Consider the following 71045-nt stretch of genomic DNA (forward strand, 5'->3'; position numbering starts at 1 on the left):
GCGTCGGCAGTTGTGTCGGTGAAAGCGAATTATTGAACGACCACGGCCTCCGACGATCCGCTTTCGGCGCTGTCTCTTTCGGTCACGGTGACCGTTTTGGCGGCAGTTGTGTCGGTGAAAGCGAAATATTGAACGACCACGGCCTCCGACGATCCGCGTTCGGCGCTGTCTCTTTCGCTCACGGTGACCGTGGCGGCGGCAGTTGTGTCGGTGAAAGCGAATTATTGAACGACCACGGCCTCCGACGATCCGCTTTCGGCGCTGTCTCTTTCGCTCATGGTGACCGTGGCGTCGGCAGTTGTGTCGGTGAAAGCGAATTATTGAACGACCACGGCCTCCGACGATCCGCTTTCGGCGCTGTCTCTTTCGGTCACGGTGACCGTTTTGGCGGCAGTTGTGTCGGTGAAAGCGAAATATTGAACGACCACGGCCTCCGACGATCCGCGTTCGGCGCTGTCTCTTTCGGTCACGGTGACCGTGGCGTCGGCAGTTATGTCGGTGAAAGCGAAATATTGAACGACCACGGCCTCCGACGATCCGCGTTCGGCGCTGTCTCTTTCGGTCACGGTGACCGTGGCGGCGGCATTTGTGTCGGTGAAGGCGAATTATTGAACGACCACGGCCTCCGACGATCCGCGTTCGGCGCTGTCTCTTTCGGTCACGGTGACCGTGGCGGCGGCAGTTGTGTCGGTGAAAGCGAATTATTGAACGACCACGGCCTCCGACGATCCGCGTTGCTGCGCTGTCTCTTTCGGTCACGGTGACCGTGGCGGCGGCAGTTGTGTCGGTGAAAGCGAATTATTGAACGACCACGGCCTCCGACGATCCGCGTTCGGCGCTGTCTCTTTCGGTCACGGTGACCGTGGCGTCGGCAGTTGTGTCGGTGAAAGCAAATTATTGAACGTCCACGGCCTCCGACGATCGGCGTTCGGCGCTGTCTCTTTCCTCACGGTGACCGTGGCGGCGGCAGTTGTGTCGGTGAAAGCGAATTATTGAACGACCACGGCCTCCGACGATCCGCGTTCGGCGCTGTCTCTCGCTCACGGTGACCGTGGCGGCGGCAGTTGTGTCGGTGAAAGCGAATCATTGAACGACCACGGCCTGCGACGATCCCCTTTCGGCGCTGTCGTTTTCGGTCACGGTAACCGTGGCGGCGGCAGTTGTGTCGGTGAAAGCGAAATATTGAGCGACCACGGCCTCCGACGATCCGTTTTCGCGCTGTCTCTTTCGGTCACGGTGACCGTGGCGTCGGCAGTTGTGTCGGTGAAAGCAAATTATTGAACGACCATGGCCTCCGACGATCCGCGTTCGGCGCTGTCTCTTTCGCTCACGGTGACCGTGGCGGCGGCAGTTGTCTCGGTGAAAGCGAATTTTTGAACGAGCACGGCCTCACACGATCCGCTTTCGGCGCTGTCTCTTTCGGTCACGGTGACTGTGGCGGCGGCAGTTGTGTAGGTGAAAGCGAAATATTGAGCGACCACGGCCTCCGACGATCCGCGTTCGGCGCTGTCTCTTTCGCTCACGGTGACCGTGGCGGCGGCAGTTGTGTCGGTGAAAGCGAATTATTGAACGACCACGGCCTCCGACGATCCGCGTTCGGCGCTGTCTCTTGCGGTCACGGTGACCGTGGCGGCGGCATATGTGTCGGTGAAAGCGAATTTTTGAACGACCACGGCCTCCGACGATCCGCGTTCGGCGCTGTCTCTTTCGGTCACGGTGACCGTGGCGGCGGCAGTTGTGTCGGTGAAAGCGAATTATTGAACGACCACGGCCTCCGACGATCCGCGTTCGGCGCTGTCTCTTTCGGTCACGGTGACCGTGGCGGCGGCAGTTGTGTCGGTGAAAACGAAATATTAAACGACCACGGCCTCCGACGATCCGCGTTCGGCCCTGTCTCTTTGGCTCACGGTGACTGTGGCGGCGGCAGTTGTGTCGGTGAAAGCGAATTATTGAACGACCACGGCCTCCGACGCTCCGCGTTCGGCGCTGTCTCTTTCGGTCACGGTGACCGTGGCGTCGGCAGTTGTGTCGGTGAAAGCGAAATATTGAACGACCACGGCCTCCAACGATCCGCTTTCGCCGCTGTCTCTTTCGGTCACGGTGACCGTGGCGGCGGCAGTTGTGTCGGTGAAAGCGAATTATTGAACGACCACGGCCTCCGACGATCCGCGTTCGCCGCTGTCTCTTTCGCTCACGCTGACCGTGGCGGCGGCAGTTGTGTCGGTGAAAGCGAAATATTGAACGAGCACGGCCTCACACTATCCGCTTTCGGCGCTGTCTCTTTCGCTCATGGTGACCGTGGCGTCGGAGGTTGTGTCGGTGAAAGCGAATTATTGAACGACCACGGCCTCCGACGATCCGCGTTCGGCGCTGTCTCTTTCGCTCACGGTGACCGTAGCGGCGGCAGTTGTGTCGGTGAAAGCCAAACTTTGAACGAGCACGGCCTCACACGATCCGTTTTCGGCGCTGTCTCTTTCGGTCACGGTGACCGTGGCGGCGGCAGTTGTGTCGGTGAAAGCGAATTATTGAACGACCACGGCCTCCGACGATCCGCGTTCGGCGCTGTCTCTTTCGGTCACGGTGACCGTGGCGGTGGCAGTTGTGTCGGTGAAAGCGAATTATTGAACGACCACGGCCTCCGACGATCCGCGTTCGGCGCTGTCTCTTTCGCTCACGGTGACCGTGGCGGCGGCAGTTGTGTCGGTGAAAGCGAATTTTTGAACGACCACGGCCTCCGACGCTCCGCGTTCGGCACTTTCTCTTTCGGTCACGGTGACCGTGGCAGCGGCAGTTGTGTCGGTGAAAGCGAATTATTGAACGACCACGGCCTCCAACGATCCGCTTTCGGCGCTGTCTCTTTCGGTCACGGTGACCGTGGCGGCGGCAGTTGTGTCGGTGAAAGCGAAATATTGAACGACCACGGCCTCCGACGATCCGCGTTCGGCGCTGTCTCTTTCGCTCACGGTGACCGTGGCGGCGGCAGTTGTGTCGGTGAAAGCGAATTATTGAACGACCACGGCCTCCGACGATCCGCTTTCGGCGCTGTCTCTTTCGGTCACGGTGACCGTTTTGGCGGCAGTTGTGTCGGTGAAAGCGAAATATTGAACGACCACGGCCTCCGACGATCCGCGTTCGGCGCTGTCTCTTTCGGTCACGGTGACCGTGGCGTCGGCAGTTATGTCGGTGAAAGCGAAATATTGAACGACCACGGCCTCCGACGATCCGCGTTCGGCGCTGTCTCTTTCGGTCACGGTGACCGTGGCGGCGGCATTTGTGTCGGTGAAGGCGAATTATTGAACGACCACGGCCTCCGACGATCCGCGTTCGGCGCTGTCTCTTTCGGTCACGGTGACCGTGGCGGCGGCAGTTGTGTCGGTGAAAGCGAATTATTGAACGACCACGGCCTCCGACGATCCGCGTTGCTGCGCTGTCTCTTTCGGTCACGGTGACCGTGGCGGCGGCAATTGTGTCGGTGAAAGCGAATTATTGAACGACCACGGCCTCCGACGATCCGCGTTCGGCGCTGTCTCTTTCGGTCACGGTGACCGTGGCGTCGGCAGTTGTGTCGGTGAAAGCAAATTATTGAACGTCCACGGCCTCCGACGATCCGCGTTCGGCGCTGTCTCTTTCCTCACGGTGACCGTGGCGGCGGCAGTTGTGTCGGTGAAAGCGAATTATTGAACGACCACGGCCTCCGACGATCCGCGTTCGGCCCTGTCTCTCGCTCACGGTGACCGTGGCGGCGGCAGTTGTGTCGGTGAAAGCGAATCAATGAACGACCACGGCCTGCGACGATCCCCTTTCGGCGCTGTCGTTTTCGGTCACGGTGACCGTGGCGGCGGCAGTTGTGTTGGTGAAAGCGAAATATTGAGCGACCACGGCCTCCAACGATCCGTTTTCGCGCTGTCTCTTTCGGTCACGGTGACCGTGGCAGCGGCAGTTGTGTCGGTGAAAGCGAAATATTGAACGACCACGGCCTCCGACGATCCGCGTTCGGCGCTGTCTCTTTCGCTCACGGTGACCGTGGCGGCGGCAGTTGTGTCGGTGAAAGCGAAATATTGAACGACCACGGCCTCCGACGATCCGCGTTCGGCGCTGTCTCTTTCGGTCACGGTGACCGTGGCGTCGGCAGTTGTGTCGGTGAAAGCGAAATATTGAACGACCACGGCCTCCGACGATCCGCGTTCGGCGCTGTCTCTTTCGGTCACGGTGACCGTGGCGGCGGCAGTTGTGTCGGTGAAGGCGAATTATTGAACGACCACGGCCTCCGACGATCCGCGTTCGGCGCTGTCTCTTTCGGTCACGGTGACCGTGGCGGCGGCAGTTGTGTCGGTGAAAGCGAATTATTGAACGACCACGGCCTCCGACGATCCGCGTTGCTGCGCTGTCTCTTTCGGTCACGGCGACCGTGGCGGCGGCAGTTGTGTCGGTGAAAGCGAATTATTGAACGACCACGGCCTCCGACGATCCGCGTTCGGCGCTGTCTCTTTCGGTCACGGTGACCGTGGCGTCGGCAGTTGTGTCGGTGAAAGCGAATTATTGAACGGCCACGGCCTCCGACGATCCGCGTTCGGCGCTGTCTCTTTCCTCACGGTGACCGTAGCGGCGGATGTTGTGTCGGTGAAAGCGAATTATTGAACGACCACGGCCTCCGACGATCCGCGTTCGGCGCTGTCTCTCGCTCACGGTGACCGTGGCGGCGGCAGTTGTGTCGGTGAAAGCGAATCATTGAACGACCACGGCCTGCGACGATCCCCTTTCGGCGCTGTCGCTTTCGGTCACGGTGACCGTGGCGGCGGCAGTTGTGTCGGTGAAAGCGAAATATTGAGCGACCACGGCCTCCGACGATCCGTTTTCGCGCTGTCTCTTTCGGTCACGGTGACCGTGGCGTCGGAAGTTGTGTCGGTGAAAGCAAATTATTGAACGACCATGGCCTCCGACGATCCGCGTTCGGCGCTGTCTCTTTCGCTCACGGTGACTGTGGCGGCGGCAGTTGTCTCGGTGAAAGCGAATTTTTGAACGAGCACGGCCTCACACGATCCGCTGTCGGCGCTGTCTCTTTCGGTCACGGTGACCGTGGCGGCGGCAGTTGTGTAGGTGAAAGCGAATTATTGAGCGACCACGGCCTCCGACGATCTGCGTTCGGCGCTGTCTCTTTCGCTCACGGTGACCGTGGCGGCGGCAGTTGTGTCGGTGAAAGCGAATTATTGAACAACCACGGCCTCCGACGATCCGCGTTCGGCGCTGTCTCTTGCGGTCACGGTGACCGTGGCGGCGGCATTTGTGTCGGTGAAAGCGAATTTTTGAACGACCACGGCCTCCGACGATCCGCGTTCGGCGCTGTCTCTTTCGGTCACTGTGACCGTGGCGGCGGCAGTTGTGTCGGTGAAAGCGAATTATTGAACGACCACGGCCTCCGACGATCCGCGTTCGGCGCTGTCTCTTTCGGTCACGGTGACCGTGGCGGCGGCAGTTGTGTCGGTGAAAACGAAATATTAAACGACCACGGCCTCCGACGATCCGCGTTCGGCCCTGTCTCTTTGGCTCACGGTGACTGTGGCGGCGGCAGTTGTGTCGGTGAAAGCGAATTATTGAACGACCACGGCCTCCGACGCTCCGCGTTCGGCGCTGTCTCTTTCGGTCACGGTGACCGTGGCGGCGGCAGTTGTGTTGGTGAAAGCGAATTATTGAACGACCACGGCCTCCGACGATCCGCGTTCGGCGCTGTCTCTTTCGGTCACGGTGACCGTGGCGTCGGCAGTTGTGTCGGTGAAAGCGAATTATTGAACGGCCACGGCCTCCGACGATCCGCGTTCGGCGCTGTGTCTTTCGGTCACGGTGACCGTGGCGTCGGCAGTTGTGTCGGTGAAAGCGAATTATTGAATGACCACGGCCTCCGACGATCCGCGTTCGGCGCTGTCTCTTTCGGTCACGGTGACCGTGGCGTCGGCAGTTGTGTCGGTGAAAGCGAAATATTGAACGACCACGGCCTCCAACGATCCGCTTTCGCCGCTGTCTCTTTCGGTCACGGTGACCGTGGCGGCGGCAGTTGTGTCGGTGAAAGCGAATTATTGAACGACCACGGCCTCCGACGATCCGCGTTCGCCGCTGTCTCTTTCGCTCACGCTGACCGTGGCGGCGGCAGTTGTGTCGGTGAAAGCGAAATATTGAACGAGCACGGCCTCACACTATCCGCTTTCGGCGCTGTCTCTTTCGCTCATGGTGACCGTGGCGTCGGAGGTTGTGTCGGTGAAAGCGAATTATTGAACGACCACGGCCTCCGACGATCCGCGTTCGGCGCTGTCTCTTTCGCTCACGGTGACCGTGGCGGCGGCAGTTGTGTCGGTGAAAGCCAAACTTTGAACGAGCACGGCCTCACACGATCCGTTTTCGGCGCTGTCTCTTTCGGTCACGGTGACCGTGGCGGCGGCAGTTGTGTCGGTGAAAGCGAATTATTGAACGACCACGGCCTCCGACGATCCGCGTTCGGCGCTGTCTCTTTCGGTCACGGTGACCGTGGCGGCGGCAGTTGTGTCGGTGAAAGCGAATTATTGAACGACCACGGCCTCCGACGATCCGCGTTCGGCGCTGTCTCTTTCGCTCACGGTGACCGTGGCGGCGGCAGTTGTGTCGGTGAAAGCGAATTATTGAACGACCACGGCCTCCGACGCTCCGCGTTCGGCACTTTCTCTTTCGGTCACGGTGACCGTGGCAGCGGCAGTTGTGTCGGTGAAAGCGAATTATTGAACGACCACGGCCTCCAACGATCCGCTTTCGGCGCTGTCTCTTTCGGTCACGGTGACCGTGGCGGCGGCAGTTGTGTCGGTGAAAGCGAAATATTGAACGACCACGGCCTCCGACGATCCGCGTTCGGCGCTGTCTCTTTCGCTCACGGTGACCGTGGCGGCGGCAGTTGTGTCGGTGAAAGCGAATTATTGAACGACCACGGCCTCCGACGATCCGCTTTCGGCGCTGTCTCTTTCGCTCACGGTGACCGTGGCGTCGGCAGTTGTGTCGGTGAAAGCGAATTATTGAACGACCACGGCCTCCGACGATCCGCTTTCGGCGCTGTCTCTTTCGGTCACGGTGACCGTTTTGGCGGCAGTTGTGTCGGTGAAAGCGAAATATTGAACGACCACGGCCTCCGACGATCCGCGTTCGGCGCTGTCTCTTTCGGTCACGGTGACCGTGGCGTCGGCAGTTATGTCGGTGAAAGCGAAATATTGAACGACCACGGCCTCCGACGATCCGCGTTCGGCGCTGTCTCTTTCGGTCACGGTGACCGTGGCGGCGGCATTTGTGTCGGTGAAGGCGAATTATTGAACGACCACGGCCTCCGACGATCCGCGTTCGGCGCTGTCTCTTTCGGTCACGGTGACCGTGGCGGCGGCAGTTGTGTCGGTGAAAGCGAATTATTGAACGACCACGGCCTCCGACGATCCGCGTTGCTGCGCTGTCTCTTTCGGTCACGGTGACCGTGGCGGCGGCAGTTGTGTCGGTGAAAGCGAATTATTGAACGACCACGGCCTCCGACGATCCGCGTTCGGCGCTGTCTCTTTCGGTCACGGTGACCGTGGCGTCGGCAGTTGTGTCGGTGAAAGCAAATTATTGAACGTCCACGGCCTCCGACGATCCGCGTTCGGCGCTGTCTCTTTCCTCACGGTGACCGTGGCGGCGGCAGTTGTGTCGGTGAAAGCGAATTATTGAACGACCACGGCCTCCGACGATCCGCGTTCGGCCCTGTCTCTCGCTCACGGTGACCGTGGCGGCGGCAGTTGTGTCGGTGAAAGCGAATCATTGAACGACCACGGCCTGCGACGATCCCCTTTCGGCGCTGTCGTTTTCGGTCACGGTGACCGTGGCGGCGGCAGTTGTGTCGGTGAAAGCGAAATATTGAGCGACCACGGCCTCCAACGATCCGTTTTCGCGCTGTCTCTTTCGGTCACGGTGACCGTGGCGGCGGCAGTTGTGTCGGTGAAAGCGAAATATTGAACGACCACGGCCTCCGACGATCCGCGTTCGGCGCTGTCTCTTTCGCTCACGGTGACCGTGGCGGCGGCAGTTGTGTCGGTGAAAGCGAAATATTGAACGACCACGGCCTCCGACGATCCGCGTTCGGCGCTGTCTCTTTCGGTCACGGTGACCGTGGCGTCGGCAGTTGTGTCGGTGAAAGCGAAATATTGAACGACCACGGCCTCCGACGATCCGCGTTCGGTGCTGTCTCTTTCGGTCACGGTGACCGTGGCGGCGGCAGTTGTGTCGGTGAAGGCGAATTATTGAACGACCACGGCCTCCGACGATCCGCGTTCGGCGCTGTCTCTTTCGGTCACGGTGACCGTGGCGGCGGCAGTTGTGTCGGTGAAAGCGAATTATTGAACGACCACGGCCTCCGACGATCCGCGTTGCTGCGCTGTCTCTTTCGGTCACGGCGACCGTGGCGGCGGCAGTTGTGTCGGTGAAAGCGAATTATTGAACGGCCACGGCCTCCGACGATCCGCGTTCGGCGCTGTCTCTTTCGGTCACGGTGACCGTGGCGTCGGCAGTTGTGTCGGTGAAAGCGAATTATTGAACGGCCACGGCCTCCGACGATCCGCGTTCGGCGCTGTCTCTTTCCTCACGGTGACCGTAGCGGCGGATGTTGTGTCGGTGAAAGCGAATTATTGAACGACCACGGCCTCCGACGATCCGCGTTCGGCGCTGTCTCTCGCTCACGGTGACCGTGGCGGCGGCAGTTGTGTCGGTGAAAGCGAATCATTGAACGACCACGGCCTGCGACGATCCCCTTTCGGCGCTGTCGCTTTCGGTCACGGTGACCGTGGCGGCGGCAGTTGTGTCGGTGAAAGCGAAATATTGAGCGACCACGGCCTCCGACGATCCGTTTTCGCGCTGTCTCTTTCGGTCACGGTGACCGTGGCGTCGGAAGTTGTGTCGGTGAAAGCAAATTATTGAACGACCATGGCCTCCGACGATCCGCGTTCGGCGCTGTCTCTTTCGCTCACGGTGACCGTGGCGGCGGCAGTTGTCTCGGTGAAAGCGAATTTTTGAACGAGCACGGCCTCACACGATCCGCTGTCGGCGCTGTCTCTTTCGGTCACGGTGACCGTGGCGGCGGCAGTTGTGTACGTGAAAGCGAATTATTGAACGACCACGGCCTCCGACGATCCGCGTTCGGCGCTGTCTCTTGCGGTCACGGTGACCGTGGCGGCGGCATTTGTGTCGGTGAAAGCGAATTTTTGAACGACCACGGCCTCCGACGATCCGCGTTCGGCGCTGTCTCTTTCGGTCACGGTGACCGTGGCGGCGGCAGTTGTGTCGGTGAAAGCGAATTTTTGAACGAGCACGGCCTCACACGATCCGCTTTCGGCGCTGTCTCTTGCGGTCACGGTGACCGTGGCGGTGGCAGTTGTGTCGGTGAAAGCGAATTATTGAACGACCACGGCCTCCGACGATCCGCGTTCGGCGCTGTCTCTTGCGGTCACGGTGACCGTGGCGGCGGCATTTGTGTCGGTGAAAGCGAATTTTTGAACGACCACGGCCTCCGACGATCCGCGTTCGGCGCTGTCTCTTTCGGTCACGGTGACCGTGGCGGCGGCAGTTGTGTCGGTGAAAGCGAATTATTGAACGACCACGGCCTCCGACGATCCGCGTTCGGCGCTGTCTCTTTCGCTTACGGTGACCGTGGTGGCGGCAGTTGTGTCGGTGAAAGCGAATTTTAGAACGAGCACGGCCTCACACGATCCGCTTTCGGCGCTGTCTCTTTCGGTCACGGTGACCGTGGCGGCGGCAGTTGTGTCGGTGAAAGCGAAATATTGAACGACCACGGCCTCCGACGATCCGCGTTCGGCGCTGTCTCTTTCGCTCACGGTGACCGTGGCGGCGGCAGTTGTGTCGGTGAAAGCGAACTATTGAACGACCACGGCCTCCGACGATCCGCGTTCGGCGCTGTCTCTCTCGGTCACGGTGACCGTGGCGGCGGCAGTTGTGTCGGTGAAAGCGAATTATTGAACGACCACGGCCTCCGACGATCCGCGTTCGGCGCTGTCTCTTTCGGTCACGGTGACCGTGGCGGCGGCAGTTGTGTCGGTGAAAGCGAATTATTGAACGACCACGGCCTCCGACGATCCGCGTTCGGCGCTGTCTCTTTCGGTCACGGTGACCGTGGCGGCGGCAGTTGTGTCGGTGAAACCCAATTATTGAACGACCACGGCCTCCGACGATCCGCGTTCGGCGCTGTCTCTTTCGCTCACGGTGACCGTGACGGCGGCAGTTGTGTCGGTGAAAGCCAATTTTTGAACGAGCACGGCCTCACACGATCCGCTTTCGGCTTTCGGTCACGGTGACCGTGGCGGCGGCAGTTGTGTCGGTGAAAGCGAATTATTGAACGACCACGGCCTCCGACGATCCGGGTTCTGCGCTGTCTCTTTCGGTCACGGTGACCGTGGCGTCGGCAGTTGTATCGGTGAAAGCGAATTATTGAACGGGCACGGCCTCCGACGATCCGCGTTCGGCGCTGTGTCTTTCGGTCACGGTGACCGTGGCGTCGGCAGTTGTGTCGGTGAAATCGAATTATTGAATGACCACGGCCTCCGACGATCCGCGTTCAGCGCTGTCTCTTTCGGTCACGATGACCGTGGCGTCGGCAGTTGTGTCGGTGAAAGCCAATTATTGAACGACCACGGCCTCCAATGATCCGCTTTCGGCGCTGTCTCTTTCGGTCATGGTGACCGTGGCGGCGGCATTTGTGTCGGTGAAAGCGAATTATTGAACGAGCACGGCCTCACACGCTCCGCTTTCGGCGCTGTCTCTTTCGGTCACGGTGACCGTGGCGTCGGCAGTTGTGTCGGTGAAAGCGAAATATTGAACGACCACGGCCTCCGACGATCCGCGTTCGGCGCTGTCTCTTTCGCTCACGGTGACCATGGCGGCGGCAGTTGTGTCGGTGAAAGCTAATTATTGAACGAGCACGGCCTCCAACGATCGGCTTTCGGCGCTGTCTCTTTCGCTCACGGTGACCGTGGCGGCGGCAGTTTTGTCGGTGAAAGCGAATTATTGAATGACCACGGCCTCCGACGAACCGCGTTCGGCGCTGTCTCTTTCGGTCACGGTGATCGTGGCGGCGGCAGTTGTGTCGGTGAAAGCGAATTATTGAACGACCACGGCCTCCGACGATCCGCGTTCAGCGCTGCCTCTTTCAATCAAGGTGACCGTGGCGGCGGCAGTTGTGTCGGTGAAAGTGAATAATTGATCGACAACGGCCTCCAACGATCCGCTTTCGGCGCTGTCTTTTTCGGTCACGGTGACCGTGGCGGCGGCAGTTGTGTCGGTGAAAGCGAATTATTGAACGACCACGGCCTCCAACGATCCGCTTTCGGCGCTCTCTTTCGGTCACGGTGACCGTGGCGGCGGCAGTTGTGTCGGTGAAAGCGAATTATTGAACGACCACGGCCTCCGACTATCCGCGTTCGGCGCTGCCTCTTTCGGTCACGGTGACCGTGGCGGCGGCTGTTGTGTCGGTGAAAGCGAATTATTGACCGACCACGGCCTCCGACGATCCGCGTTCAGCGCTGTCTCTTTCGGTCACGGTGACCGTGGCGGCGGCAGTTGTGTCGGTGAAAGCGAATTATTGAATGACCACGGCCTCCGACGATCCGCGTTCGGCGCTGTCTCTTTCGGTCACGGTGACCGTGGCGTCGGCAGTTGTGTCGGTGAAAGCGAAATTTTGAACGACCACGGCCTCCAATGATCGGCTTTCGGCGCTGTCTCTTTCGGTCACGGTGACCGTGGCGGCGGCAGTTGTGTCGGTGAAAGCGAAATATTGAACGACCACGGCCTCCGACGATCCGCGTTCGGCGCTGTCTCTTTCGCTCACGGTGACCGTGGCGGCGGCAGTTGTGTCGGTGAAAGCGAAATATTGAACGACCACGGCCTCCGACGATCCGCTTTCGGCGCTGTCTCTTTCGCTCACGGTGACCGTGGCGTCGGCAGTTGTGTCGGTGAAAGCGAATTATTGAACGACCACGGCCTCCGACGATCCGCTTTCGGCGCTGTCTCTTTCGGTCACGGTGACCGTTTTGGCGGCAGTTGTGTCGGTGAAAGCGAAATATTGAACGACCACGGCCTCCGACGATCCGCGTTCGGCGCTGTCTCTTTCGGTCACGGTGACCGTGGCGTCGGCAGTTGTGTCGGTGAAAGCGAAATATTGAACGACCACGGCCTCCGACGATCCGCGTTCGGCGCTGTCTCTTTCGGTCACGGTGACCGTGGCGGCGGCAGTTGTGTCGGTGAAGGCGAATTATTGAACAACCACGGCCTCCGACGATCCGCGTTCGGCGCTGTCTCTTTCGGTCACGGTGACCGTGGCGGCGGCAGTTGTGTCGGTGAAAGCGAATTATTGAACGACCACGGCCTCCGACGATCCGCGTTGCTGCGCTGTCTCTTTCGGTCACGGCGACCGTGGCGGCGGCAGTTGTGTCGGTGAAAGCGAATTATTGAACGACCACGGCCTCCGACGATCCGCGTTCGGCGCTGTCTCTTTCGGTCACGGTGACCGTGGCGTCGGCGGTTGTGTCGGTGAAAGCGAATTATTTAACGGCCACGGCCTCCGACGATCCGCGTTCGGCGCTGTCTCTTTCTTCACGGTGACCGTGGCGGCCGATGTTGTGTCGGTGAAAGCGAATTATTGAACGACCACGGCCTCCGACGATCCGCGTTCGGCGCTGTCTCTCGCTCACGGTGACCGTCGCGGCGGCAGTTGTGTCGGTGAAAGCGAATCATTGAACGACCACGGCCTGCGACGATCCCCTTTCGGCGCTGTCGCTTTCGGTCACGGTGACCGTGGCGGCGGCAGTTGTGTCGGTGAAAGCGAAATATTGAGCGACCACGGCCTCCGACGATCCGTTTTCGCGCTGTCTCTTTCGGTCACGGTGACCGTGGCGTCGGAAGTTGTGTCGGTGAAAGCAAATTATTGAACGACCATGGCCTCCGACGATCCGCGTTCGGCGCTGTCTCTTTCGCTCACGGTGACCGTGGCGGCGGCAGTTGTCTCGGTGAAAGCGAATTTTGAACGAGCACGGCCTCACACGATCCGCTTTCGGCGCTGTCTCTTTCGGTCACGGTGACCGTGGCGGCGGCAGTTGTGTAGGTGAAAGCGAATTATTGAGCGACCACGGCCTCCGACGATCTGCGTTCGGCGCTGTCTCTTTCGCTCACGGTGACCGTGGCGGCGGCAGTTGTGTCGGTGAAAGCGAATTATTGAACTACCACGGGCTCCGACGATCCGCGTTCGGCGCTGTCTCTTGCGGTCACGGTGACCGTGGCGGCGGCATTTGTGTCGGTGAAAGCGAATTTTTGAACGACCACGGCCTCCGTCGATCCGCGTTCGGCGCTGTCTCTTTCGGTCACGGTGACCGTGGCGGCGGCAGTTGTGTCGGTGAAAGCGAATTTTTGAACGAGCACGGCCTCACACGATCCGCTTTCGGCGCTGTCTCTTGCGGTCACGGTGACCGTGGCGGTGGCAGTTGTGTCGGTGAAAGCGAATTATTGAACGACCACGGCCTCCGACGATCCGCGTTCGGCGCTGTCTCTTGCGGTCACGGTGACCGTGGCGGCGGCATTTGTGTCGGTGAAAGCGAATTTTTGAACGACCACGGCCTCCGACGTTCCGCGTTCGGCGCTGTCTCTTTCGGTCACGGTGACCGTGGCGGCGGCAGTTGTGTCGGTGAAAGCGAATTATTGAACGACCACGGCCTCCGACGATCCGCGTTCGGCGCTGTCTCTTTCGCTTACGGTGACCGTGGTGGCGGCAGTTGTGTCGGTGAAAGCGAATTTTAGAACGAGCACGGCCTCACACGATCCGCTTTCGGCGCTGTCTCTTTCGGTCACGGTGACCGTGGCGGCGGCAGTTGTGTCGGTGAAAGCGAAATATTGAACGACCACGGCCTCCGACGATCCGCGTTCGGCGCTGTCTTTTTCGCTCACGGTGACCGTGGCGGCGGCAGTTGTGTCGGTGAAAGCGAACTATTGAACGACCACGGCCACCGACGATCCGCGTTCGGCGCTGTCTCTTTCGGTCACGGTGACCGTGGCGGCGGCAGTTGTGTCGGTGAAAGCGAATTATTGAACGACCACGGCCTCCGACGATCCGCGTTCGCCGCTGTCTCTTTCGGTCACGGTGACCGTGGCGGCGGCAGTTGTGTCGGTGAAATCGAATTATTGAATGACCACGGCCTCCGACGATCCGCGTTCAGCGCTGTCTCTTTCGGTCACGATGACCGTGGCGTCGGCAGTTGTGTCGGTGAAAGCCAATTATTGAACGACCACGGCCTCCAATGATCCGCTTTCGGCGCTGTCTCTTTCGGTCATGGTGACCGTGGCGGCGGCATTTGTGTCGGTGAAAGCGAATTATTGAACGAGCACGGCCTCACACGCTCCGCTTTCGGCGCTGTCTCTTTCGGTCACGGTGACCGTGGCGTCGGCAGTTGTGTCGGTGAAAGCGAAATATTGAACGACCACGGCCTCCGACGATCCGCGTTCGGCGCTGTCTCTTTCGCTCACGGTGACCATGGCGGCGGCAGTTGTGTCGGTGAAAGCGAATTATTGAACGAGCACGGCCTCCAACGATCGGCTTTCGGCGCTGTCTCTTTCGCTCACGGTGACCGTGGCGGCGGCAGTTGTGTCGGTGAAAGCGAATTATTGAATGACCACGGCCTCCGACGAACCGCGTTCGGCGCTGTCTCTTTCGGTCACGGTGATCGTGGCGGCGGCAGTTGTGTCGGTGAAAGCGAATTATTGAACGACCACGGCCTCCGACGATCCGCGTTCAGCGCTGCCTCTTTCAATCAAGGTGACCGTGGCGGCGGCAGTTGTGTCGGTGAAAGTGAATAATTGATCGACAACGGCCTCCAACGATCCGCTTTCGGCGCTGTCTTTTTCGGTCACGGTGACCGTGGCGGCGGCAGTTGTGTCGGTGAAAGCGAATTATTGAACGACCACGGCCTCCAACGATCCGCTTTCGGCGCTCTCTTTCGGTCACGGTGACCGTGGCGGCGGCAGTTGTGTCGGTGAAAGCGAATTATTGAACGACCACGGCCTCCGACGATCCGCTTTCGGCGCTGTCTCTTTCGGTCACGGTGACCGTTTTGGCGGCAGTTGTGTCGGTGAAAGCGAAATATTGAACGACCACGGCCTCCGACGATCCGCGTTCGGCGCTGTCTCTTTCGGTCACGGTGACCGTGGCGTCGGCAGTTGTGTCGGTGAAAGCGAAATATTGAACGACCACGGCCTCCGACGATCCGCGTTCGGCGCTGTCTCTTTCGGTCACGGTGACCGTGGCGGCGGCAGTTGTGTCGGTGAAGGCGAATTATTGAACAACCACGGCCTCCGACGATCCGCGTTCGGCGCTGTCTCTTTCGGTCACGGTGACCGTGGCGGCGGCAGTTGTGTCGGTGAAAGCGAATTATTGAACGACCACGGCCTCCGACGATCCGCGTTGCTGCGCTGTCTCTTTCGGTCACGGCGACCGTGGCGGCGGCAGTTGTGTCGGTGAAAGCGAATTATTGAACGACCACGGCCTCCGACGATCCGCGTTCGGCGCTGTCTCTTTCGGTCACGGTGACCGTGGCGTCGGCGGTTGTGTCGGTGAAAGCGAATTATTTAACGGCCACGGCCTCCGACGATCCGCGTTCGGCGCTGTCTCTTTCCTCACGGTGACCGTGGCGGCCGATGTTGTGTCGGTGAAAGCGAATTATTGAACGACCACGGCCTCCGACGATCCGCGTTCGGCGCTGTCTCTCGCTCACGGTGACCGTGGCGGCGGCAGTTGTGTCGGTGAAAGCGAATCATTGAACGACCACGGCCTGCGACGATCCCCTTTCGGCGCTGTCGCTTTCGGTCACGGTGACCGTGGCGGCGGCAGTTGTGTCGGTGAAAGCGAAATATTGAGCGACCACGGCCTCCGACGATCCGTTTTCGCGCTGTCTCTTTCGGTCACGGTGACCGTGGCGTCGGAAGTTGTGTCGGTGAAAGCAAATTATTGAACGACCATGGCCTCCGACGATCCGCGTTCGGCGCTGTCTCTTTCGCTCACGGTGACCGTGGCGGCGGCAGTTGTCTCGGTGAAAGCGAATTTTGAACGAGCACGGCCTCACACGATCCGCTTTCGGCGCTGTCTCTTTCGGTCACGGTGACCGTGGCGGCGGCAGTTGTGTAGGTGAAAGCGAATTATTGAGCGACCACGGCCTCCGACGATCTGCGTTCGGCGCTGTCTCTTTCGCTCACGGTGACCGTGGCGGCGGCAGTTGTGTCGGTGAAAGCGAATTATTGAACTACCACGGGCTCCGACGATCCGCGTTCGGCGCTGTCTCTTGCGGTCACGGTGACCGTGGCGGCGGCATTTGTGTCGGTGAAAGCGAATTTTTGAACGACCACGGCCTCCGTCGATCCGCGTTCGGCGCTGTCTCTTTCGGTCACGGTGACCGTGGCGGCGGCAGTTGTGTCGGTGAAAGCGAATTTTTGAACGAGCACGGCCTCACACGATCCGCTTTCGGCGCTGTCTCTTGCGGTCACGGTGACCGTGGCGGTGGCAGTTGTGTCGGTGAAAGCGAATTATTGAACGACCACGGCCTCCGACGATCCGCGTTCGGCGCTGTCTCTTGCGGTCACGGTGACCGTGGCGGCGGCATTTGTGTCGGTGAAAGCGAATTTTTGAACGACCACGGCCTCCGACGTTCCGCGTTCGGCGCTGTCTCTTTCGGTCACGGTGACCGTGGCGGCGGCAGTTGTGTCGGTGAAAGCGAATTATTGAACGACCACGGCCTCCGACGATCCGCGTTCGGCGCTGTCTCTTTCGCTTACGGTGACCGTGGTGGCGGCAGTTGTGTCGGTGAAAGCGAATTTTAGAACGAGCACGGCCTCACACGATCCGCTTTCGGCGCTGTCTCTTTCGGTCACGGTGACCGTGGCGGCGGCAGTTGTGTCGGTGAAAGCGAAATATTGAACGACCACGGCCTCCGACGATCCGCGTTCGGCGCTGTCTTTTTCGCTCACGGTGACCGTGGCGGCGGCAGTTGTGTCGGTGAAAGCGAACTATTGAACGACCACGGCCACCGACGATCCGCGTTCGGCGCTGTCTCTTTCGGTCACGGTGACCGTGGCGGCGGCAGTTGTGTCGGTGAAAGCGAATTATTGAACGACCACGGCCTCCGACGATCCGCGTTCGGCGCTGTCTCTTTCGGTCACGGTGACCGTGGCGGCGGCAGTTGTGTCGGTGAAATCGAATTATTGAATGACCACGGCCTCCGACGATCCGCGTTCAGCGCTGTCTCTTTCGGTCACGATGACCGTGGCGTCGGCAGTTGTGTCGGTGAAAGCCAATTATTGAACGACCACGGCCTCCAATGATCCGCTTTCGGCGCTGTCTCTTTCGGTCATGGTGACCGTGGCGGCGGCATTTGTGTCGGTGAAAGCGAATTATTGAACGAGCACGGCCTCACACGCTCCGCTTTCGGCGCTGTCTCTTTCGGTCACGGTGACCGTGGCGTCGGCAGTTGTGTCGGTGAAAGCGAAATATTGAACGACCACGGCCTCCGACGATCCGCGTTCGGCGCTGTCTCTTTCGCTCACGGTGACCATGGCGGCGGCAGTTGTGTCGGTGAAAGCGAATTATTGAACGAGCACGGCCTCCAACGATCGGCTTTCGGCGCTGTCTCTTTCGCTCACGGTGACCGTGGCGGCGGCAGTTGTGTCGGTGAAAGCGAATTATTGAATGACCACGGCCTCCGACGAACCGCGTTCGGCGCTGTCTCTTTCGGTCACGGTGATCGTGGCGGCGGCAGTTGTGTCGGTGAAAGCGAATTATTGAACGACCACGGCCTCCGACGATCCGCGTTCAGCGCTGCCTCTTTCAATCAAGGTGACCGTGGCGGCGGCAGTTGTGTCGGTGAAAGTGAATAATTGATCGACAACGGCCTCCAACGATCCGCTTTCGGCGCTGTCTTTTTCGGTCACGGTGACCGTGGCGGCGGCAGTTGTGTCGGTGAAAGCGAATTATTGAACGACCACGGCCTCCAACGATCCGCTTTCGGCGCTCTCTTTCGGTCACGGTGACCGTGGCGGCGGCAGTTGTGTCGGTGAAAGCGAATTATTGAACGACCACGGCCTCCGACTATCCGCGTTCGGCGCTGCCTCTTTCGGTCACGGTGACCGTGGCGGCGGCTGTTGTGTCGGTGAAAGCGAATTATTGACCGACCACGGCCTCCGACGATCCGCGTTCAGCGCTGTCTCTTTCGGTCACGGTGACCGTGGCGGCGGCAGTTGTGTCGGTGAAAGCGAATTATTGAATGACCACGGCCTCCGACGATCCGCGTTCGGCGCTGTCTCTTTCGGTCACGGTGACCGTGGCGTCGGCAGTTGTGTCGGTGAAAGCGAAATTTTGAACGACCACGGCCTCCAACGATCGGCTTTCGGCGCTGTCTCTTTCGGTCACGGTGACCGTGGCGGCGGCAGTTGTGTCGGTGAAAGCGAAATATTGAACGACCACGGCCTCCGACGATCCGCGTTCGGCGCTGTCTCATTCGCTCACGGTGACCGTGGCGGCGGCAGTTGTGTCGGTGAAAGCGAAATATTGAACGACCACGGCCTCCGACGATCCGCTTTCGGCGCTGTCTCTTTCGCTCACGGTGACCGTGGCGTCGGCAGTTGTGTCGGTGAAAGCGAATTATTGAACGACCACGGCCTCCGACGATCCGCTTTCGGCGCTGTCTCTTTCGGTCACGGTGACCGTTTTGGCGGCAGTTGTGTCGGTGAAAGCGAAATATTGAACGACCACGGCCTCCGACGATCCGCGTTCGGCGCTGTCTCTTTCGGTCACGGTGACCGTGGCGTCGGCAGTTGTGTCGGTGAAAGCGAAATATTGAACGACCACGGCCTCCGACGATCCGCGTTCGGCGCTGTCTCTTTCGGTCACGGTGACCGTGGCGGCGGCAGTTGTGTCGGTGAAGGCGAATTATTGAACAACCACGGCCTCCGACGATCCGCGTTCGGCGCTGTCTCTTTCGGTCACGGTGACCGTGGCGGCGGCAGTTGTGTCGGTGAAAGCGAATTATTGAACGACCACGGCCTCCGACGATCCGCGTTGCTGCGCTGTCTCTTTCGGTCACGGCGACCGTGGCGGCGGCAGTTGTGTCGGTGAAAGCGAATTATTGAACGACCACGGCCTCCGACGATCCGCGTTCGGCGCTGTCTCTTTCGGTCACGGTGACCGTGGCGTCGGCGGTTGTGTCGGTGAAAGCGAATTATTTAACGGCCACGGCCTCCGACGATCCGCGTTCGGCGCTGTCTCTTTCCTCACGGTGACCGTGGCGGCCGATGTTGTGTCGGTGAAAGCGAATTATTGAACGACCACGGCCTCCGACGATCCGCGTTCGGCGCTGTCTCTCGCTCACGGTGACCGTGGCGGCGGCAGTTGTGTCGGTGAAAGCGAATCATTGAACGACCACGGCCTGCGACGATCCCCTTTCGGCGCTGTCGCTTTCGGTCACGGTGACCGTGGCGGCGGCAGTTGTGTCGGTGAAAGCGAAATATTGAGCGACCACGGCCTCCGACGATCCGTTTTCGCGCTGTCTCTTTCGGTCACGGTGACCGTGGCGTCGGAAGTTGTGTCGGTGAAAGCAAATTATTGAACGACCATGGCCTCCGACGATCCGCGTTCGGCGCTGTCTCTTTCGCTCACGGTGACCGTGGCGGCGGCAGTTGTCTCGGTGAAAGCGAATTTTGAACGAGCACGGCCTCACACGATCCGCTTTCGGCGCTGTCTCTTTCGGTCACGGTGACCGTGGCGGCGGCAGTTGTGTAGGTGAAAGCGAATTATTGAGCGACCACGGCCTCCGACGATCTGCGTTCGGCGCTGTCTCTTTCGCTCACGGTGACCGTGGCGGCGGCAGTTGTGTCGGTGAAAGCGAATTATTGAACTACCACGGGCTCCGACGATCCGCGTTCGGCGCTGTCTCTTGCGGTCACGGTGACCGTGGCGGCGGCATTTGTGTCGGTGAAAGCGAATTTTTGAACGACCACGGCCTCCGTCGATCCGCGTTCGGCGCTGTCTCTTTCGGTCACGGTGACCGTGGCGGCGGCAGTTGTGTCGGTGAAAGCGAATTTTTGAACGAGCACGGCCTCACACGATCCGCTTTCGGCGCTGTCTCTTGCGGTCACGGTGACCGTGGCGGTGGCAGTTGTGTCGGTGAAAGCGAATTATTGAACGACCACGGCCTCCGACGATCCGCGTTCGGCGCTGTCTCTTGCGGTCACGGTGACCGTGGCGGCGGCATTTGTGTCGGTGAAAGCGAATTTTTGAACGACCACGGCCTCCGACGTTCCGCGTTCGGCGCTGTCTCTTTCGGTCACGGTGACCGTGGCGGCGGCAGTTGTGTCGGTGAAAGCGAATTATTGAACGACCACGGCCTCCGACGATCCGCGTTCGGCGCTGTCTCTTTCGCTTACGGTGACCGTGGTGGCGGCAGTTGTGTCGGTGAAAGCGAATTTTAGAACGAGCACGGCCTCACACGATCCGCTTTCGGCGCTGTCTCTTTCGGTCACGGTGACCGTGGCGGCGGCAGTTGTGTCGGTGAAAGCGAAATATTGAACGACCACGGCCTCCGACGATCCGCGTTCGGCGCTGTCTTTTTCGCTCACGGTGACCGTGGCGGCGGCAGTTGTGTCGGTGAAAGCGAACTATTGAACGACCACGGCCTCCGACGATCCGCGTTCGGCGCTGTCTCTTTCGGTCACGGTGACCGTGGCGGCGGCAGTTGTGTCGGTGAAAGCGAATTATTGAACGACCACGGCCTCCGACGATCCGCGTTCGGCGCTGTCTCTTTCGGTCACGGTGACCGTGGCGGCGGCAGTTCTGTCGGTGAAAGCGAATTATTGAACGACCACGGCCTCCGACGATCCGCGTTCGGCGCTGTCTCTTTCGGTCACAGTGACCGTGGCGGCGGCAGTTGTGTCGGTGAAACCCAATTATTGAACGACCACGGCCTCCGACGATCCGCGTTCGGCGCTGTCTCTTTCGCTCACGGTGACCGTGGCGGCGGCAGTTGTGTCGGTGAAAGCCAATTTTTGAACGAGCACGGCCTCACACGATCCGCTTTCGGCTTTCGGTCACGGTGACCGTGGCGGCGGCAGTTGTGTCGGTGAAAGCGAATTATTGAACGACCACGGCCTCCGACGATCCGCGTTCTGCGCTGTCTCTTTCGGTCACGGTGACCGTGGCGTCGGCAGTTGTGTCGGTGAAAGCGAATTATTGAACGGCCACGGCCTCCGACGATCCGCGTTCGGCGCTGTGTCTTTCGGTCACGGTGACCGTGGCGTCGGCAGTTGTGTCGGTGAAATCGAATTATTGAATGACCACGGCCTCCGACGATCCGCGTTCGGCGCTGTCTCTTTCGGTCACGGTGACCGTGGCGTCGGCAGTTGTGTCGGTGAAAGCCAATTATTGAACGACCACGGCCTCCAATGATCCGCTTTCGGCGCTGTCTCTTTCGGTCATGGTGACCGTGGCGGCGGCATTTGTGTCGGTGAAAGCGAATTATTGAACGAGCACGGCCTCACACGCTCCGCTTTCGGCGCTGTCTCTTTCGGTCACGGTGACCGTGGCGTCGGCAGTTGTGTCGGTGAAAGCGAAATATTGAACGACCACGGCCTCCGACGATCCGCGTTCGGCGCTGTCTCTTTCGCTCACGGTGACCATGGCGGCGGCAGTTGTGTCGGTGAAAGCGAATTATTGAACGAGCACGGCCTCCAACGATCGGCTTTCGGCGCTGTCTCTTTCGCTCACGGTGACCCTGGCGGCGGCAGTTGTGTCGGTGAAAGCGAATTATTGAATGACCACGGCCTCCGACGAACCGCGTTCGGCGCTGTCTCTTTCGGTCACGGTGATCGTGGCGGCGGCAGTTGTGTCGGTGAAAGCGAATTATTGAACGACCACGGCCTCCGACGATCCGCGTTCAGCGCTGCCTCTTTCAATCACGGTGACCGTGGCGGCGGCAGTTGTGTCGGTGAAAGTGAATAATTGATCGACCACGGCCTCCAACGATCCGCTTTCGGCGCTGTCTTTTTCGGTCACGGTGACCGTGGCGGCGGCAGTTGTGTCGGTGAAAGCGAATTATTGAACGACCACGGCCTCCAACGATCCGCTTTCGGCGCTCTCTTTCGGTCACGGTGACCGTGGCGGCGGCAGTTGTGTCGGTGAAAGCGAATTATTGAACGACCACGGCCTCCGACTATCCGCGTTCGGCGCTGCCTCTTTCGGTCACGGTGACCGTGGCGGCGGCTGTTGTGTCGGTGAAAGCGAATTATTGACCGACCACGGCCTCCGACGATCCGCGTTCAGCGCTGTCTCTTTCGGTCACGGTGACCGTGGCGGCGGCAGTTGTGTCGGTGAAAGCGAATTATTGATCGACCACGGCCTCCGACGATCCGCGTTCAGCGCTGCCTCTTTCAATCACGGTGACCATGGCGGCGGCAGTTGTGTCGGTGAAAGCGAATTATTGAATGACCACGGCCTCCGACGATCCGCGTTCGGCGCTGTCTCTTTCGGTCACGGTGACCGTGGCGTCGGCAGTTGTGTCGGTGAAAGCGAATTATTGAACGACCACGGCCTCCAACGATCGGCTTTCGGCGCTGTCTCTTTCGGTCACGGTGACCGTGGCGGCGGCAGTTGTGTCGGTGAAAGCGAAATATTGAACGACCACGGCCTCCGACGATCCGCGTTCGGCGCTGTCTCTTTCGCTCACGGTGACCGTGGCGGCGGCAGTTGTGTCGGTGAAAGCGAAATATTGAACGACCACGGCCTCCGACGATCCGCTTTCGGCGCTGTCTCTTTCGCTCACGGTGACCGTGGCGTCGGCAGTTGTGTCGGTGAAAGCGAATTATTGAACGACCACGGCCTCCGACGATCCGCTTTCGGCGCTGTCTCTTTCGGTCACGGTGACCGTTTTGGCGGCAGTTGTGTCGGTGAAAGCGAAATATTGAACGACCACGGCCTCCGACGATCCGCGTTCGGCGCTGTCTCTTTCGGTCACGGTGACCGTGGCGTCGGCAGTTGTGTCGGTGAAAGCGAAATATTGAACGACCACGGCCTCCGACGATCCGCGTTCGGCGCTGTCTCTTTCGGTCACGGTGACCGTGGCGGCGGCAGTTGTGTCGGTGAAGGCGAATTATTGAACGAGCACGGCCTCACACGCTCCGCTTTCGGCGCTGTCTCTTTCGGTCACGGTGACCGTGGCGTCGGCAGTTGTGTCGGTGAAAGCGAAATATTGAACGACCACGGCCTCCGACGATCCGCGTTCGGCGCTGTCTCTTTCGCTCACGGTGACCATGGCGGCGGCAGTTGTGTCGGTGAAAGCGAATTATTGAACGAGCACGGCCTCCAACGATCGGCTTTCGGCGCTGTCTCTTTCGCTCACGGTGACCGTGGCGGCGGCAGTTGTGTCGGTGAAAGCGAATTATTGAATGACCACGGCCTCCGACGAACCGCGTTCGGCGCTGTCTCTTTCGGTCACGGTGATCGTGGCGGCGGCAGTTGTGTCGGTGAAAGCGAATTATTGAACGACCACGGCCTCCGACGATCCGCGTTCAGCGCTGCCTCTTTCAATCACGGTGACCGTGGCGGCGGCAGTTGTGTCGGTGAAAGCGAATTATTGAATGACCACGGCCTCCGACGATCCGCGTTCGGCGCTGTCTCTTTCGGTCACGGTGACCGTGGCGTCGGCAGTTGTGTCGGTGAAAGCGAATTATTGAACGACCACGGCCTCCAACGATCGGCTTTCGGCGCTGTCTCTTTCGGTCACGGTGACCGTGGCGGCGGCAGTTGTGTCGGTGAAAGCGAAATATTGAACGACCACGGCCTCCGACGATCCGCGTTCGGCGCTGTCTCTTTCGCTCACGGTGACCGTGGCGGCGGCAGTTGTGTCGGTGAAAGCGAAATATTGAACGACCACGGCCTCCGACGATCCGCTTTCGGCGCTGTCTCTTTCGCTCACGGTGACCGTGGCGTCGGCAGTTGTGTCGGTGAAAGCGAATTATTGAACGACCACGGCCTCCGACGATCCGCTTTCGGCGCTGTCTCTTTCGGTCACGGTGACCGTTTTGGCGGCAGTTGTGTCGGTGAAAGCGAAATATTGAACGACCACGGCCTCCGACGATCCGCGTTCGGCGCTGTCTCTTTCGGTCACGGTGACCGTGGCGTCGGCAGTTGTGTCGGTGAAAGCGAAATATTGAACGACCACGGCCTCCGACGATCCGCGTTCGGCGCTGTCTCTTTCGGTCACGGTGACCGTGGCGGCGGCAGTTGTGTCGGTGAAGGCGAATTATTGAACGACCACGGCCTCCGACGATCCGCGTTCGGCGCTGTCTCTTTCGGTCACGGTGACCGTGGCGGCGGCAGTTGTGTCGGTGAAAGCGAATTATTGAACGACCACGGCCTCCGACGATCCGCGTTGCTGCGCTGTCTCTTTCGGTCACGGCGACCGTGGCGGCGGCAGTTGTGTCGGTGAAAGCGAATTATTGAACGACCACGGCCTCCGACGATCCGCGTTCGGCGCTGTCTCTTTCGGTCACGGTGACCGTGGCGTCGGCAGTTGTGTCGGTGAAAGCGAATTATTGAACGGCCACGGCCTCCGACGATCCGCGTTCGGCGCTGTCTCTTTCCTCACGGTGACCGTGGCGGCGGATGTTGTGTCGGTGAAAGCGAATTATTGAACGACCACGGCCTCCGACGATCCGCGTTCGGCGCTGTCTCTCGCTCACGGTGACCGTGGCGGCGGCAGTTGTGTCGGTGAAAGCGAATCATTGAACGACCACGGCCTGCGACGATCCCCTTTCGGCGCTGTCGCTTTCGGTCACGGTGACCGTGGCGGCGGCAGTTGTGTCGGTGAAAGCGAAATATTGAGCGACCACGGCCTCCGACGATCCGTTTTCGCGCTGTCTCTTTCGGTCAAGGCTCTGTTATACTCCGACGTAACGCGCGCGCAGGCGAACGCTGGCCGAAGTCGGCTACGTCACGTCAGTCACGCCGCGCGCGTCAAAAATTCGCCCTCTTTATACTCCGGCGGCCCTGGCGACTCCCGCGGCTGTGCGTCGGTGGGCCGCCGGCGCGGCGCATGCGTAGAATCTGACTACGAGGGCACGTTTCCTGCGAGAGTGCGCCACTTCCGGTTCCTTTTTGTTTCAAATAGCAGACAAAAGTGCTCGCGCTTGTGCTCACGACGAAAACTCGCGCTTGCACTGTTGGTGCACCACCTGCGCCGCAAGCGTAGGCGGTCAATGTACATACGGTACATCTTTGACAAGCGCACGGTCTACGGTACTCAAGCTTCCTCGTGTCGTAGACACACGGGTGAGGACGAATTCCCTCGATCAGATTCTCGACGACCGAGTCCGATTCTTCAAACATGACGCCATACGGAGTGGTGCTCCTATCGTCTGCTTTGCTCTTATTCGCCGCGCTGCCCGCGCGAGGGCTTCTGGGAGCCAGCGCGTGATGCATCCTGGTCCGGCGTCGCTGACGCGGCCGGCGCGGAATAGGGCATGCTCCATTTTGGCGCCGAGGGGGTTATGCTGCGTCGAACGCCGCCGGTCGCGTCGGTTACGCCAAGACGCCGGAGTATAGAGCGTCGGGTTTTCGCCGACGTGGCGTCGCTGTGACGCGCTCGCACGCGCGCACGCGTTACGTCAGAGTATAACAGAGCCTTCACGGTGACCGTGGCGTCGGAAGTTGTGTCGGTGAAAGCAAATTATTGAACGACCATGGCCTCCGACGATCCGCGTTCGGCGCTGTCTCTTTCGCTCACGGTGACCGTGGCGGCGGCAGTTGTCTCGGTGAAAGCGAATTTTTGAACGAGCACGGCCTCACACGATCCGCTTTCGGCGCTGTCTCTTTCGGTCACGGTGACCGTGGCGGCGGCAGTTGTGTAGGTGAAAGCGAATTATTGAGCGACCACGGCCTCCGACGATCTGCGTTCGGCGCTGTCTCTTTCGCTCACGGTCACCGTGGCGGCGGCAGTTGTGTCGGTGAAAGCGAATTATTGAACGACCACGGCCTCCGACGATCCGCGTTCGGCGCTGTCTCTTGCGGTCACGGTGACCGTGGCGGCGGCATTTGTGTCGGTGAAAGCGAATTTTTGAACTACCACGGCCTCCGACGATCCGCGTTCGGCGCTGTCTCTTTCGGTCACGGTGACCGTGGCGGCGGCAGTTGTGTCGGTGAAAGCGAATTTTTGAACGAGCACGGCCTCACACGATCCGCTTTCGGCGCTGTCTCTTGCGGTCACGGTGACCGTGGCGGTGGCAGTTGTGTCGGTGAAAGCGAAATATTGAACAACCACGGCCTCCGACGATCCGCGTTCGGCGCTGTCTCTTGCGGTCACGGTGACCGTGGCGGCGGCATTTGTGTCGGTGAAAGCGAATTTTTGAACGACCACGGCCTCCGACGATCCGCGTTCGGCGCTGTCTCTTTCGGTCACGGTGACCGTGGCGGCGGCAGTTGTGTCGGTGAAAGCGAATTATTGAACGACCACGGCCTCCGACGATCCGCGTTCGGCGCTGTCTCTTTCGCTTACGGTGACCGTGGTGGCGGCAGTTGTGTCGGTGAAAGCGAATTTTAGAACGAGCACGGCCTCACACGATCCGCTTTCGGCGCTGTCTCTTTCGGTCACGGTGACCGTGGCGGCGGCAGTTGTGTCGGTGACAGCGAAATATTGAACGACCACGGCCTCCGACGATCCGCGTTCGGCGCTGCCTCTTTCGCTCACGGTGACCGTGGCGGCGGCAGTTGTGTCGGTGAAAGCGAATTATTGAACGACCACGGCCTCCGACGATCCGCGTTCGGCGCTGTCTCTTTCGGTCACGGTGACCGTGGCGGCGGCAGTTCTGTCGGTGAAAGCGAATTATTGAACGACCACGGCCTCCGACGATCCGCGTTCGGCGCTGTCTCTTTCGGTCACGGTGACCGTGGCGGCGGCAGTTGTGTCGGTGAAACCCAATTATTGAACGACCACGGCCTCCGACGATCCGCGTTCGGCGCTGTCTCTTTCGCTCACGGTGACCGTGGCGGCGGCAGTTGTGTCGGTGAAAGCCAATTTTTGAATGAGCACGGCCTCACACGATCCGCTTTCGGCTTTCGGTCACGGTGACCGTGGCGGCGGCAGTTGTGTCGGTGAAAGCGAATTATTGAACGACCACGGCCTCCGACGATCCGCGTTCTGCGCTGTCTCTTTCGGTCACGGTGACCGTGGCGTCGGCAGTTGTGTCGGTGAAAGCGAATTATTGAACGGCCACGGCCTCCGACGATCCGCGTTCGGCGCTGTGTCTTTCGGTCACGGTGACCGTGGCGTCGGCAGTTGTGTCGGTGAAATCGAATTATTGAATGACCACGGCCTCCGACGATCCGCGTTCGGCGCTGTCTCTTTCGGTCACGGTGACCGTGGCGTCGGCAGTTGTGTCGGTGAAAGCCAATTATTGAACGACCACGGCCTCCAATGATCCGCTTTCGGCGCTGTCTCTTTCGGTCATGGTGACCGTGGCGGCGGCATTTGTGTCGGTGAAAGCGAATTATTGAACGAGCACGGCCTCACACGATCCGCTTTCGGCGCTGTCTCTTTCGGTCACGGTGACCGTGGCGGCGGCAGTTGTGTCGGTGAAAGCGAAATATTGAACGACCACGGCCTCCGACGATCCGCGTTCGGCGCTGCCTCTTTCGCTCACGGTGACCGTGGCGGCGGCAGTTGTGTCGGTGAAAGCGAACTTTTGAACGACCACGGCCTCCGACGATCCGCGTTCGGCGCTGTCTCTTTCGGTCACGGTGACCGTGGCGGCGGCAGTTGTGTCGGTGAAAGCGAATTATTGAACGACCACGGCCTCCGACGATCCGCGTTCGGCGCTGTCTCTTTCGGTCACGGTGACCGTGGCGGCGGCAGTTCTGTCGGTGAAAGCGAATTATTGAACGACCACGGCCTCCGACGATCCGCGTTCGGCGCTGTCTCTTTCGGTCACGGTGACCGTGGCGGCGGCAGTTGTGTCGGTGAAAGCCAATTATTGAACGACCACGGCCTCCGACGATCCGCGTTCGGCGCTGTCTCTTTCGCTCACGGTGACCGTGGCGGCGGCAGTTGTGTCGGTGAAAGCCAATTTTTGAACGAGCACGGCCTCACACGATCCGCTTTCGGCTTTCGGTCACGGTGACCGTGGCGGCGGCAGTTGTGTCGGTGAAAGCGAATTATTGAACGACCACGGCCTCCGACGATCCGCGTTCTGCGCTGTCTCTTTCGGTCACGGTGACCGTGGCGTCGGCAGTTGTGTCGGTGAAAGCGAATTATTGAACGGCCACGGCCTCCGACGATCCGCGTTCGGCGCTGTGTCTTTCGGTCACGGTGACCGTGGCGTCGGCAGTTGTGTCGGTGAAATCGAAATATTGAATGACCACGGCCTCCGACGATCCGCGTTCGGCGCTGTCTCTTTCGGTCACGGTGACCGTGGCGTCGGCAGTTGTGTCGGTGAAAGCCAATTATTGAACGACCACGGCCTCCAATGATCCGCTTTCGGCGCTGTCTCTTTCGGTCATGGTGACCGTGGCGGCGGCATTTGTGTCGGTGAAAGCGAATTATTGAACGAGCACGGCCTCACACGCTCCGCTTTCGGCGCTGTCTCTTTCGCTCACGGTGACCGTGGCGGCGGCAGTTGTGTCGGTGAAAGCGAATTATTGAATGACCACGGCCTCCGACGAACCGCGTTCGGCGCTGTCTCTTTCGGTCACGGTGATCGTGGCGGCGGCAGTTGTGTCGGTGAAAGCGAATTATTGAACGACCACGGCCTCCGACGATCCGCGTTCAGCGCGGCCTCTTTCAATCACGGTGACCGTGGCGGCGGCAGTTGTGTCGGTGAAAGTGAATAATTGATCGACCACGGCCTCCAACGATCCGCTTTCGGCGCCGTCTTTTTCGGTCATGGTGACCGTGGCGGCGGCAGTTGTGTCGGTGAAAGCTAATTATTGAACGACCACGGCCTCCAACGATCCGCTTTCGGCGCTCTCTTTCGGTCACGGTGACCGTGGCGGCGGCAGTTGTGTCGGTGAAAGCGAATTTTTGAACGACCACGGCCTCCGACTATCCGCGTTCGGCGCTGCCTCTTTTGGTCACGGTGACCGTGGCGGCGGCTGTTGTGTCGGTGAAAGCGAATTATTGACCGACCACGGCCTCCGACGATCCGCGTTCAGCGCTGTCTCTTTCGGTCACGGTGACCGTGGCGGCGGCAGTTGTGTCGGTGAAAGCGAATTATTGAACGACCACGGCCTCCGACGATCCGCGTTCGGCGCCGTCTCTTTCAGTCACGGTGACTGTGGCTGCGGCAGTTGTGTCGGTGAAAGCGAATTATTGATCGACCACGGCCTCCAACGATCCGCTTTCGGCGCTGTCTCTTTCGGTCACGGTGACCGTGGCGGCTGCAGTTGTGTCAGTGAAAGCGAATTATTGAACGACCACGGCCTCCAACGATCCGCTTTCGGCGCTGTCTCTTTCGGTCACGGTGACCGTGGCGGCGGCAGTTGTGTCGGTGAAAGCGAAATATTGAACGACCACGGCCTCCGACGATCCGCGTTCGGCGCTGCCTCTTTCAATCACGGTGACCGTGGCGGCGGCAGTTGTGTCGGTGAAAGCGAATTATTGATCGACCACGGCCTCCAACGATCCGCTTTCGCCGCTGTCTCTTTCGGTCACGGTGACCGTGGCGGCGGCAGTTGTGTCGGTGAAAGCGAAATATTGAACGACCACGGCCTCCGACTATCCGCGTTCGGCGCTGTCTCTTTCGGTCAGGGTGACTGTGGCGGCGGCTGTTGTGTCGGTGAAAGCGAATTATTGAACGACCACGGCCTCCGACGATCCGCGTTCAGCGCTGTCTCTTTCGGTCACGGTGACCGTGGCGGCGGCAGTTGTGTCGGTGAAAGCGAATTATTGATCGACCACGGCCTCCAACGATCCGTTTTCGGCGCTGTCTCTTTCGGTCACGGTGACCGTGGCGGCGGCAGTTGTGTCGGTGAAAGCGAATTATTGAACGACCACGGCCTCCAACGATCCGCTTTCGGCGCTGTCTCTTTCGGTCACGGTGACCGTGGCGGCGGCAGTTGTGTCGGTGAAAGCGAAATATTGAACGACCACGGCCTCCGACGATCCGCGTTCGGCGCTGCCTCTTTCAATCACGGTGACCGTGGCGGCGGCAGTTGTGTCGGTGAAAGCGAATTATTGATCGACCATGGCCTCCAACGATCCGCTTTCGGCGCTGTCTCTTTCGGTCACGGTGACCGTGGCGGCGGCAGTTGTGTCGGTGAAAGCGAATTATTGAACGACCACGGCCTCCGACTATCCGCGTTCGGCGCTGTCTCTTTCGGTCACGGTTACCGTGGCGGTGGCAGTTGTGTCGGTGAAAGCGAAATATTGAACGACCACGGCCTCCGACGATCCGCGTTCAGCGCTGTCTCTTTCGGTCACGGTGACCGTGGCGGCGGCAGTTGTGTCGGTAAAAGCGAATTATTGATCGACCACGGCCTCCAACGATCCGCTTTCGGCGCTGTCTCCTTCGGTCACGGTGACCGTGGCGGCTGCAGTTGTGTCGGTGAAAGCGAATTATTGAACGACCACGGCGTCCAACGATCCGCTTTCGGCGCTGTCTCTTTCGGTCACGGTGACCGTGGCGGCGGCAGTTGTGTCGGTGAAAGCGAAATATTGAACGACCACGGCCTCCGACGATCCGCGTTCGGCGCTGCCTCTTTCAATCACGGTGACCGTGGCGGCGGCAGTTGTGTCGGTGAAAGCGGATTATTGAACGAGCACGGCCTCACACGCTCCGCTTTCGGCGCTGTCTCTTTCGGTCACGGTGACCGTGGCGTCGGCAGTTGTGTCGGTGAAAGCGAAATATTGAACGACCACGGCCTCCGACGATCCGCGTTCGGCGCTGTCTCTTTCGCTCACGGTGACCATGGCGGCGGCAGTTGTGTCGGTGAAAGCGAATTATTGAACGAGCACGGCCTCCAACGATCGGCTTTCGGCGCTGTCTCTTTCGCTCACGGTGACCGTGGCGGCGGCAGTTGTGTCGGTGAAAGCGAATTATTGAATGACCACGGCCTCCGACGAACCGCGTTCGGCGCTGTCTCTTTCGGTCACGGTGATCGTGGCGGCGGCAGTTGTGTCGGTGAAAGCGAATTATTGAACGACCACGGCCTCCGACGATCCGCGTTCAGCGCTGCCTCTTTCAATCACGGTGACCGTGGCGGCGGCAGTTGTGTCGGTGAAAGTGAATAATTGATCGACCACGGCCTCCAACGATCCGCTTTCGGCGCTGTCTTTTTCGGTCACGGTGACCGTGGCGGCGGCAGTTGTGTCGGTGAAAGCGAATTATTGAACGCCCACGGCCTCCAACGATCCGCTTTCGGCGCTCTCTTTCGGTCACGGTGACCGTGGCGGCGGCAGTTGTGTCGGTGAAAGCCAATTATTGAACGACCACGGCCTCCGACTATCCGCGTTCGGCGCTGCCTCTTTCGGTCACGGTGACCGTGGCGGCGGCTGTTGTGTCGGTGAAAGCGAATTATTGACCGACCACGGCCTCCGACGATCCGCGTTCAGCGCTGTCTCTTTCGGTCACGGTGACCGTGGCGGCGGCAGTTGTGTCGGTGAAAGCGAATTATTGAACTACCACGGCCTTCGACCATCCGCGTTCGGCGCCGTCTCTTTCAGTCACGGTGACTGTGGCTGCGGCAGTTGTGTCGGTGAAAGCGAATTATTGATCGACCACGGCCTCCAACGATCCGCTTTCGGCGCTGTCTCTTTCGGTCACGGTGACCGTGGCAGCTGCAGTTGTGTTGGTGAAAGCGAATTATTGAACGACCACGGCCTCCAACGATCCGCTTTCGGCGCTGTCTCTTTCGGTCACGGTGACCGTGGCGGCGGCAGTTGTGTCGGTGAAAGCGAAATATTGAACGACCACGGCCTCCGACGATCCGCGTTCGGCGCTGCCTCTTTCAATCACGGTGACCGTGGCGGCGGCAGTTGTGTCGGTGAAAGCGAATTATTGATCGACCACGGCCTCCAACGATCCGCTTTCGCCGCTGTCTCTTTCGGTCACGGTGACCGTGGCGGCGGCAGTTGTGTCGGTGAAAGCGAAATATTGAACGACCACGGCCTCCGACTATCCGCGTTCGGCGCTGTCTCTTTCGGTCAGGGTGACTGTGGCGGCGGCTGTTGTGTCGGTGAAAGCGAATTATTGAACGACCACGGCCTCCGACGATCCGCGTTCAGCGCTGTCTCTTTCGGTCACGGTGACCGTGGCGGCGGCAGTTGTGTCGATGAAAACGAATTATTGAACGACCACGGCCTCCGACGATCCGCGTTCGGCGCTGTCTCTTTCGGTCACGGTGACCGTGGCTGCGGCAGTTGTGTCGGTGAAAGCGAATTATTGATCGACCACGGCCTCCAACGATCCGTTTTCGGCGCTGTCTCTTTCGGTCACGGTGACCGTGGCGGCGGCAGTTGTGTCGGTGAAAGCGAATTATTGAACGACCACGGCCTCCAACGATCCGCTTTCGGCGCTGTCTCTTTCGGTCACGGTGACCGTGGCGGCGGCAGTTGTGTCGGTGAAAGCGAAATATTGAACGACCACGGCCTCCGACGATCCGCGTTCGGCGCTGCCTCTTTCAATCACGGTGACGGTGGCGGCGGCAGTTGTGTCGGTGAAAGCGAATTATTGATCGACCATGGCCTCCAACGATCCGCTTTCGGCGCTGTCTCTTTCGGTCACGGTGACCGTGGCGGCGGCAGTTGTGTCGGTGAAAGCGAATTATTGAACGACCACGGCCTCCGACTATCCGCGGTCGGCGCTGTCTCTTTCGGTCACGGTGACCGTGGCGGTGGCAGTTGTGTCGGTGAAAGCGAAATATTGAACGACCACGGCCTCCGACGATCCGCGTTCAGCGCTGTCTCTTTCGGTCACGGTGACCGTGGCGGCGGCAGTTGTGTCGGTGAAAGCGAATTATTGAACGACCACGGCCTCCGACTATCCGCGTTCGGCGCTGTCTCTTTTGGTCACGGTGACCGTGGCGGCGGCAGTTGTGTCGGTGAAAGCGAAATATTGAACGAGCACGGCCTCACACGATCCGCTTTGGACGCTGTCTCTTTCGGTCACGGTGACCGTGGCGGCGGCAGTTGTGTTGGTGAAAGCGAATTATTGAACGACCACGGCCTCCGACGATCCGCGTTCGGCGCTGTCTCTTTCGCTCACGGTGACCGCGGCGGCGGCAGTTGTGTCGGTGAAAGCGAATTATTGAACGAGCACGGCCTCTGACGATCCGCTTTCGGCGCTGTCTCTTTCGGTCATGGTGACCGTGGCGGCGGCATTTGTGTCGGTGAAAGCGAATTATTGAACGAGCACGGCCTCACACGATCCGCTTTCGGCGCTGTCTCTTTCGGTCACGGTGACCGTGGCGTCGGCAGTTGTGTCGGTGAAAGCGAATTATTGAACGACCACGGCCTCCGACGATCCGCGTGCGGCGCTGTCTCTTTCGCTCACGGTGACCGTGGCGTCGGCACTTGTGTCGGTGAAAGCGAATTATTGAACGACCACGGCCTCCGACGATCCGCTTTCGGCGCTGTCTCTTTCGGTCACGGTGACCGTGGCGTCGGCAGTTGTGTCGGTGAAAGCGAATTATTGAACGACCACGGCCTCCGACGATCGGCTTTCGGGGCTGTCTCTTTCGGTCACGGTGACCGTGGCGTCGGCAGTTGTGTCGGTGAAAGCCAAATATTGAACGACCACAGCCTCCAACGATCCGCTTTCGGCGCTGTCTCTTTCGGTCATGGTGACCGTGGCGGCGGCATTTGTGTCGGTGAAAGCGAATTATTGAACGAGCACGGCCTCACACGATCCGCTTTCGGCGCTGTCTCTTTCGGTCACGGTGACCGTGGCATCGGCAGTTGTGTCGGTGAAAGCGAATTATTGAACGACCACGGACTCCGACGATCCGCGTTCGGCGCTGTCTCTTTCGCTCACGGTGACCATGGCGGCGGCAGTTGTGTCGGTGAAAGCGAATTTTTGAACGAGCACGGCCTCCAACGATCGGCTTTCGGCGCTGTCTCTTTCGGTCACGGTGACCGTGGCGGCGGCAGTTGTGTCGGTGAAAGCGAAAAATTGAACGACCACGGCCTCCGACGATCCGCGTTCGGCGCTGCCTCTTTCGCTCACGGTGACCGTGGCGGCGGCAGTTGTGTCGGTGAAAGCGAATTATTGAATGACCACGGCCTCCGAGGAACCGCGTTCGGCGCTGTCTTTTTCGGTCACGGTGACCGTGGCGGCGGCAGTTGTGTCGGTGAAAGCGAATTATTGAACGACCACGGCCTCCAACGATCCGCTTCCGCGCTGTCTCTTTCGGTCACAGTGACCGTGGCGGCGGCAGTTGTGTCGGAGAAAGCGAATTATTGAACGACCACGGCCTCCAACGATCCGCTTTCGGCGCTGTCTCTTTCGGTCACGGTGACCGTGGCGGCGGCAGTTGTGTCGGTGAAAGCGAATTATTGAACGACCACGGCCTCCGACTATCCGCGTTCGGCGCTGTCTCTTTCGGTCACGGTGACCGTGGCGGCGGCAGTTGTGTCGGTGAAAGCGAATTATTGATCGACCACGGCCTCCAACAATCCGCTTTCGGCGCTGTCTCTTTCGGTCACGTGACCGTGGCGGCGGCAGTTGTGTCGGTGAAAGCGAATTATTGAACGACCACGGCCTCTAACGATCCTCTTTCGGCGCTGTCTCTTTCGGTCACGGTAACCGTGGCGGCGGCAGTTGTGTCGGTGAAAGCGAAATATTGAACGACCACGGCCTCCGACGATCCGCGTTCGGCGCTTTCTCTTTCGCTCACAGTGACCGTGGAGGCGGCAGTTGTGTCGGTGAAAGCGAAATATTGAACGAGCACGGCCTCCGACGATCCGCTTTCGGCGCTATCTCTTTCGGTCATGGTGACCGTGGCGGCGGCATTTGTGTCGGTGAAAGCGAATTATTGAACGAGCACGGGCTCACATGATCCGCTTTCGGCGCTGTCTCTTTCGGACACGGTGACCGTGGCTGCGGCAGTTGTGTCGGTGAAAGCGAATTATTGATCGACCACGGCCTCCAACAATCCGCTTTCGGCGCTGTCTCTTTCGGTCACGGTGACCGTGGCGGCGGCAGTTGTGTCGGTGAAAGCGAATTATTGAACGACCACGGCCTCTAACGATCCTCTTTCGGCGCTGTCTCTTTCGGTCACGGTAACCGTGGCGGCGGCAGTTGTGTCGGTGAAAGCGAAATATTGAACGACCACTTCCTCCGACGATCCGCGTTCGGCGCTGCCTCTTTCAATCACGGTGACCGTGGCGGCGGCAGTTGTGTCGGTGAAAGCGAATTATTGATCGACCACGGCCTCCAACGATCCGCTTTCGGCGCTGTCTCTTTCGGTCACGGTGACCGTGGCGGCGGCAGTTGTGTCGGTGAAAGCGAATTATTGAACGACCACGGCCTCCAACGATCCGCTTTCGGCGCTGTCTCTTTCGGTCACGGTGACCGTGGCGGCGGCAGTTGTGTCGGTGAAAGCGAATCATTGAACCACCACGGCCTCCGACTATCCGCGTTCAGCGCTGTCTCTTTCGGTCACGGTGACCGTGGCGGCGGCAGTTGTGTCGGTGAAAGCGAATTATTGAACGACCACGGCCTCCGACGATCCGCGTTCGGCGCTGTCTCGGTCACGGTGACCGTGGCTGCGGCAGTTGTGTCGGTGAAAGCGAATTATTGAACGACCACGGCCTCCGACAATCCGCGTTCGCCGCTGTCTCTTTCGCTCACGCTGACCGTGGCGGCGGCAGTTGTATCGGTGAAAGCGAATTATTGAACGAGCAAGGCCTCACACTATCCGCTTTCGGCGCTGTCTCTTTCGCTCACGGTGACCGTGGCGTCGGAGGTTGTGTCGGTGAAAGCGAAATATTGAACGACCACGGCCTCCGACGATCCGCGTTCGGCGCTGTCTCTTTCGCTCACGGTGACCGTGGCGGCGGCAGTTGTGTCGGTGAAAGCCAATCTTTGAACGAGCACGGCCTCACACGATCCGTTTTCGGCGCTGTCTCTTTCGGTCACGGTGACCGTGGCGGCGGCAGTTGTGTCGGTGAAAGCGAATTATTGAACGACCACGTCCTCCGACGATCCGCGTTCGGCGCTGTCTCTTTCGGTCACGGTGACCGTGGCGGCGGCAGTTGTGTCGGTGAAAGCGAATTATTGAACGACCACGGCCTCCGACGATCCGCGTTCGGCGCTGTCTCTTTCGCTCACGGTGACCGTGGCGGCGGTAGTTGTGTCGGTGAAAGCGAATTATTGAACGACCACGGCCTCCGACGCTCCGCGTTCGGCGCTGTCTCTTTCGGTCACGGTGACCGTAGCGGCGGCAGTTGTGTCGGTGAAAGCGAATTATTGAACGACCACGGCCTCCGACGATCCGCGTTCGGCGCTGTCTCTTTCGGTCACGGTGACCGTGGCGGCGGCAGTTGTGTTGGTGAAAGCGAATTATTGATCGACCACGGCCTCCAACGATCCGCTTTCGGCGCTGTCTCTTTCGGTCACGGTGACCGTGGCGGCGGCTGTTGTGTCGGTGAAAGCGAATTATTGAACGACCACGGCCTCCAACGATCCGCTTTCGGCGCTGTCTCTTTCGGTCACGGTGACCGTGGCGGCGGCAGTTGTTTCGGTGAAAGCGAATTATATAACGACCATGGCCTCCAACGATCCGCGTTCGGCGCTGTCTCTTTCGGTCACGGTGACCGTGGCGCCGGCAGTTGTGTCGGTGAAAGCGAATTATTGAATGACCACGGCCTCCGACGATCCGCGTTCGGCGCTGTCTCTTTCGCTCACGGTGACCGTGGCGGCGGCAGTTGTGTCGGTGAAAGCGAATTATTGAACGACCACGGCCTCCGACGATCCGCTTTCGGCGCTGTCTCTTTCGCTCACGGTGACCGTGGCGTCGGCAGTTGTGTCGGTGAAAGCGAATTATTGAACGACCACGGCCTCCGACGATCCGCTTTCGGCGCTGTCTCTTTCGGTCACGGTGACCGTTTTGGCGGCAGTTGTGTCGGTGAAAGCGAAATATTGAACGACCACGGCCTCCGACGATCCGCGTTCGGCGCTGTCTTTTTCGGTCACGGTGACCGTGGCGTCGGCAGTTATGTCGGTGAAAGCGAAATATTGAACGACCACGGCCACCGACGATCCGCGTTCGGCGCTGTCTCTTTCGGTCACGGTGACCGTGGCGGCGGCATTTGTGTCGGTGAAGGCGAATTATTGAACGACCACGGCCTCCGACGATCCGCGTTCGGCGCTGTCTCTTTCGGTCACGGTGACCGTGGCGGCGGCAGTTGTGTCGGTGAAAGCGAATTATTGAACGACCACGGCCTCCGACGATCCGCGTTGCTGCGCTGTCTCTTTCGGTCACGGTGACCGTGGCGGCGGCAGTTGTGTCGGTGAAAGCGAATATTTGAACGACCACGGCCTCCGACGATCCGCGTTCGGCGCTGTCTCTTTCGGTCACGGTGACCGTGGCGTCGGCAGTTGTGTCGGTGAAAGCGAATTATTGAACGTCCACGGCCTCCGACGATCCGCGTTCGGCGCTGTCTCTTTCCTCACGGTGACCGTGGCGGCGGCAGTTGTGTCGGTGAAAGCGAATTATAGAACGACCACGGCCTCCGACGATCCGCGTTCGGCGCTGTCTCTCGCTCACGGTGACCGTGGCGGCGGCAGTTGTGTCGGTGAAAGCGAATCATTGAACGACCACGGCCTGCGACGATCCCCTTTCGGCGCTGTCGCTTTCGGTCACGGTGACCGTGGCGGCGGCAGTTGTGTCGGTGAAAGCGAAATATTGAGCGACCACGGCCTCCGACGATCCGTTTTCGCGCTGTCTCTTTCGGTCACGGTGACCGTGGCGTCGGCAGTTGTGTCGGTGAAAGCAAATTATTGAACGACCATGGCCTCCGACGATCCGCGTTCGGCGCTGTCTCTTTCGCTCACGGTGACCGTGGCGGCGGCAGTTGTCTCGGTGAAAGCGAATTTTTGAACGAGCACGGCCTCACACGATCCGCTTTCGGTGCTGTCTCTTTCGGTCACGGTGACCGTGGCGGCGGCAGTTGTGTAGGTGAAAGCGAATTATTGAGCCACCACGGCCTCCGACGATCTGCGTTCGGCGCTGTCTCTTTCGCTCACGGTGACCGTAGCGGCGGCAGTCGTGTCGGTGAAAGCGAATTATTGAACGACCACGGCCTCCGACGATCCGCGTTCGGCGCTGTCTCTTGCGGTCACGGTGACCGTGGCGGCGGCATTTGTGTCGGTGAAAGCGAATTTTTGAACGACCACGGCCTCCCACGATCCGCGTTCGGCGCTGTCTCTTTCGGTCACGGTGACCGTAGCGGCGGCAGTTGTGTCGGTGAAAGCGAAATATTGAACGACCACGGCCTCCGACGATCCGCGTTCGGCGCTGTCTCTTTCGGTCAGGGTGACCGTGGCGGCGGCAGTTGTGTCGGTGAAAGCGAATTATTGATCGACCACGGCCTCCAACGATCCGCTTTCGGCGCTGTCTCTTTCGGTCACGGTGACCGTGGCAGCGGCTGTTGTGTCGGTGAAAGCGAATTATTGAACGACCACGGCCTCCAACGATCCGCTTTCGGCGCTGTCTCTTTCGGTCACGGTGACCGTGGCGGCGGCAGTTGTTTCGGTGAAAGCGAGTTATATAACGACCATGGCCTCCAACGATCCGCGTTCGGCGCTGTCTCTTTCGGTCACGGTGACCGTGGCGCCGGCAGTTGTGTCGGTGAAAGCGAATTATTGAATGACGACGGCCTCCGACGATCCGCGTTCGGCGCTGTCTCTTTCGCTCACGGTGACCGTGGCGGCGGCAGTTGTGTCGGTGAAAGCGAATTATTGAACGACCACGGCCTCCGACGATCCGCTTTCGGCGCTGTCTCTTTCGCTCACGGTGACCGTGGCGTCGGCAGTTGTGTCGGTGAAAGCGAATTATTGAACGACCACGGCCTCCGACGATCCGCTTTCGGCGCTGTCTCTTTCGGTCACGGTGACCGTTTTGGCGGCAGTTGTGTCGGTGAAAGCGAAATATTGAACGACCACGGCCTCCGACGATCCGCGTTCGGCGCTGTCTTTTTCGGTCACAGTGACCGTGGCGTCGGCAGTTATGTCGGTGAAAGCGAAATATTGAACGACCACGGCCACCGACGATCCGCGTTCGGCGCTGTCTCTTTCGGTCACGGTGACCGTGGCGGCGGCATTTGTGTCGGTGAAGGCGAATTATTGAACGACCACGGCCTCCGACGATCCGCGTTCGGCGCTGTCTCTTTCGGTCACGGTGACCGTGGCGGCGGCAGTTGTGTCGGTGAAAGCGAATTATTGAACGACCACGGCCTCCGACGATCCGCGTTGCTGCGCTGTCTCTTTCGGTCACGGTGACCGTGGCGGCGGCAGTTGTGTCGGTGAAAGCGAATTATTGAACGACCACGGCCTCCGACGATCCGCGTTCGGCGCTGTCTCTTTCGGTCACGGTGACCGTGGCGTCGGCAGTTGTGTCGGTGAAAGCGAATTATTGAACGTCCACGGCCTCCGACGATCCGCGTTCGGCGCTGTCTCTTTCCTCACGGTGACCGTGGCGGCGGCAGTTGTGTCGGTGAAAGCGAATTATAGAACGACCACGGCCTCCGACGATCCGCGTTCGGCGCTGTCTCTCGCTCACGGTGACCGTGGCGGCGGCAGTTGTGTCGGTGAAAGCGAATCATTGAACGACCACGGCCTGCGACGATCCCCTTTCGGCGCTGTCGCTTTCGGTCACGGTGACCGTGGCGGCGGCAGTTGTGTCGGTGAAAGCGAAATATTGAGCGACCACGGCCTCCGACGATCCGTTTTCGCGCTGTCTCTTTCGGTCACGGTGACCGTGGCGTCGGCAGTTGTGTCGGTGAAAGCAAATTATTGAACGACCATGGCCTCCGACGATCCGCGTTCGGCGCTGTCTCTTTCGCTCACGGTGACCGTGGCGGCGGCAGTTGTCTCGGTGAAAGGGAATTTTTGAACTAGCACGGCCTCACACGATCCGCTTTCGGCGCTGTCTCTTTCGGTCACGGTGACCGTGGCGGCGGCAGTTGTGTAGGTGAAAGCGAATTATTGAGCCACCACGGCCTCCGACGATCTGCGTTCGGCGCTGTCTCTTTCGCTCACGGTGACCGTAGCGGCGGCAGTCGTGTCGGTGAAAGCGAATTATTGAACGACCGCGGCCTCCGACGATCCGCGTTCGGCGCTGTCTCTTGCGGTCACGGTGACCGTGGCGGCGGCATTTGTGTCGGTGAAAGCGAATTTTTGAACGACCACGGCCTCCGACGATCCGCGTTCGGCGCTGTCTCTTTCGGTCACGGTGACCGTGGCGGCGGCAGTTGTGTCGGTGAAAGCGAATTATTTAACGACCACGGCCTCCGACGATCCGCGTTCGGCGCTGTCTCTTTCGCTTACGGTGACCGTGGTGGCGGCAGTTGTGTCGGTGAATGCGAATTTTAGAACGAGCACGGCCTCACACGATCCGCTTTCGGCGCTGTCTCTTTCGGTCACGGTGACCGTGGCGGCGGCAGTTGTGTCGGTGAAAGCGAAATATTGAACGACCACGGCCTCCGACGATCCGCGTTCGGCGCTGTCTCTTTCGCTCACGGTGACCGTGGCGGCGGCAGTTGTGTCGGTGAAAGCGAACTATTGAACGACCACGGCCTCCGACGATCCGCGTTCGGCGCTGTCTCTTTCGGTCACGGTGACCGTGGCGGCGACAGTTGTGTCGGTGAAAGCGAAATATTGAACGACCACGGCCTCCGACGATCCGCGCTCGGCGCTGTCTCTTTCGGTCACGGTGACCGTGGCGGCGGCAGTTCTGTCGGTGAAAGCGAATTATTGAACGACCACGGCCTCCGACGATCCGCGTTCGGCGCTGTCTCTTTCGGTCACGGTGACCGTGGCGCCGGCAGTTGTGTCGGTGAAAGCCAAATATTGAACGACCACGGCCTCCGACGATCCGCGTTCGGCGCTGTCTCTTTCGCTCACGGTGACCGTGGCGGCGGCAGTTGTGTCGGTGAAAGCCAATTTTTGAACGAGCACGGCCTCACACGATCCGCTTTCGGCTTTCGGTCACGGTGACCGTGGCGGCGGCAGTTGTGTCGGTGAAAGCGAATTATTGAACGACCACGGCCTCCGACGATCCACGTTCGGCGCTGTCTCTTTCGGTCACGCTGACCGTGGCGGCGGCAGTTGTGTCGGTGAGAGCGAAATATTGAACGACCACCGCCTCCGACGATCCGCGTTCGGCGCTATCTCTTTCGCTCACGGTGACCGTGGCGGCGGCAGTTGTGTCGGTGAAAGCGAATTATTGAACGACCACGGCCTCCGACGCTCCGCGTTCGGCGCTGTCTCTTTCGGTCACGGTGACCGTGGCGACGGCAGTTGTGTCGGTGAAAGCGAATTATTGAACGACCACGGCCTCCCACGATCCGCGCTCTGCGCTGTCTCTTTCGGTCACGGTGACCGTGGCGTCGGCAGTTGTGTCGGTGAAAGCGAATTATTGAACGGCCGCGGCCTCCGACGATCCGCGTTCGGCGCTGTGTCTTTCGGTCACGGTGACCGTGGCGTCGGCAGTTGTGTCGGTGAAATCGAAATATTGAATGACCACGGCCTCCGACGATCCGCGTTCGGCGCTGTCTCTTTCGGTCATGGTGACCGTGGCGGCGGCATTTGTGTCGGTGAAAGCGAATTATTGAACGAGCACGGCCTCACACGCTCCGCTTTCGGCGCTGTCTCTTTCGGTCACGGTGACCGTGGCGTCGGCAGTTGTGTCGGTGAAAGCGAAATATTGAACGACCACGGCCTCCGACGATCCGCGTTCGGCGCTGTCTCTTTCGCTCACGGTGACCATGGCGGCGGCAGTTGTGTCGGTGAAAGCGAATTATTGAACGAGCACGGCCTCCAACGATCGGCTTTCGGCGCTGTCTCTTTCGCTCACGGTGACCGTGGCGGCGGCAGTTGTGTCGGTGAAAGCGAATTATTGAACGACCACGGCCTCCGACGATCCGCGTTCAGCGCTGCCTCTTTCAATCACGGTGACCGTGGCGGCGGCAGTTGTGTCGGTGAAAGTGAATTATTGATCGACCACGGCCTCCAACGATCCGCTTTCGGCGCTGTCTTTTTCGGTCACGGTGACCGTGGCGGCGGCAGTTGTGTCGGTGAAAGCGAATTATTGAACGACCACGGCCTCCAACGATCCGCTTTCGGCGCTCTCTTTCGGTCACGGTGACCGTGGCGGCGGCAGTTGTGTCGGTGAAAGCGAATTATTGAACGACCACGGCCTCCGACTATCCGCGTTCGGCGCTGCCTCTTTCGGTCACGGTGACCGTGGCGGCGGCTGTTGTGTCGGTGAAAGCGAATTATTGACCGACCACGGCCTCCGACGATCCGCGTTCAGCGCTGTCTCTTTCGGTCACGGTGACCGTGGCGGCGGCAGTTGTGTCGGTGAAAGCGAATTATTGAACGACCACGGCCTCCGACGATCCGCGTTCGGCGCCGTCTCTTTCAGTCACGGTGACTGTGGCTGCGGCAGTTGTGTCGGTGAAAGCGAATTATTGATCGACCACGGCCTCCAACGATCCGCTTTCGGCGCTGTCTCTTTCGGTCACGGTGACCGTGGCGGCTACAGTTGTGTCGGTGAAAGCAAATTATTGAACGACCACGGCCTCCAACGATCCGCTTTCGGCGCTGTCTCTTTCGGTCACGGTGACCGTGGCGGCGGCAGTTGTGTCGGTGAAAGCGAAATATTGAACGACCACGGCCTCCGACGATCCGCGTTCGGCGCTGCCTCTTTCAATCACGGTGACCGTGGCGGCGGCAGTTGTGTCGGTGAAAGCGAATTATTGATCGACCACGGCCTCCAACGATCCGCTTTCGCCGCTGTCTCTTTCGGTCACGGTGACCGTGGCGGCGGCAGTTGTGTCGGTGAAAGCGAAATATTGAACGACCACGGCCTCCGACTATCCGCGTTCGGCGCTGTCTCTTTCGGTCAGGGTGACTGTGGCGGCGGCTGTTGTGTCGGTGAAAGCGAATTATTGAACGACCACGGCCTCAGACGATCCGCGTTCAGCGCTGTCTCTTTCGGTCACGGTGACGGTGGCGGCGGCAGTTGTGTCGGTGAAAACGAATTATTGAACGACCACGGCCTCCGACGATCCGCGTTCGGCGCTGTCTCTTTCGGTCACGGTGACCGTGGCTGCGGCAGTTGTGTCGGTGAAAGCGAATTATTGATCGACCACGGCCTCCAACGATCCGTTTTCGGCGCTGTCTCTTTCGGTCACGGTGACCGTGGCGGCGGCAGTTGTGTCGGTGAAAGCGAATTATTGAACGACCACGGCCTCCAACGATCCGCTTTCGGCGCTGTCTCTTTCGGTCACGGTGACCGTGGCGGCGGCAATTGTGTCGGTGAAAGCGAAATATTGAACGACCACGGCCTCCGACGATCCGCGTTCGGCGCTGCCTCTTTCAATCACGGTGACCGTGGCGGCGGCAGTTGTGTCGGTGAAAGCGAAATATTGATCGACCATGGCCTCCAACGATCCGCTTTCGGCGCTGTCTCTTTCGGTCACGGTGACCGTGGCGGCGGCAGTTGTGTCGGTGAAAGCGAATTATTTGACGACCACGGCCTCCGACTATCCGCGTTCGGCGCTGTCTCTTTCGGTCACGGTGACCGTGGTGGCGGCAGTTGTGTCGGTGAAAGCGAAATATTGAACGACCACGGCCTCCGACGATCCGCGTTCAGCGCTGTCTCTTTCGGTCACGGTGACCGTGGCGGCGGCAGTTGTGTCGGTGAAAGCGAATTATTGAACGACCACGGCCTCCGACGATCCGCGTTCGGCGCTGTCTCTTTCGCACACGGTGACCGTGGCGGCGGCAGTTGTGTCGGTGAAAGCGAATTATTGAACGAGCACGGCCTCTGACGATCCGCTTTCGGCGCTGTCTCTTTCGGTCATGGTGACCGTGGCGGCGGCATTTGTGTCGGTGAAAGCGAATTATTGAACGAGCGCGGCCTCACACGATCGGCTTCCGGCGCTGTCTCTTTCGGTCACGGTGACCGTGGCGGCGGCAGTTGTGTCGGTGAAAGCGAAAAATTGAACGACCACGGCCTCCGACGATCCGCGTTCGGCGCTGCCTCTTTCGCTCACGGTGACCGTGGCGGCGGCAGTTGTGTCGGTGAAAGCGAATTATTGAATTGCCACGGCCTCCGACGAACCGCGTTCGGCGCTGTCTTTTTCGGTCACGGTGACCGTGGCGGCGGCAGTTGTGTCGGTGAAAGCGAATTATTGAACGACCACGGCCTCCAACGATCCGCTTCCGCGCTGTCACTTTCGGTCACGGTGACCGTGGCGGCGGCAGTTGTGTCGGTGAAAGCGAAAAATTGAACGACCACGGCCTCCGACGATCCGCGTTCGGCGCTGCCTCTTTCGCTCACGGTGACCGTGGCGGCGGCAGTTGTGTCGGTGAAAGCGAATTATTGAATGACCACGGCCTCCGACGAACCGCGTTCGGCGCTGTCTTTTTCGGTCACGGTGACCGTGGCGGCGGCAGTTGTGTCGGTGAAAGCGAATTATTGAACGACCACGGCCTCCAACGATCCGCTTTCGGCGCTGTCTCTTTCGGTCACGGTGCCCGTGGCGGCGGCAGTTGTGTCGGTGAAAGCGAATTATTGAACGACCACGGCCTCCGACTATTCGCGTTCGGCGCTGTCTCTTTCGGTCACGGTGACCGTGGCGGCGGCAGTTGTGTCGGTGAAAGCGAATTATTGATCGACCACGGCCTCCAACAATCCGCTTTCGGCGCTGTCTCTTTCGGTCACGTGACCGTGGCGGCGGCAGTTGTGTCGGTGAAAGCGAAATATTGAACGACCACGGCCTCTAACGATCCTCTTTCGGCGCTGTCTCTTTCGGTCACGGTAACCGTGGCGGCGGCAGTTGTGTCGGTGAAAGCGAAATATTGAACGACCACGGCCTCCGACGATCCGCGTTCGGCGCTGTCTCTTTCGCTCACGGTGACCGTGGAGGCGGCAGTTGTGTCGGTGAAAGCGAAATATTGAACGAGCACGGCCTCCGACGATCCGCTTTCGGCGCTGTCTCTTTCGGTCACGGTGACCGTTTTGGCGGCAGTTGTGTCGGTGAAAGCGAATTATTGAACGACCACGGCCTCCGACGATCCGCGTTCGGCGCCGTCTCTTTCAGTCACGGTGACTGTGGCTGCGGCAGTTGTGTCGGTGAAAGCGAATTATTGATCGACCACGGCCTCCAACGATCCGCTTTCGGCGCTGTCTCTTTCGGTCACGGTGACCGTGGCGGCTACAGTTGTGTCGGTGAAAGCGAATTATTGAACGACCACGGCCTCCAACGATCCGCTTTCGGCGCTGTCTCTTTCGGTCACGGTGACCGTGGCGGCGGCAGTTGTGTCGGTGAAAGCGAAATATTGAACGACCACGGCCTCCGACGATCATCGTTCGGCGCAGCCTCTTTCAATCACGGTGACCGTGGCGGCGGCAGTTGTGTCGGTGAAAGCGAATTATTGATCGACCACGGCCTCCAACGATCCGCTTTCGCCGCTGTCTCTTTCGGTCACGGTGACCGTGGCGGCGGCAGTTGGGTCGGTGAAAGCGAAATATTGAACGACCACGGCCTCCGACTATCCGCGTTCGGCGCTGTCTCTTTCGGTCAGGGTGACTGTGGCGGCGGCTGTTGTGTCGGTGAAAGCGAATTATTGAACGACCACGGCCTCAGACGATCCGCGTTCAGCGCTGTCTCTTTCGGTCACGGTGACCGTGGCGGCGGCAGTTGTGTCGGTGAAAACGAATTATTGAACGACCACGGCCTCCGGCGATCCGCGTTCGGCGCTGTCTCTTTCGGTCACGGTGACCGTGGCTGCGGCAGTTGTGTCGGTGAAAGCGAATTATTGATCGACCACGGCCTCCAACGATCCGTTTTCGGCGCTGTCTCTTTCGGTCACGGTGACCGTGGCGGCGGCAGTTGTGTCGGTGAAAGCGAATTATTGAACGACCACGGCCTCCAACGATCCGCTTTCGGCGCTGTCTCTTTCGGTCACGGTGACCGTGGCGGCGGCAATTGTGTCGGTGAAAGCGAAATATTGAACGACCACGGCCTCCGACGATCCGCGTTCGGCGCTGCCTCTTTCAATCACGGTGACCGTGGCGGCGGCAGTTGTGTCGGTGAAAGCGAATTATTGATCGACCATGGCCTCCAACGATCCGCTTTCGGCGCTGTCTCTTTCGGTCACGGTGACCGTGGCGGCGGCAGTTGTGTCGGTGAAAGCGAATTATTGAACGACCACGGCCTCCGACTATCCGCGTTCGGCGCTGTCTCTTTCGGTCACGGTGACCGTGGCGGCGGCAGTTGTGTCGGTGAAAGCGAAATATTGAACGACCACGGCCTCCGACGATCCGCGTTCAGCGCTGTCTCTTTCGGACACGGTGACCGTGGCGGCGGCAGTTGTGTCGGTGAAAGCGAAATATTGAACGACCACGGCCTCCGACTATCCGCGTTCGGCGCTGTCTCTTTTGGTCACGGTGACCGTGGCGGCGGCAGTTGTGTCGGTGAAAGCGAAATATTGAACGAGCACGGCCTCACACGATCCGCTTTGGACGCTGTCTCTTTCGGTCACGGTGACCGTGGCGGCGGCAGTTGTGTTGGTGAAAGCGAATTATTGAACGACCACGGCCTCCGACGATCCGCGTTCGGCGCTGTCTCTTTCGCACACGGTGACCGTGGCGGCGGCAGTTGTGTCGGTGAAAGCGAATTATTGAACGAGCACGGCCTCTGACGATCCGCTTTCGGCGCTGTCTCTTTCGGTCATGGTGACCGTGGCGGCGGCATTTGTGTCGGTGAAAGCGAATTATTGAACGAGCACGGCCTCACACGATCCGCTTTCGGCGCTGTCTCTTTCGGTCACAGTGACCGTGGCGTCGGCAGTTGTGTCGGTGAAATCGAATTATTGAACGACCACGGCCTCCGACGCACCGCGTGCGGCGCTGTCTCTTTCGCTCACGGTGACCGTGGCGTCGGCACTTGTGTCGGTGAAAGCGAATTATTGAACGACCACGGCCTCCGACGATCCGCTTTCGGCGCGGTCTCTTTCGGTCACGGTGACCGTGGCGTCGGCAGTTGTGTCGGTGAAAGCGAATTATTGAACGACCACGGCCTCCGACGATCGGCTTTCGGGGCTGTCTCTTTCGGTCACGGTGACCGTGGCGTCGGCAGTTGTGTCGGTGAAAGCCAAATATTGAACGACCACAGCCTCCAACGATCCGCTTTCGGCGCTGTCTCTTTCGGTCATGGTGACCGTGGCGGCGGCATTTGTGTCGGTGAAAGCGAATTATTGAACGAGCGCGGCCTCACACGATCGGCTTTCGGCGCTGTCTCTTTCGGTCACGGTGACCGTGGCGGCGGCAGTTGTGTCGGTGAAAGCGAAAAATTGAACGACCACGGCCTCCGACGATCCGCGTTCGGCGCTGCCTCTTTCGCTCACGGTGACCGTGGCGGCGGCAGTTGTGTCGGTGAAAGCGAATTATTGAATGACCACGGCCTCCGACGAACCGCGTTCGGCGCTGTCTTTTTCGGTCACGGTGACCGTGGCGGCGGCAGTTGTGTCGGTGAAAGCGAATTATTGAACGACCACGGCCTCCAACGATCCGCTTCCGCGCTGTCTCTTTTGGTCACGGTGACCGTGGCGGCGGCAGTTGTGTCGGTGAAAGCGAAAAATTGAACGACCACGGCCTCCGACGATCCGCGTTCGGCGCTGCCTCTTTCGCTCACGGTGACCGTGGCGGCGGCAGTTGTGTCGGTGAAAGCGAATTATTGAATGACCACGGCCTCCGACGAACCGCGTTCGGCGCTGTCTTTTTCGGTCACGGTGACCGTGGCGGCGGCAGTTGTGTCGGTGAAAGCGAATTATTGAACGACCACGGCCTCCAACGATCCGCTTTCGGCGCTGTCTCTTTCGGTCACGGTGACCGTGGCGGCGGCAGTTGTGTCGGTGAAAGCGAATTATTGAACGACCACGGCCTCCGACTATCCGCGTTCGGCGCTGTCTCTTTCGGTCACGGTGACCGTGGCGGCGGTAGTTGTGTCGGTGAAAGCGAATTATTGATCGACCACGGCCTCCAACAATCCGCTTTCGGCGCTGTCTCTTTCGGTCACGTGACCGTGGCGGCGGCAGTTGTGTCGGTGAAAGCGAATTATTGAACGACCACGGCCTCTAACGATCCTCTTTCGGCGCTGTCTCTTTCGGTCACGGTAACCGTGGCGGCGGCAGTTGTGTCGGTGAAAGCGAAATATTGAACGACCACGGCCTCCGACGATCCGCGTTCGGCGCTGTCTCTTTCGCTCACGGTGACCGTGGAGGCGGCAGTTGTGTCGGTGAAAGCGAAATATTGAACGAGCACGGCCTCCGACGATCCGCTTTCGGCGCTATCTCTTTCGGTCATGGTGACCGTGGCGGCGGCATTTGTGTCGGTGAAAGCGAATTATTGAACGACCACGGCCTCTAACAATCCGCTTTCGGCGCTGTCTCTTTCGGTCACGGTGACCGTGGCGGCGGCAGTTGTGTCGGTGAAAGCGAAATATTGAACGACCACGGCCTCCGACGATCCGCGTTCGGCGCTGTCTCTTTCGCTCACGGCGACCGTGGCGGCGGCAGTTGTGTCGGTGAAAGCGAAATATTGAACGAGCACGGCCTCCGACGATCCGCTTTCGGCGCTGTCTCTTTCGGTCATGGTGACCGTGGCGGCGGCATTTGTGTCGGTGAAAGCGAAATATTGAACGAGCACGGCCTCACATGATCCGCTTTCGGCGCTGTCTCTTTCGGTCACGGTGACCGTGGCGTCGGCAGTTGTGTCGGTGAAAGCGAATTATTGAACGACCACGGCCTCCGACGATCCGCGTTCGGCGCTGTCTCTTTCGCTCACGGTGACCGTGGCGTCGGCACTTGTGTCGGTGAAAGCGAATTATTGAACGACCACGGCCTTCAACGATCCGCGTTCGGCGCTGTCTCTTTCGCTCACGGTGACCGTGGCGGCGGCAGTTGTGACGGTGAAAGCGAATTATTGAACGAGCACGGCCTCACACGATCCGCTTTCGGCGCTGTCTCTTTCGCTCACGGTGACCGTGGCGTCGGCAGTTGTGTCGGTGAAAGCGAATTATTGAACGACCACGGCCTCCGACGATCTGCTTTCGGCGCTGTCTCTTTCGGTCACGGTGACCGTGGCGTCGGCAGTTGTGTCGGTGAAAGCGAAATATTGAACGACCATGGCCTCCGACGATCCGCTTTCGGCGCTGTCTCTTTCGGTCACGGTGACCGTGGCGTCGGCAGTTGTGTCGGTGAAAGCCAATTATTGAACGACCACGGCCTCCAACGATCCGCTTTCGGCGCTGTCTCTTTCGGTCATGGTGACCGTGGCGGAGGCATTTGTGTCGGTGAAAGCGAATTATTGAACGAGCACGGCCTCACACGATCCGCTTTCGGCGCTGTCTCTTTCGGTCACGGTGACCGTGGCGTCGGCAGTTGTGTCGGTGAAACCGAATTATTGAACGACCACGGCCTCCGACGATCCGCGTTCGGCGCTGTCTCTTTCGCTCACGGTGACCATGGCGGCGGCAGTTGTGTCGGTGAAAGCGAATTATTGAACGAGCACGGCCTCCAACGACCGGCTTTCGGCGCTGTCTCTTTCGGTCACGTTGACCGTGGCGTCGGCAGTTGTGTCGGTGAAAGCGAATTATTGAACGACCACGTCCTCCGACGCTCCGCGTTCGGCACTGTCTCTTTCGCTCGCGGTGACCGTGGCGTCGGCAGTTGTGTCGGTGAAAGCGAATTATTGAACGACCACGGCCTCCGAAGATCCGCTTTCGGCGCTGTCTCTTTCGGTCACGGTGACCGTGGCGTCGGCAGTTGTGTCGGTGAAAGCGAATTATTGAACGAAAACGGCCTCCGACGATCCGCTTTCGGCGCTGTCTCTTTCGGTCACGGTGACCGTGGCGGCGGCAGTTGTGTCGGTGAAAGCGAATTATTGAACGAACACGGCCTCCAACGATCCGCTTTTGGCGCTGTTTCTTTCGGTCACGGTGACCGTGGCGGCGGCAGTTGTGTCGGTGAAAGCGAATTCTTGAACGACCACGGCCTCCGACTTTCCGCGTTCGGCGCTGTATCTTTCGGTCACGGTGACCGTGGCGGCGGCAGTTGTGTCGGTGAAAGCGAATTATTGAACGACCACGGCCTCCGACGATCCGCGTTCAGCGCTGTCTCTTTCGGTCACGGTGACCGTGGCGGCGGCAGTTGTGTCGGTGAAAGCGAATTATTGAACGACCACGGCCTCCGACGATCCGCGTTCGGCGCTGTCTCTTTCGGTCACAGTGACCGTGGCTTCGGCAGTTTTGTCGGTGAAAGCGAATTATTGATCGACCACGGCCTCCAATGACCCGCTTTCGGCGCTGTCTCTTTCGGGCACGGTGACCGTGGCGGCGGCAGTTGTGTCGGTGAAAGCGAATTATTGAACGAGCACGGCCTCCAACGATCGGGTTTTGGCGCTGTCTCTTTCGGTCACGGTGACCGTGGCGGCGGCCGTTGTGTCGGTGAAAGCGAATTATTGAACGACCACGGCCTCCGACGATCCGCGTTCGGCGCTGTCTCTTTCGGTCACGGTGACCGTGGCGGCGGCAGTTGTGTCGGTGAAAGCGAATTATTCAACGACCACGGCCACTGACGATCCGCGTTCGGCGCTGCCTCTTTCGGTCACGGTGACCGTGGTGGCGGCAGTTGTGTTGGTGAAAGCGAAATATTGAACGACCACTTCCTCCGACGATCCGCGTTCGGCGCTGCCTCTTTCAATCACGGTGACCGTGGCGGCGGCAGTTGTGTCGGTGAAAGCGAATTATTGATCGACCACGGCCTCCAACGATCCGCTTTCGGCGCTGTCTCTTTCGGTCACGGTGACCGTGGCGGCGGCAGTTGTGTCGGTGAAAGCGAATTATTGAACGACCACGGCCTCCGACGATCCGCGTTCACTGCTGTCTCTTTCGGTCACGGTGACCGTGGCGGCGGCAGTTGTGTCGGTGAAAGCGAATTATTGAACGACCACGGCCTCCGACGATCCGCGTTCGGCGCTGTCTCTTTCGGTGACGGTGACCGTGGCTGCGGCAGTTGTGTCGGTGAAAGCGAATTATTGATCGACCACGGCCTCCAACAATCCGCTTTCGGCGCTGTCTCTTTCGGTCACGGTGACCATGGCGGCGGCAGTTGTGTCGGTGAAAGCGAATTATTGAACGACCATGGCCTCTAACGATCCGCTTTCGGCGCTGTCTCTTTCGGTCACGGTGACCGTGGAGGCGGCAGTTGTGTCGGTGAAAGCGAAATATTGAACGACCACGGCCTCCGACGATCCGCGTTCGGCGCTGTCTCTTTCGCTCACGGGGACCGTGGCGGCGGCAGTTGTGTCGGTGAAAGCGAAATATTGAACGAGCACGGCCTCACACGATCCGCTTTGGACGCTGTCTCTTTCGCTCACGGTGACCGTGGCGGCGGCAGTTGTGTCGGTGAAAGCGAAATATTGAACGAGCACGGCCTCCGACGATCCGCTTTCGGCGCTGTCTCTTTCGGTCATGGTGACCGTGGCGGCGGCATTTGCGTCGGTGAAAGCGAATTTTTGAACGACCACGTCCTCCGACGCTCCGCGTTCGGCACTGTCTCTTTCGCTCGCGGTGACCGTGGCGTCGGCAGTTGTGTCGGTGAAAGCGAATTATTGAACGACCACGGCCTCCGAAGATCCGCTTTCGGCGCTGTCTCTTTCGGTCACGGTGACCGTGGCGTCGGCAGTTGTGTCGGTGAAAGCGAATTATTGAACGACCACGGCCTCCGACGATCCGCTTTCGGCGCTGTCTCTTTCGGTCACGATGACCGTGGCGGCGGCAGTTGTGTCGGTGAAAGCGAATTATTGAACGACCACGGCCTCCAACGATCCGCTTTCGGCGCTGTTTCTTTCGGTCACGGTGACCGTGGCGGCGGCAGTTGTGTCGGTGAAAGCGAATTCTTGAACGACCACGGCCTCCGACTTTCCGCGTTCGGCGCTGTATCTTTCGGTCACGGTGACCGTGGCGGCGGCAGTTGTGTCGGTGAAAGCGAATTATTGAACGACCACGGCCTCCGACGATCCGCGTTCAGCGCTGTCTCTTTCGGTCACGGTGACCGTGGCGGCGGCAGTTGTGTCGGTGAAAGCGAATTATTGAACGACCACGGCCTCCGACGATCCGCGTTCGGCGCTGTCTCTTTTGGTCACAGAGACCGTGGCTGCGGCAGTTTTGTCGGTGAAAGCGAATTATTGATCGACCACGGCTTCCGACGATCCGCGTTCGGCGCTGTCTCTTTCGGTCACGGTGACCGTGGCGGCGGCAGTTGTGTCGGTGAAAGCGAATTATTGAACGAGCACGGCCTCCAACGATCGGGTTTCGGCGCTGTCTCTTTCGGTCACGGTGACCGTGGCGGCGGCAGTTGTGTCGGTGAAAGCGAATTATTGAACGACCACGGCCTCCGACGATCCGCGTTCGGCGCTGTCTCTTTCGGTCACGGTGACCGTGGCGGCGGCAGTTGTGTCGGTGAAAGCGAATTATTCAACGACCACGGCCACTGACGATCCGCGTTCGGCGCTGCCTCTTTCGGTCACGGTGACCGTGGTGGCGGCAGTTGTGTTGGTGAAAGCGAAATATTGAACGACCACTTCCTCCGACGATCCGCGTTCGGCGCTGCCTCTTTCAATCACGGTGACCGTGGCGGCGGCAGTTGTGTCGGTGAAAGCGAATTATTGATCGACCACGGCCTCCAACGATCCGCTTTCGGCGCTGTCTCTTTCGGTCACGGTGACCGTGGCGGCGGCAGTTGTGTCGGTGAAAGCGAATTATTGAACGACCACGGCCTCCGACGATCCGCGTTCAGCGCTGTCTCTTTCGGTCACGGTGACCGTGGCGGCGGCAGTTGTGTCGGTGAAAGCGAAATATTGAACGACCACGGCCTCCGACGATCCGCGTTCGGCGCTGTCTCTTTCGGTGACGGTGACCGTGGCTGCGGCAGTTGTGTCGGTGAAAGCGAATTATTGATCGACCACGGCCTCCAACAATCCGCTTTCGGCGCTGTCTCTTTCGGTCACGGTGACCATGGCGGCGGCAGTTGTGTCGGTGAAAGCGAATTATTGAACGACCACGGCCTCTAACGATCCGCTTTCGGCGCTGTCTCTTTTGGTCACGGTGACCTTGGCGGCGGCAGTTGTGTCAGTGAAAGCGAAATATTGAACGAGCACGGCCTCACACGATCCGCTTTGGACGCTGTCTCTTTCGCTCACGGTGACCGTGGCGGCGGCAGTTGTGTCGGTGAAAGCGAAATATTGAACGAGCACCGCCTCCGACGATCCGCTTTCGGCGCTGTCTCTTTCGGTCATGGTGACCGTGGCGGCGGCAGTTGCGTCGGTGAAAGCGAATTATTGAACGAGCACGGCCTCACACGATCCGCTTTCGGCGCTGTCTCTTTCGGTCACGGTGACCGTGGCGTCGGCAGTTGTGTCGGTGAAAGCGAATTATTGAACGACCACGGCCTCCGACGATCCGCGTTCGGCGCTGTCTCTTTCGCTCACGGTGACTGTGGCGTCGGCACTTGTGTCGGTGAAAGCGAAATATTGAACGACCACGGCCTTCAACGATCCGCGTTCGGCGCTGTCTCTTTCGGTCACGGTGAGCGTGGCGGCGGCATTTGTGTCGGTGAAAGCGAATTATTGAACGACCACGGCCTCCAACGATCCGCTTTCGGCGCTGTCTCTTTCGGTCACGGTGAGCGTGGCGGCGGCATTTGTGTCGGTGAAAGCGAATTATTGAACGAGCACGGCCTCCGACGATCCGCTTTCGGTGCTGTCTCTTTCGGTCACGGTGAGCGTGGCGGCGGCATTTGTGTCGGTGAAAGCGAATTATTGAACGAGCACGGCCTCCAACGATCCGCTTTCGGCGCTGTCTCTTTCGGTCACGGTGAGCGTGGCGGCGGCATTTTTGTCGGTGAAAGCGAATTATTGAACGAGCACGGCCTCCAACGATCCGCTTTCGGCGCTGTCTCTTTCGGTCATGGTGAGCGTGGCGGCGGCATTTGTGTCGGTGAAAGCGAATTATTGAACGACCACGGCCTCCAACGATCCGCTTTCGGCGCTGTCTCTTTCGGTCACGGTGAGCGTGGCGGCGGCATTTGTGTCGGTGAAAGCGAATTATTGAACGAGCACGGCCTCCGACGATCCGCTTTCGGCGCTGTCTCTTTCGGTCATGGTGAGCGTGGCGGCGGCATTTGTGTCGGTGAAAGCGAATTATTGAACGACCACGGCCTCCAACGATCCGCTTTCGGCGCTGTCTCTTTCGGTCATGGTGAGCGTGGCGGCGGCATTTGTGTCGGTGAAAGCGAATTATTGAACGACCACGGCCTCCAACGATCCGCTTTCGGCGCTGTCTCTTTCAGTCACGGTGAGCGTGGCGGCGGCATTTGTGTCGGTGAAAGCGAATTATTGAACGAGCACGGCCTCCAACTATCCGCTTTCGGCGCTGTCTCTTTCCGTCATGGTGAGCGTGGCGGCGGCATTTGTGTCGGTGAAAGCGAATTATTGAACGACCACGGCCTCCAACGATCCGCTTTCGGCGCTGTCTCTTTCGGTCATGGTGAGCGTGGCGGCGGCATTTGTGTCGGTGAAAGCGAATTATTGAACGACCACGGCCTCCAACGATCCGCTTTCGGCGCTGTCTCTTTCGGTCACGGTGAGCGTGGCGGCGGCATTTGTGTCGGTGAAAGCAAATTATTGAACGAGCACGGCCTCCGACGATCCGCTTTCGGCGCTGTCTCTTTCGGTCATGGTGAGCGTGGCGGCGGCATTTGTGTCGGTGAAAGCGAATTATTGAACGAGCACGGCCTCCAACGATCCGCTTTCGGCGCTGTCTCTTTCGGTCACGGTGAGCGTGGCGGCGGCATTTGTGTCGGTGAAAGCGAATTATTGAACGACCACGGCCTCCAACGATCCGCTTTCGGCGCTGTCTCTTTCGGTCATGGTGAGCGTGGCGGCGGCATTTGTGTCGGTGAAAGCGAATTATTGAACGAGCACGGCCTCCGACGATCCGCTTTCGGCGCTGTCTCTTTCGGTCATGGTGAGCGTGGCGGCGGCATTTGTGTCGGTGAAAGCGAATTATTGAACGACCACGGCCTCCAACGATCCGCTTTCGGCGCTGTCTCTTTCGGTCATGGTGAGCGTGGCGGCGGCATTTGTGTCGGTGAAAGCGAATTATTGAACGAGCACGGCCTCCGACGATCCGCTTTCGGCGCTGTCTCTTTCGGTCATGGTGAGCGTGGCGGCGGCATTTGTGTCGGTGAAAGCGAATTATTGAACGAGCACGGCCTCCAACGATCCGCTTTCGGCGCTGTCTCTTTCGGTCATGGTGAGCGTGGCGGCGGCATTTGTGTCGGTGAAAGCGAATTATTGAACGAGCACGGCCTCCAACGATCCGCTTTCGGCGCTGTCTCTTTCGGTCACGGTGAGCGTGGTGGCGGCATTTGTGTCGGTGAAAGCGAATTATTGAACGACCACGGCCTCCAACGATCCGCTTTCGGCGCTGTCTCTTTCGGTCATGGTGAGCGGGGCGGCGGCATTTGTGTCGGTGAAAGCGAATTATTGAACGACCACGGCCTCCAACGATCCGCTTTCGGCGCTGTCTCTTTCGGTCACGGTGAGCGTGGCGGCGGCATTTGTGTCGGTGAAAGCGAATTATTGAACGAGCACGGCCTCCAACGATCCGCTTTCGGCGCTGTCTCTTTCGGTCACGGTGAGCGTGGCGGCGGCATTTGTGTCGGTGAAAGCGAATTATTGAACGAGCACGGCCTCCGACGATCCGCTTTCGGCGCTGTCTCTTTCGGTCATGGTGAGCGTGGCGGCGGCATTTGTGTCGGTGAAAGCGAATTATTGAACGAGCACGGCCTCCAACGATCCGCTTTCGGCGCTGTCTCTTTCGGTCACGGTGAGCGTGGCGGCGGCATTTGTGTCGGTGAAAGCGAATTATTGAACGACCACGGCCTCCAACGATCCGCTTTCGGCGCTGTCTCTTTCGGTCACGGTGAGCGTGGCGGCGGCATTTGTGTCGGTGAAAGCGAATTATTGAACGAGCACGGCCTCCGACGATCCGCTTTCGGCGCTGTCTCTTTCGGTCACGGTGAGCGTGGCGGCGGCATTTGTGTCGGTGAAAGCGAATTATTGAACGACCACGGCCTCCAACGATCCGCTTTCGGCGCTGTCTCTTTCGGTCACGGTGAGCGTGGCGGCGGCATTTGTGTCGGTGAAAGCGAATTATTGAACGACCACGGCCTCCAACGATCCGCTTTCGGCGCTGTCTCTTTCGGTCACGGTGAGCGTGGCGGCGGCATTTGTGTCGGTGAAAGCGAAATATTGAACGAGCACGGCCTCCGACGATCCGCTTTCGGCGCTGTCTCTTTCGGTCACGGTGAGCGTGGCGGCGGCATTTGTGTCGGTGAAAGCGAATTATTGAACGACCACGGCCTCCAACGATCCGCTTTCGGCGCTGTCTCTTTCGGTCACGGTGAGCGTGGCGGCGGCATTTGTGTCGGTGAAAGCGAATTATTGAACGACCACGGCCTCCAACGATCCGCTTTCGGCGCTGTCTCTTTCGGTCACGGTGAGCGTGGCGGCGGCATTTGTGTCGGTGAAAGCGAATTATTGAACGAGCACGGCCTCCGACGATCCGCTTTCGGCGCTGTCTCTTTCGGTCATGGTGAGCGTGGCGGCGGCATTTGTGTCGGTGAAAGCGAATTATTGAACGACCACGGCCTCCAACGATCCGCTTTCGGCGCTGTCTCTTTCGGTCACGGTGAGCGTGGCGGCGGCATTTGTGTCGGTGAAAGCGAATTATTGAATGAGCACGGCCTCCGACGATCCGCTTTCGGCGCTGTCTCTTTTGGTCACGGTGAGCGTGGCGGCGGCATTTGTGTCGGTGAAAGCGAATTATTGAACGAGCACGGCCTCCGACGATTCGCTTTCGGCGCTGTCTCTTTCGGTCACGGTGAGCGTGGCGGCGGCATTTGTGTCGGTGAAAGCAAATTATTGAACGAGCACGGCCTCCGACGATCCGCTTTCGGCGCTGTCTCTTTCGGTCACGGTGAGCGTTGCGGCGGCATTTGTGTCGGTGAAAGCGAATTATTGAACGAGCACGGCCTCCAACGATCCGCTTTCGGCGCTGTCTCTTTCGGTCACGGTGAGCGTGGCGGCGGCATTTGTGTCGGTGAAAGCGAATTATTGAACGACCACGGCCTCCAACGATCCGCTTTCGGCGCTGTCTCTTTCGGTCACGGTGAGCGTTGCGGCGGCATTTGTGTCGGTGAAAGCGAATTATTGAACGAGCACGGCCTCCAACGATCCGCTTTCGGCGCTGTCTCTTTCGGTCACGGTGAGCGTGGCGGCGGCATTTGTGTCGGTGAAAGCGAATTATTGAACGACCACGGCCTCCAACGATCCGCCTTCGGCGCTGTCTCTTTCGGTCACGGTGAGCGTGGCGGCGGCATTTGTGTCGGTGAAAGCGAATTATTGAACGACCACGGCCTCCGACGATCCGCTTTCGGCGCTGTCTCTTTCGGTCACGGTGAGCGTGGCGGCGGCATTTGTGTCGGTGAAAGCGAATTATTGAACGAGCACGGCCTCCAACGATCCGCTTTCGGCGCTGTCTCTTTCGGTCACGGTGAGCGTGGCGGCGGCATTTGTGTCGGTGAAAGCGAATTATTGAACGACCACGGCCTCCAACGATCCGCTTTCGGCGCTGTCTCTTTCGGTCACGGTGAGCGTGGCGGCGGCATTTGTGTCGGTGAAAGCGAATTATTGAACGAGCACGGCCTCCGACGATCCGCTTTCGGCGCTGTCTCTTTCGGTCACGGTGAGCGTGGCGGCGGCATTTGTGTCGGTGAAAGCGAATTATTGAACGAGCACGGCCTCCGACGATCCGCTTTCGGTGCTGTCTCTTTCGGTCACGGTGAGCGTGGCGGCGGCATTTGTGTCGGTGAAAGCGAATTATTGAACGAGCAGGGCCTCCAACGATCCGCTTTCGGCGCTGTCTCTTTCGGTCACGGTGAGCGTGGCGGCGGCATTTGTGTCGGTGAAACCGAATTATTGAACGACCACGGCCTCCAACGATCCGCTTTCGGCGCTGTCTCTTTCGGTCACGGTGAGCGTGGCGGCGGCATTTGTGTCGGTGAAAGCGAATTATTGAACGACCACGGCCTCCAACGATCCGCTTTCGGCGCTGTCTCTTTCGGTCACGGTGAGCGTGGCGGCGGCATTTGTGTCGGTGAAACCGAATTATTGAACGACCACGGCCTCCAACGATCCGCTTTCGGTGCTGTCTCTTTCGGTCACGGTGAGCGTGGCGGCGGCATTTGTGTCGGTGAAAGCGAATATTTGAACGACCACGGCCTCCAACGATCCGCTTTCGGCGCTGTCTCTTTCGGTCACGGTGAGCGTGGCGGCGGCATTTGTGTCGGTGAAACCGAATTATTGAAGGACCACGGCCTCCAACGATCCGCTTTCGGCGCTGTCTCTTTCGGTCACGGTGAGCGTGGCGGCGGCATTTGTGTCGGTGAAAGCGAATTATTGAACGACCACGGCCTCCAACGATCCGCTTTCGGCGCTGTCTCTTTCGGTCACGGTGAGCGTGGCGGCGGCATTTGTGTCGGTGAAAGCGAATTATTGAACGACCACGGCCTCCAACGATCCGCTTTCGGCGCTGTCTCTTTCGGTCACGGTGAGCGTGGCGGCGGCATTTGTGTCGGTGAAACCGAATTATTGAACGAGCACGGCCTCCAACGATCCACTTTCGGCGCTGTCTCTTTCGGTCATGGTGAGCGTGGCGGCGGCATTTGTGTCGGTGAAAGCGAATTATTGAACGACCACGGCCTCCAACGATCCGCTTTCGGCGCTGTCTCTTTCGGTCACGGTGAGCGTGGCGGCGGCATTTGTGTCGGTGAAAGCGAATTATTGAACGACCACGGCCTCCAACGATCCGCTTTCGGTGCTGTCTCTTTCGGTCACGGTGAGCGTGGCGGCGGCATTTGTGTCGGTGAAAGCGAATTATTGAACGACCACGGCCTCCAACGATCCGCTTTCGGCGCTGTCTCTTTCGGTCACGGTGAGCGTGGCGGCGGCATTTGTGTCGGTGAAAGCGAATTATTGAACGACCACGGCCTCCAACGATCCGCTTTCGGCGCTGTCTCTTTCGGTCACGGTGAGCGTGGCGGCGGCATTTGTGTCGGTGAAACCGAATTATTGAACGAGCACGGCCTCCAACGATCCGCTTTCGGCGCTGTCTCTTTCGGTCATGGTGAGCGTGGCGGCGGCATTTGTGTCGGTGAAAGCGAATTATTGAACGACCACGGCCTCCAACGATCCGCTTTCGGCGCTGTCTCTTTCGGTCATGGTGAGCGTGGCGGCGGCATTTGTGTCGGTGAAAGCGAATTATTGAACGACCACGGCCTCCAACGATCCGCTTTCGGCGCTGTCTCTTTCAGTCACGGTGAGCGTGGCGGCGGCATTTGTGTCGGTGAAAGCGAATTATTGAACGAGCACGGCCTCCAACTATCCGCTTTCGGCGCTGTCTCTTTCGGTCATGGTGAGCGTGGCGGCGGCATTTGTGTCGGTGAAAGCGAATTATTGAACGACCACGGCCTCCAACGATCCGCTTTCGGCGCTGTCTCTTTCGGTCATGGTGAGCGTGGCGGCGGCATTTGTGTCGGTGAAAGCGAATTATTGAACGACCACGGCCTCCAACGATCCGCTTTCGGCGCTGTCTCTTTCGGTCACGGTGAGCGTGGCGGCGGCATTTGTGTCGGTGAAAGCAAATTATTGAACGAGCACGGCCTCCGACGATCCGCTTTCGGCGCTGTCTCTTTCGGTCATGGTGAGCGTGGCGGCGGCATTTGTGTCGGTGAAAGCGAATTATTGAACGAGCACGGCCTCCAACGATCCGCTTTCGGCGCTGTCTCTTTCGGTCACGGTGAGCGTGGCGGCGGCATTTGTGTCGGTGAAAGCGAATTATTGAACGACCACGGCCTCCAACGATCCGCTTTCGGCGCTGTCTCTTTCGGTCATGGTGAGCGTGGCGGCGGCATTTGTGTCGGTGAAAGCGAATTATTGAACGAGCACGGCCTCCGACGATCCGCTTTCGGCGCTGTCTCTTTCGGTCATGGTGAGCGTGGCGGCGGCATTTGTGTCGGTGAAAGCGAATTATTGAACGACCACGGCCTCCAACGATCCGCTTTCGGCGCTGTCTCTTTCGGTCATGGTGAGCGTGGCGGCGGCATTTGTGTCGGTGAAAGCGAATTATTGAACGACCACGGCCTCCAACGGTCCGCTTTCGGCGCTGTCTCTTTCGGTCATGGTGAGCGTGGCGGCGGCATTTGTGTCGGTGAAAGCGAATTATTGAACGAGCACGGCCTCCGACGATCCGCTTTCGGCGCTGTCTCTTTCGGTCATGGTGAGCGTGGCGGCGGCATTTGTGTCGGTGAAAGCGAATTATTGAACGAGCACGGCCTCCAACGATCCGCTTTCGGCGCTGTCTCTTTCGGTCATGGTGAGCGTGGCGGCGGCATTTGTGTCGGTGAAAGCGAATTATTGAACGAGCACGGCCTCCAACGATCCGCTTTCGGCGCTGTCTCTTTCGGTCACGGTGAGCGTGGTGGCGGCATTTGTGTCGGTGAAAGCGAATTATTGAACGACCACGGCCTCCAACGATCCGCTTTCGGCGCTGTCTCTTTCGGTCATGGTGAGCGGGGCGGCGGCATTTGTGTCGGTGAAAGCGAATTATTGAACGACCACGGCCTCCAACGATCCGCTTTCGGCGCTGTCTCTTTCGGTCACGGTGAGCGTGGCGGCGGCATTTGTGTCGGTGAAAGCGAATTATTGAACGAGCACGGCCTCCAACGATCCGCTTTCGGCGCTGTCTCTTTCGGTCACGGTGAGCGTGGCGGCGGCATTTGTGTCGGTGAAAGCGAATTATTGAACGAGCACGGCCTCCGACGATCCGCTTTCGGCGCTGTCTCTTTCGGTCATGGTGAGCGTGGCGGCGGCATTTGTGTCGGTGAAAGCGAATTATTGAACGAGCACGGCCTCCAACGATCCGCTTTCGGCGCTGTCTCTTTCGGTCACGGTGAGCGTGGCGGCGGCATTTGTGTCGGTGAAAGCGAATTATTGAACGACCACGGCCTCCAACGATCCGCTTTCGGCGCTGTCTCTTTCGGTCACGGTGAGCGTGGCGGCGGCATTTGTGTCGGTGAAAGCGAATTATTGAACGAGCACGGCCTCCGACGATCCGCTTTCGGCGCTGTCTCTTTCGGTCACGGTGAGCGTGGCGGCGGCATTTGTGTCGGTGAAAGCGAATTATTGAACGACCACGGCCTCCAACGATCCGCTTTCGGCGCTGTCTCTTTCGGTCACGGTGAGCGTGGCGGCGGCATTTGTGTCGGTGAAAGCGAATTATTGAACGACCACGGCCTCCAACGATCCGCTTTCGGCGCTGTCTCTTTCGGTCACGGTGAGCGTGGCGGCGGCATTTGTGTCGGTGAAAGCGAAATATTGAACGAGCACGGCCTCCGACGATCCGCTTTCGGCGCTGTCTCTTTCGGTCACGGTGAGCGTGGCGGCGGCATTTGTGTCGGTGAAAGCGAATTATTGAACGACCACGGCCTCCAACGATCCGCTTTCGGCGCTGTCTCTTTCGGTCACGGTGAGCGTGGCGGCGGCATTTGTGTCGGTGAAAGCGAATTATTGAACGACCACGGCCTCCAACGATCCGCTTTCGGCGCTGTCTCTTTCGGTCACGGTGAGCGTGGCGGCGGCATTTGTGTCGGTGAAAGCGAATTATTGAACGAGCACGGCCTCCGACGATCCGCTTTCGGCGCTGTCTCTTTCGGTCATGGTGAGCGTGGCGGCGGCATTTGTGTCGGTGAAAGCGAATTATTGAACGACCACGGCCTCCAACGATCCGCTTTCGGCGCTGTCTCTTTCGGTCACGGTGAGCGTGGCGGCGGCATTTGTGTCGGTGAAAGCGAATTATTGAATGAGCACGGCCTCCGACGATCCGCTTTCGGCGCTGTCTCTTTTGGTCACGGTGAGCGTGGCGGCGGCATTTGTGTCGGTGAAAGCGAATTATTGAACGAGCACGGCCTCCGACGATTCGCTTTCGGCGCTGTCTCTTTCGGTCACGGTGAGCGTGGCGGCGGCATTTGTGTCGGTGAAAGCAAATTATTGAACGAGCACGGCCTCCGACGATCCGCTTTCGGCGCTGTCTCTTTCGGTCACGGTGAGCGTTGCGGCGGCATTTGTGTCGGTGAAAGCGAATTATTGAACGAGCACGGCCTCCAACGATCCGCTTTCGGCGCTGTCTCTTTCGGTCACGGTGAGCGTGGCGGCGGCATTTGTGTCGGTGAAAGCGAATTATTGAACGACCACGGCCTCCAACGATCCGCTTTCGGCGCTGTCTCTTTCGGTCACGGTGAGCGTTGCGGCGGCATTTGTGTCGGTGAAAGCGAATTATTGAACGAGCACGGCCTCCAACGATCCGCTTTCGGCGCTGTCTCTTTCGGTCACGGTGAGCGTGGCGGCGGCATTTGTGTCGGTGAAAGCGAATTATTGAACGACCACGGCCTCCAACGATCCGCCTTCGGCGCTGTCTCTTTCGGTCACGGTGAGCGTGGCGGCGGCATTTGTGTCGGTGAAAGCGAAATATTGAACGACCACGGCCTCCAACGATCCGCTTTCGGCGCTGTCTCTTTCGGTCACGGTGAGCGTGGCGGCGGCATTTGTGTCGGTGAAAGCGAATTATTGAACGACCACGGCCTCCGACGATCCGCTTTCGGCGCTGTCTCTTTCGGTCACGGTGAGCGTGGCGGCGGCATTTGTGTCGGTGAAAGCGAATTATTGAACGAGCACGGCCTCCAACGATCCGCTTTCGGCGCTGTCTCTTTCGGTCACGGTGAGCGTGGCGGCGGCATTTGTGTCGGTGAAAGCGAATTATTGAACGACCACGGCCTCCAACGATCCGCTTTCGGCGCTGTCTCTTTCGGTCACGGTGAGCGTGGCGGCGGCATTTGTGTCGGTGAAAGCGAATTATTGAACGAGCACGGCCTCCGACGATCCGCTTTCGGCGCTGTCTCTTTCGGTCACGGTGAGCGTGGCGGCGGCATTTGTGTCGGCGAAAGCGAATTATTGAACGAGCACGGCCTCCGACGATCCGCTTTCGGTGCTGTCTCTTTCGGTCACGGTGAGCGTGGCGGCGGCATTTGTGTCGGTGAAAGCGAATTATTGAACGAGCAGGGCCTCCAACGATCCGCTTTCGGCGCTGTCTCTTTCGGTCACGGTGAGCGTGGCGGCGGCATTTGTGTCGGTGAAACCGAATTATTGAACGACCACGGCCTCCAACGATCCGCTTTCGGCGCTGTCTCTTTCGGTCACGGTGAGCGTGGCGGCGGCATTTGTGTCGGTGAAAGCGAATTATTGAACGACCACGGCCTCCAACGATCCGCTTTCGGCGCTGTCTCTTTCGGTCACGGTGAGCGTGGCGGCGGCATTTGTGTCGGTGAAACCGAATTATTGAACGACCACGGCCTCCAACGATCCGCTTTCGGTGCTGTCTCTTTCGGTCACGGTGAGCGTGGCGGCGGCATTTGTGTCGGTGAAAGCGAATATTTGAACGACCACGGCCTCCAACGATCCGCTTTCGGCGCTGTCTCTTTCGGTCACGGTGAGCGTGGCGGCGGCATTTGTGTCGGTGAAACCGAATTATTGAAGGACCACGGCCTCCAACGATCCGCTTTCGGCGCTGTCTCTTTCGGTCACGGTGAGCGTGGCGGCGGCATTTGTGTCGGTGAAAGCGAATTATTGAACGACCACGGCCTCCAACGATCCGCTTTCGGCGCTGTCTCTTTCGGTCACGGTGAGCGTGGCGGCGGCATTTGTGTCGGTGAAAGCGAATTATTGAACGACCACGGCCTCCAACGATCCGCTTTCGGCGCTGTCTCTTTCGGTCACGGTGAGCGTGGCGGCGGCATTTGTGTCGGTGAAACCGAATTATTGAACGAGCACGGCCTCCAACGATCCACTTTCGGCGCTGTCTCTTTCGGTCATGGTGAGCGTGGCGGCGGCATTTGTGTCGGTGAAAGCGAATTATTGAACGACCACGGCCTCCAACGATCCGCTTTCGGCGCTGTCTCTTTCGGTCACGGTGAGCGTGGCGGCGGCATTTGTGTCGGTGAAAGCGAATTATTGAACGACCACGGCCTCCAACGATCCGCTTTCGGTGCTGTCTCTTTCGGTCACGGTGAGCGTGGCGGCGGCATTTGTGTCGGTGAAAGCGAATTATTGAACGACCACGGCCTCCAACGATCCGCTTTCGGCGCTGTCTCTTTCGGTCACGGTGAGCGTGGCGGCGGCATTTGTGTCGGTGAAAGCGAATTATTGAACGACCACGGCCTCCAACGATCCGCTTTCGGCGCTGTCTCTTTCGGTCACGGTGAGCGTGGCGGCGGCATTTGTGTCGGTGAAACCGAATTATTGAACGAGCACGGCCTCCAACGATCCGCTTTCGGCGCTGTCTCTTTCGGTCATGGTGAGCGTGGCGGCGGCATTTGTGTCGGTGAAAGCGAATTATTGAACGACCACGGCCTCCAACGATCCGCTTTCGGCGCTGTCTCTTTCGGTCATGGTGAGCGTGGCGGCGGCATTTGTGTCGGTGAAAGCGAATTATTGAACGACCACGGCCTCCAACGATCCGCTTTCGGCGCTGTCTCTTTCAGTCACGGTGAGCGTGGCGGCGGCATTTGTGTCGGTGAAAGCGAATTATTGAACGAGCACGGCCTCCAACTATCCGCTTTCGGCGCTGTCTCTTTCGGTCATGGTGAGCGTGGCGGCGGCATTTGTGTCGGTGAAAGCGAATTATTGAACGACCACGGCCTCCAACGATCCGCTTTCGGCGCTGTCTCTTTCGGTCATGGTGAGCGTGGCGGCGGCATTTGTGTCGGTGAAAGCGAATTATTGAACGACCACGGCCTCCAACGATCCGCTTTCGGCGCTGTCTCTTTCGGTCACGGTGAGCGTGGCGGCGGCATTTGTGTCGGTGAAAGCAAATTATTGAACGAGCACGGCCTCCGACGATCCGCTTTCGGCGCTGTCTCTTTCGGTCATGGTGAGCGTGGCGGCGGCATTTGTGTCGGTGAAAGCGAATTATTGAACGAGCACGGCCTCCAACGATCCGCTTTCGGCGCTGTCTCTTTCGGTCACGGTGAGCGTGGCGGCGGCATTTGTGTCGGTGAAAGCGAATTATTGAACGACCACGGCCTCCAACGATCCGCTTTCGGCGCTGTCTCTTTCGGTCATGGTGAGCGTGGCGGCGGCATTTGTGTCGGTGAAAGCGAATTATTGAACGAGCACGGCCTCCGACGATCCGCTTTCGGCGCTGTCTCTTTCGGTCATGGTGAGCGTGGCGGCGGCATTTGTGTCGGTGAAAGCGAATTATTGAACGACCACGGCCTCCAACGATCCGCTTTCGGCGCTGTCTCTTTCGGTCATGGTGAGCGTGGCGGCGGCATTTGTGTCGGTGAAAGCGAATTATTGAACGAGCACGGCCTCCGACGATCCGCTTTCGGCGCTGTCTCTTTCGGTCATGGTGAGCGTGGCGGCGGCATTTGTGTCGGTGAAAGCGAATTATTGAACGAGCACGGCCTCCAACGATCCGCTTTCGGCGCTGTCTCTTTCGGTCATGGTGAGCGTGGCGGCGGCATTTGTGTCGGTGAAAGCGAATTATTGAACGAGCACGGCCTCCAACGATCCGCTTTCGGCGCTGTCTCTTTCGGTCACGGTGAGCGTGGTGGCGGCATTTGTGTCGGTGAAAGCGAATTATTGAACGACCACGGCCTCCAACGATCCGCTTTCGGCGCTGTCTCTTTCGGTCATGGTGAGCGGGGCGGCGGCATTTGTGTCGGTGAAAGCGAATTATTGAACGACCACGGCCTCCAACGATCCGCTTTCGGCGCTGTCTCTTTCGGTCACGGTGAGCGTGGCGGCGGCATTTGTGTCGGTGAAAGCGAATTATTGAACGAGCACGGCCTCCAACGATCCGCTTTCGGCGCTGTCTCTTTCGGTCACGGTGAGCGTGGCGGCGGCATTTGTGTCGGTGAAAGCGAATTATTGAACGAGCACGGCCTCCGACGATCCGCTTTCGGCGCTGTCTCTTTCGGTCATGGTGAGCGTGGCGGCGGCATTTGTGTCGGTGAAAGCGAATTATTGAACGAGCACGGCCTCCAACGATCCGCTTTCGGCGCTGTCTCTTTCGGTCACGGTGAGCGTGGCGGCGGCATTTGTGTCGGTGAAAGCGAATTATTGAACGACCACGGCCTCCAACGATCCGCTTTCGGCGCTGTCTCTTTCGGTCACGGTGAGCGTGGCGGCGGCATTTGTGTCGGTGAAAGCGAATTATTGAACGAGCACGGCCTCCGACGATCCGCTTTCGGCGCTGTCTCTTTCGGTCACGGTGAGCGTGGCGGCGGCATTTGTGTCGGTGAAAGCGAATTATTGAACGACCACGGCCTCCAACGATCCGCTTTCGGCGCTGTCTCTTTCGGTCACGGTGAGCGTGGCGGCGGCATTTGTGTCGGTGAAAGCGAATTATTGAACGACCACGGCCTCCAACGATCCGCTTTCGGCGCTGTCTCTTTCGGTCACGGTGAGCGTGGCGGCGGCATTTGTGTCGGTGAAAGCGAATTATTGAACGAGCACGGCCTCCGACGATCCGCTTTCGGCGCTGTCTCTTTCGGTCACGGTGAGCGTGGCGGCGGCATTTGTGTCGGTGAAAGCGAATTATTGAACGACCACGGCCTCCAACGATCCGCTTTCGGCGCTGTCTCTTTCGGTCACGGTGAGCGTGGCGGCGGCATTTGTGTCGGTGAAAGCGAATTATTGAACGACCACGGCCTCCAACGATCCGCTTTCGGCGCTGTCTCTTTCGGTCACGGTGAGCGTGGCGGCGGCATTTGTGTCGGTGAAAGCGAATTATTGAACGAGCACGGCCTCCGACGATCCGCTTTCGGCGCTGTCTCTTTCGGTCATGGTGAGCGTGGCGGCGGCATTTGTGTCGGTGAAAGCGAATTATTGAACGACCACGGCCTCCAACGATCCGCTTTCGGCGCTGTCTCTTTCGGTCACGGTGAGCGTGGCGGCGGCATTTGTGTCGGTGAAAGCGAATTATTGAATGAGCACGGCCTCCGACGATCCGCTTTCGGCGCTGTCTCTTTTGGTCACGGTGAGCGTGGCGGCGGCATTTGTGTCGGTGAAAGCGAATTATTGAACGAGCACGGCCTCCGACGATTCGCTTTCGGCGCTGTCTCTTTCGGTCACGGTGAGCGTGGCGGCGGCATTTGTGTCGGTGAAAGCAAATTATTGAACGAGCACGGCCTCCGACGATCCGCTTTCGGCGCTGTCTCTTTCGGTCACGGTGAGCGTTGCGGCGGCATTTGTGTCGGTGAAAGCGAATTATTGAACGAGCACGGCCTCCAACGATCCGCTTTCGGCGCTGTCTCTTTCGGTCACGGTGAGCGTGGCGGCGGCATTTGTGTCGGTGAAAGCGAATTATTGAACGACCACGGCCTCCAACGATCCGCTTTCGGCGCTGTCTCTTTCGGTCACGGTGAGCGTTGCGGCGGCATTTGTGTCGGTGAAAGCGAATTATTGAACGAGCACGGCCTCCAACGATCCGCTTTCGGCGCTGTCTCTTTCGGTCACGGTGAGCGTGGCGGCGGCATTTGTGTCGGTGAAAGCGAATTATTGAACGACCACGGCCTCCAACGATCCGCCTTCGGCGCTGTCTCTTTCGGTCACGGTGAGCGTGGCGGCGGCATTTGTGTCGGTGAAAGCGAAATATTGAACGACCACGGCCTCCAACGATCCGCTTTCGGCGCTGTCTCTTTCGGTCACGGTGAGCGTGGCGGCGGCATTTGTGTCGGTGAAAGCGAATTATTGAACGACCACGGCCTCCGACGATCCGCTTTCGGCGCTGTCTCTTTCGGTCACGGTGAGCGTGGCGGCGGCATTTGTGTCGGTGAAAGCGAATTATTGAACGAGCACGGCCTCCAACGATCCGCTTTCGGCGCTGTCTCTTTCGGTCACGGTGAGCGTGGCGGCGGCATTTGTGTCGGTGAAAGCGAATTATTGAACGACCACGGCCTCCAACGATCCGCTTTCGGCGCTGTCTCTTTCGGTCACGGTGAGCGTGGCGGCGGCATTTGTGTCGGTGAAAGCGAATTATTGAACGAGCACGGCCTCCGACGATCCGCTTTCGGCGCTGTCTCTTTCGGTCACGGTGAGCGTGGCGGCGGCATTTGTGTCGGTGAAAGCGAATTATTGAACGAGCACGGCCTCCGACGATCCGCTTTCGGTGCTGTCTCTTTCGGTCACGGTGAGCGTGGCGGCGGCATTTGTGTCGGTGAAAGCGAATTATTGAACGAGCAGGGCCTCCAACGATCCGCTTTCGGCGCTGTCTCTTTCGGTCACGGTGAGCGTGGCCGCGGCATTTGTGTCGGTGAAACCGAATTATTGAACGACCACGGCCTCCAACGATCCGCTTTCGGCGCTGTCTCTTTCGGTCACGGTGAGCGTGGCGGCGGCATTTGTGTCGGTGAAAGCGAATTATTGAACGACCACGGCCTCCAACGATCCGCTTTCGGCGCTGTCTCTTTCGGTCACGGTGAGCGTGGCGGCGGCATTTGTGTCGGTGAAACCGAATTATTGAACGACCACGGCCTCCAACGATCCGCTTTCGGTGCTGTCTCTTTCGGTCACGGTGAGCGTGGCGGCGGCATTTGTGTCGGTGAAAGCGAATATTTGAACGACCACGGCCTCCAACGATCCGCTTTCGGCGCTGTCTCTTTCGGTCACGGTGAGCGTGGCGGCGGCATTTGTGTCGGTGAAACCGAATTATTGAAGGACCACGGCCTCCAACGATCCGCTTTCGGCGCTGTCTCTTTCGGTCACGGTGAGCGTGGCGGCGGCATTTGTGTCGGTGAAAGCGAATTATTGAACGACCACGGCCTCCAACGATCCGCTTTCGGCGCTGTCTCTTTCGGTCACGGTGAGCGTGGCGGCGGCATTTGTGTCGGTGAAAGCGAATTATTGAACGACCACGGCCTCCAACGATCCGCTTTCGGCGCTGTCTCTTTCGGTCACGGTGAGCGTGGCGGCGGCATTTGTGTCGGTGAAAGCGAATTATTGAACGACCACGGCCTCCAACGATCCGCTTTCGGCGCTGTCTCTTTCGGTCACGGTGAGCGTGGCGGCGGCATTTGTGTCGGTGAAAGCGAATTATTGAACGACCACGGCCTCCAACGATCCGCTTTCGGCGCTGTCTCTTTCGGTCACGGTGAGCGTGGCGGCGGCATTTGTGTCGGTGAAACCGAATTATTGAACGAGCACGGCCTCCAACGATCCGCTTTCGGCGCTGTCTCTTTCGGTCATGGTGAGCGTGGCGGCGGCATTTGTGTCGGTGAAAGCGAATTATTGAACGACCGCGGCCTCCAACGATCCGCTTTCGGCGCTGTCTCTTTCGGTCACGGTGAGCGTGGCGGCGGCATTTGTGTCGGTGAAAGCGAATTATTGAACGACCACGGCCTCCAACGATCCGCTTTCGGCGCTGTCTCTTTCGGTCATGGTGAGCGTGGCGGCGGCATTTGTGTCGGTGAAAGCGAATTATTGAACGACCACGGCCTCCAACGATCCGCTTTCGGCGCTGTCTCTTTCGGTCATGGTGAGCGTGGCGGCGGCATTTGTGTCGGTGAAAGCGAATTATTGAACCAGCACGGCCTCCAACGATCCGCTTTCGGCGCTGTCTCTTTCGGTCACGGTGAGCGTGGCGGCGGCATTTGTGTCGGTGAAAGCGAATTATTGAACGACCACGGCCTCCAACGATCCGCTTTCGGCGCTGTCTCTTTCGGTCACGGTGAGCGTGGCGGCGGCATTTGTGTCGGTGAAAGCGAATTATTGAACGACCACGGCCTCCAACGATCCGCTTTCGGCGCTGTCTCTTTCGGTCACGGTGAGCGTGGCGGCGGCATTTGTGTCGGTGAAAGCGAATTAGTGAACGACCACGGCCTCCGACGATCCGCTTTCGGCGCTGTCTCTTTCGGTCACGGTGAGCGTGGCGGCGGCATTTGTGTCGGTGAAAGCGAATTATTGAACGAGCACGGCCTCCAACGATCCGCTTTCGGCGCTGTCTCTTTCGGTCACGGTGAGCGTGGCGGCGGCATTTGTGTCGGTGAAAGCGAATTATTGAACGAGCACGGCCTCCAACGATCCGCTTTCGGCGCTGTCTCTTTCGGTCACGGTGAGCGTGGCGGCGGCATTTGTGTCGGTGAAAGCGAATTATTGAACGAGCACGGCCTCCAACGATCCGCTTTCGGCGCTGTCTCTTTCGGTCACGGTGAGCGTGGCGGCGGCATTTGTGTCGGTGAAAGCGAATTATTGAACGACCACGGCCTCCAACGATCTGCTTTCGGCGCTGTCTCTTTCGGTCATGGTGAGCGTGGCGGCGGCATTTGTGTCGGTGAAAGCGAATTATTGAACGAGCACGGCCTCCAACGATCCGCTTTCGGCGCTGTCTCTTTCGGTCACGGTGAGCGTGGCGGCGGCATTTGTGTCGGTGAAAGCGAATTATTGAACGAGCACGGCCTCCAACGATCCGCTTTCGGCGCTGTCTCTTTCGGTCACGGTGAGCGTGGCGGCGGCATTTGTGTCGGTG

The sequence above is a fragment of the Ixodes scapularis genome, unplaced genomic scaffold, assembly GCF_016920785.2.
Source record: "Ixodes scapularis isolate PalLabHiFi unplaced genomic scaffold, ASM1692078v2 ptg000317l_1__unscaffolded, whole genome shotgun sequence".
In the NCBI taxonomy this organism is placed as follows: domain Eukaryota; kingdom Metazoa; phylum Arthropoda; class Arachnida; order Ixodida; family Ixodidae; genus Ixodes; species Ixodes scapularis.